Here is a 72,089-nt window from a genome sequence, read left to right as displayed (position 1 = left end):
ATGAGGCTACACATGACGACAAAGAGCACTTTGGAGATATGATGAGACGATGATGAGAAATTACTACTGGCCTATGGTGGTTAGTGATGTCCAGTTCTGGGTTAAGCAATGCATGAAATGTTCCCTAGCTAAGGACATATTTCCTCATACTAGCACTCTTTTAACTTGTACCAGCGTTACAGACCCAAAGGAAGTCTTAGGAATGGATTGCACCCAGCTAAAAAGGTCTTCAGATGCATATGAAAATGTATTCATCCTCATTGACATGTCTACCCATTACCATTGCTGTTCTAACCAGAAATCAGAGAGGACAATTTCCCAGACCCTCATAAAGCACTGGCTCATATGTTATACTTGTCCACCACCACTGCATTTGGACCAGGGAAGGAATTTTGAGTCAGAGGTTATAACCGAATTGTGTAAGCAGTATGACATAGCTAAGAGCCGGACAATGCCCTACCAACTACCAGGAGACATTCAGTGTAAGAGATTTAACAGGACCATGCATGACGTGTTAAGGATACTTCCACCCAAAAAGACGCGAACCTGGAAGAAGCATCTCCCTGAGTTAAGTATTGGCTTACAGCTGTCATGTTCACTCTTCCACAGGTTACCCTCCTTTTTACCATATGTTTGGCAGAGATCCCAGGTTGCCACTGAACATCCTGACCAAAGAAGGTTCCAAGAAGGAAGATATGACCAACATTGATGACTGGATCAAAGGTCACCATGAAAGACTGAAGGGGCTCTGTGAAGTTGCTCTCAGCAAAGCCCAAGATATAGTACAAAGCAGAAAAAGGACTTATATCATAAGTCAGTGTATGATTTTTTGTTTTGTTTGTTTTTGTTGGCCCTCTTACAATCTCAGGAGAGAGAGGAGTCAGGGTCAGACTGATAGGTCCCCAGGGCCAGTGGGGAGAGGCAAGCACTCTAAGTCAGCCAGATTGACAGGACAGGCAGGCCAATGAGGGAGCTGAGAATCCAAGGCCCATCCTCCACCCATACGAGCTGCAGCTGCCAGGGTACAGTGAGGCAAAGCAAGGGTGAATGCAGCAGACCAGAGCAGAGCCAGGAAGAGTGCAACAGCCCAAACAGCCAGAGTAACCAGAACAGTAGCCCAGAGCAGGGGCGCTGGAACAGGGAAGGCCAGGGTGCCATGGCCCTCCCACTTTTTGAAAGTGGATGGGCATGCCCCAACCACTTTTCCCCACCGACCCTGCCCACGCCCCTCCTATTCACCCCGAGACCCCGCCCTGCCCTGCCCAGTCAGCAAGCCCAGGCAGCTGTGGGGTGCCGCACCGTGGACCCTCCGCCTGCCCGGGCTGGGGAGGCAAAGAGCAGCCCCTGGCCCGTGTCCCCATCCCGCAGGCCCCCTGCTCAGGGGGCTGCTCTCGCCCCCCCCTCCAGGCAGGTGGAGGGTCTTGGCACTGCACGCAGCTCTTACCCCAACCCCAACTGGCTGGGGGGCCACAGCCCAGCCATGGTAAGAGCTGCACGGGCAGCTGTGGAAAACCATGGACTCTCCTGCCCTGGGCGGGGGGCCAGTGCAGTGGGGACATGGGCAGGGGGCTGCTCTCAGCTTCCCCACCCCCAGCCAGGTGGAGGGTCCACATCTCCCAACCCCTTCTGGCTTTGGTGGGGCCTCCAGCGGAAGAGGAGGGGCAGTGTGGGGCCTCAGGCAGAAGGGGTGGGGGGCGGGGTCTCAGATGGAAGAGGAGGGGCGGGACTTCTAGCTGAAGGGTGGGGTGGGGCCGTGGAGGGGCTGGTGGCCCTGCCCCCTACTTTTGGGAAGGCTCCACTGCCCCAGCCCAGAGTCAGAGTAGTAGTCTAGAACAAGCGAGCCAGAGCTGGAGAAGCATTGGATCGATAGTGGTGGGGTGAATCTCCCGCTCTCACAGCTGGTCTAGGAAGAGATGGGCCTCTTTCCCAAAGTCTTTCAAGAGGGCATTAAGTGCCAGACCCAGAGAGGGATGTGGCCTGACAGGAAGGCCAGAACCAAAGGTGGAAGAACAGGTTCTGTCATATAGAGCCCAAACCCACCCTGGCCAAATGCCCCCCTGCAGCATCACAGCAGCACATCCAGCTCCAGGGAGAAGACACCAAACTCATACATTTTATTGTAACTGTAAAGTTTTTTTGCACTTTAGAGACTGCTGCATTGAACCTTACCCAAGCCATATCCTCACAGTGCTTATGCTGTGAAGTGCTCTTTAATCCCCAAAGAAATAGGTTTTAGTGTAACTAAATTCCTAACAAATGAGTTAGGAATATCCTGGAGTAGGGGCACCAATGGAGGGACTGAGGTAAAACACCCAGGAACTCTTGGGCTCAGTCTTCTCTGTGTGATGCGAGTCCTGTTCACATGGGGCTTGGAGGGAAAGTGAAGGTGGACAGGTTCCGGGGTGAAGTGAATCGGAGCGTGGACTCAGACCCCTTCATCACTCAGTTCAGCTGGGGTACTGTGAACATAGAGAAATTCCCCTACTATGATGGGACAAATCCCCTGCTTACCTAACAATATCTCATTTAACACAGATGAAAGGGAAAGCACAGAAAATTTCCATTCTGCAATCTATTCTTAAAATTTGTTTTCATTTTGACAATATATGTGTGCAACTACATGACAAACTGGCCAAAAAGCTACAAAAACCCTCCTTTGCTGCAAGAAAGTCTTCATATAATGGGCCTGATTCTCCTTTTACATATACCGTTGCCTTCACTGGAGTTACTCCTGATTTACATAGGTTGCTAAGTCTTTTGAATGACTGACTTGACTTCCTCAATCAGATACTGCTCTGAGCCAGCAAATTTTTGTCTTTTGTTTATCAACATTTACAAAAGAACTGTAGAAATATTTATGTAGGTCCCCAAAGCACTTGCAACACAAAAAAACCCACATAGATGAATGCAGATGCAATGTAACATGTAATCTGAAAAGTTATTACCAATAAATGTAATTTATTTTTACATACATGGTTTTAATGAGCATTTAGAAACTGAAAGAAAATGTGTTTGGTACTAATACTTGGAATTAAAATGGTACCTGTTCTTAAGTTGTCTAAATAATTGTAGTCGCCTGTTTAATTTCTTTGTCTTACTCTATAATCCTGAGTAGGAATAGCATATTCTTTCAAAATTAAGGGCCTGATATATGTGTAGTTCCATTGACTTCAATGGAAGTATTCATTGGCATAAGGGATTCAGGAACAAGACATAATATTGTAGATACTCACAGCTCAATTGAACATGTCATTTGATAAACCCTTGAATATCCATACACCGTGAGAACTGCAGGTTGTAAAATGGAAGTGATGAATTTTCTCTTGGCCTAACAGGATGACTTTTCTTGCCATTCTTTTGGCACCATCTGCTGACATAATAAAAGGAGCAACACGTAGGGTCTGGTATCACAGAACTATAACAAGTAAGAAGAAGTTTGGCTCTCTATCCTACAATAAGCTCCCCAATAGTGGGATAAAAGTATAGGGAAGTAGAACAGTAAGGAGTGGGTTCATGTCCCTTTGAAAAATTCTACTCATGCACTTGTTTTGAGATTTTCTTTTTTTTTTAAAACAAACAAATAAAATATCACTCCACTATTTTATAATAATAATAATCATGGAAAATATAGGTGCCTCTTGTACCTGGACTAAGTGTCTATGACAGTTTTACAAGGCTGGGTTAACTACAGGTCATTTGTAAAAAGAAACCTTTAGTAAAGGCGAGGATCAGTGATTAGGGACCATGGCTAGAGCCATTTGTCACTGTTTTACAGCTAGTAAACTTTCAAACATTTTAAAGACAATAGGCCTGATTCTCCACCCCATCGAGTAAATGACTACATAAACTGCAAGGCAGTGAAATATTAGACCCCATAGGTCTCTCACTTGCACTGGTGTAAATCATGAGTGGCTCCATTTAAGTTACCAAAGTCAATGCAGATTCAGATTTTAAAGCCAGAAGGGACCATTGTGATCACATGGTCTGACCTGTATAACACAGGCCTTAGAATCTAATATTGAGTTCTTCCCTAGCGATTTTCATCAATAGATCTCAAACTATTTTACAAAGGAAAGTGACATTCATTATCACCTATTATGAATTATGAGACCAGGGTACAGAGATGGAAAGTGATGTGCCCAAAGTCACACAGCAGGTCAGGAGTGGAAACAGAACCCAGGCCTCCTGAGTCCCATTCCAGTAAGCTGTCTACCAGACCACATGCCTCCCTAATTACAGATACACCAGAGGAAAATTAGTATGAGTGGAGAATCAGGCCCTAGCAGCCAAATTCTGTTTTCATTTACACCAACATAAATTCAGAGTACCACCAATGACATCAGCAGCATTACTTTGGGTTTATTCTAGTATAAATGAGAGAAAAATTTGGACTTCTGTCCATTCTGAAGTCAGTCTGAAAGTGCACCTCAGTCAGGGAACACATTTAAAAGCAACACAAGCCTCTCTCTTTGACAGCAGGCACACATTATAATAAAGACAGACTCCAGAATGAACCATGAATATCGATAGAACAAATCATTTTTTGTGTGTAGTATCATTTTAAGAGGCATATTGCTATTTCTTGACATATTAATATATTTAAATGAAGCATGGGGGGGAGGGATAGCTCAGTGGTTTGAGCATTGGCCTGCTAAACCCAGAGTTGTGAGTTCAATCCTTGAGGGGACCACTGGGGGATCTGGGGCAAAATCAGTACTTGGTCCTGCTAGTGAAGGTAGGGGACTAGACTTGATGACCTTTCAAGGTCCCTTCCAGTTCTAGGAGATGGGATATCTCCATTTATTTATTCCATAAAAAAAAGTTTGACCATGTTTAGGTCTATTTGTCCTGTTTACTATTATTAATCTAATTTGTCCAATACTTTTATCACATTGTGTTTCAAATCAATTAATAAGAAAATTAATAAATACAACTATTACCCTGGAAATACAAAGTGTCAGAAGCTGAGATGAAAGAAAGGAAGCTTAGAGTCTGCAGCGTGACCAGATTATGTGGGAGAGGTATTTTGTACTGTGCAGACCCTAAAGCATACAATACTAATATCCTACTATATTGTTATCTTTGTAATAATCTTAAGGCTGTGATGTAAATAACCTGCTATAGGTTAGATGGATGCACGAGATGTTTCTTATTTTTTGTACTGTGCCTTGGGGAAAAAAGTATATCATTTTATTTATTTATTTATTTATGAGAGCATTGTGTTTCATTGTATGCACTGTGTTTGTTCACTGTACTATCAAGCTCACACTGCTAAATATAGATTCATAGATTCTGGCAGTCCAATACACTTTCATCCTTTGCAGAGTGTAAGACTCAAATACAGCCCTGGTTTAAGCACATGCAAATTTGCTGATGGCCAAGGAATTGGTCCCACTTCCCCCAGGGTTGAATTTGACCCTACTGCACTCTGCAGAAACAAAACATAGTGCTGTTGTTTCAGAACTAATTAAATAACAGCCTTTGTAGAACACATGTTCAGCTTCTATAGTATTCTGTTTTTGCAGTTGGGAGGCCCCGGGCATAGCTCTCCCTTCCAAGCCATTATACAAACAAAGAGGGGTTGCGACAAAAAAGAACCACTGCTAAAATGTGCAGGATTTTCCATCATTCAGGAAGGATCATCATTTCATCCAGTTTATACCTCTTTCCTCCCATCCTGATATTATGCAGCTGCACTCTATAGTGCTCTCCTATTGGCAGCATGAAGCACTCAGGTTACTGTTGATTTTCCCTTAGCCTTATACAGAGATCATTACTTACTTTAGACCTTATAGCAGGATCTTCCAAGACTGGGCCACTGTGAGAACCTGAAATATAGTTTGCACTTGAATTCAACTGAATCTCTGTATTCTGCAGTCCTTTTTTACACAAAACTTCTATTGACTTCCATGTGGGTGACTCAGACCTTGATGTTTGCTACTGGCTGAGCTACCTACATGCACTCCAGAATGTGGGTGGTGATGGAAGGCTGTGAGGTCATGGCCCTCTTCATGTATTCCTCAGTTCCTCTGCATAGAGGGCTTGGCTGAGCACAGAGAGGCTCTTCTTCATTAACTCTTGAGTGGATTTCACCTAGCCTTACTACTGTTCCTCTACCCACTGATGGAACTCCAGCCCATTGCAAGGTCCTCCACAGGACACTGGAGAAGGTGATAACAATGGGATGGAATTAAGTATTTGACTGTCCTTTTTGAATGGTTGTCCTTATACAGACCCTCAGTACATTGTCTGGTTTGGCCCTTCCAGATTAATTAAAATGTAAATTTTCAAGAAGGTGGCCTGCCTTTATGGTACTACTTATACCTACCTTTTTGTTCCTGCAGTTCCCTTGCGGTTACAAATCTGAGTAGTGACACCTTTAACTACCTTGATTGCAGGTACAAGTCAATAAAGTAGAAGTCTGACTGCTCAGATGTACACTCTCAATTCATTTTGCAGGAGTAAAAATGTAGGTGCAGATTTTCAGTCACAAATTGTATCCACAGTTAAGGGAGCCTGGAATATAACACAAAATATGCATACCCCTAAGTGACTTGACATGCAAGAAGTCTCTGGCATAACCCATGTTAGAATTGAGGCCTCCTGACTCCCCCTCTTGTGTCTTAACCACTCTTCTTTCCTTAGTCACATAAACAAAATTATATATGAGAGAGTCTATGATAAAGAAACCACATCAATTTAAATTCTGCCTCAAATCTAAATGTTAGAACAAACCTTTTTTTATCAAATTTTTCAAAATTTCTGTCATTTAAAACCAGCTGATTTTAAGCAATAAACATTCTTCTGCAGCATATAAAACCCAAACATTACAGCAACAAGAATCCAAAAATGAAACAAACAATAAAAGTAAAACCTACTTCATTGATTTTCATTGTCCAATCTGAGGGAAATGCAAACAGCAAATAGCACAAATAATAACTATTTTAAAAATATTACTTTTGGTAATCTAAGGTGTTACTGGTAACATGGGTAAAGAAAGGTGTTGGTTTATAACATAATTTTAAGTTGGCAGTGTCCCTTTAAGGTTCTATAACAAACCCTGAAAAAACAGGAACAAATAACGGTTAAGAATTAAAGCTGGTATTTGCAAAATGGCCTGAGAAAATTAAGCACCAACTCCTAGCCTTTTTGAAAAACCCAGTCTAAAGGCACAATCCTATAATCCTTCCTCCAGATAAATTCCCATTAAAATTAATGGAAGTTTTGCCTAAGGATTGCAGGACTGAACGCCAGACTTCCAGGAGCTAAACATAGCACACAACAGGAAAATATCAATGATGAACCCATAGTGCCCACATTATGGATTTCATTCTGAACTGTGGTTTGTTTTTTTTACATACTTTAATACAGTGTGTGTCGGTGGTGGTGTGGGGAGTAAAGATTTAGTATTTTTGTGTATTATCCTGTATTTACAATGTACATAATTACTTTTATTGTGTTACTTATTATAGTTTCCATAAGTAAATAAAAGATCACTGGAACATGTAGTTATGCCTTTTACAATTATTCTGTCGTCTGGTGCAATTGCTGTAAATAGGTGCAGAGACATCATAAATTAATGAAGTCTGGGCAGGAAGAGGTTAACAATAAGAAAAAATGTGTCACTGCACATCCAGAGTACATGGTTTTAAAGTTCAATATCTCAGACATAAACAGGGCTTCAGCAAAGATATACAAAAATCCCCCTGACACCCAAAATTGTTTTAAGTTGTGCAAATGTGAAAAGAAAAGAAGTTCTGGCTACTTTCTTTTAGTTAATCATTATTATATTGTAAATTTTAAGGATGCAAGTCATTCCCCCGTGATGTGCACAAATCCTGTTGACATCAGTGGGAGCTGCACACATATATCTTGGGAGATGACTGACCGTTAAATTAATTTTGTTACAGAATAAAAGCTTTCCCCCTGAAAGTTATGATTTGCTTGCAGTTTCATGTAGAATCATCATCATCATCACTCCCATAACTGCACTGGTTGTTGGGGGACCATCATTGATGAGCAATCAACCAATTGTCTCCACCCCTGACGATTGTGTGTCAGTGGTTGAGTCTCCGCGAAGTCCATTCCAGTCCACTCTTTTATGTTGTCAATCCATCTCTTCTTATGTCTACTTCTTCTTCTCTTCCCCTGCACTGCCCCTTGGAGGATGATCTTGGATAGGCCAGATGATTTTGTTACATGGTCTTACCACTTCAGCTTGCACTTCTTTGTGGTCACCAGGAGGTCTTCATATGACCCAGCGCGTTGGGTGATGATGTTGCAGACCTCTTCATTAGTGAGGTGGTCAAAGTAGGAGAGGCCCAGAATTTTATGGAAGTATCTCATCTCTACCACCTTTATTTTCCATTCAAGTTCTGCCGTAAGGGTCCATGTCTCGCACGCATACAGAAAAATTGAGATGATCAGTGCGTGCAGTAGTTTCAGTTTGGATTCCAGGAAGATGTTCTTGTTCCTCCAAATTGGCTTTAGATTTGCTACTGTTGCTGTTGTTTGCACAGTTCTTGCCAGAATTTCTGCCTTTGATCCTTCATCAGTGATGATTGCCCCCAAATACATGAACCGTTTCACTGTCTCCAGCTCTTGTCCACTTACAGTGATATGTGGCCAGATTCCGTGATGTTTGTTTGTCATTAGCTTGGTTTTCTCTGCACTGATTTCCATGCCGTATTTTGCAGAGGTTTCATCCAATCGTTTCACAAGGTTGGCAAGTTCATCTTCGCTACCTGCCAGGCCATCAATGTCATCAGCAAACCGAAGATTTGAAATTGTTCACCCCCCTCTATGCTGACTGTGCTCTTCTAGGGCATCAGTCATTATGTGCTCCAAATATACGCTCCATGTTGAACACAGACAGACAAATTGATTTTTTTTTTTAAATTCTGGGAGGAAAAATGTGTTTGTTCGGGTTCACAATAGAAATGGCGTATTCATAAATGTAAATACCTCCAAGGAAGCTTGAACATATAACCACTCACTTACTTAACTCAGCAGACAATAACAGAAATTCAATAAATTAATTTGTGGAAACTTAGATGTGAATAGACTGGGGATGAGTTGAGTTTGTCTTAGCTAACATTCACTCTTTATGTATCTGAAAGTAGTCAAAAAAGGGAAAACATCTTCCTTAAGGGAAGGAAGGACCATGAAACAGCACATTTAGGAGGTATTTCATATATATAATAGACAATATGCACATATTTCACTAAATGACCAATTTTTACTCACATTGAGTACTATTTAGTCATGGTGAGTAATACTTAAACAAGTAGGTCCATCAAATTCAAGGTCCCATTCTTATGTTTGTCTTGGTTAAAGGCCTATCTTAGAGCCCATTTGTGAAAACCACACTCACATTGAGCAGTACTTATTCATATGTGTCCTACTGATGTAAAGAGCTTTGTGCAAGGGATGCAGGATTAGACCCTAAGAAACCAGGTGAGGTAAAATAAGTACCACCCCCATCAACAACAATGCAGCATACATTTTCCAAATACAAGTTCTATTCTTGTGGATTGCCAACAGTTTTGATTCTTGAGCTGACAAACTCTGACTATACATGAGAATAAGTAAGGGTTACTTTGCTACAAATAAGAGATGTTCTCTCTGTAACATACAACGAGCATGACTGGGTATAAAACTGAAGATTTGATGTTTCCCTTCATGAATACCAACTTAATTGCCATCAACTTCCTATGGAATACTTTTAATAAACCACCAGCACCGCTGCTCAGTAACCAATTTTTACCAGTCCCTTAAGAACTGCATTAAGATACTACAGTATAATAAGCTTTGTCCTCTGCAGTCTACCCCCCTGACTCCAAAAGGATTTCTTTACCAGAAGAAACTCTGAGGCCATGAGTAGTTCTTGCCCTCCCTGAATTGCCAATACAACTTCTCTTGAAGTCAATGGGTGGTGACTTCAAGGGATGCTACAATGGGTCCTTGGCTTTTTAGTATGTCAGCATTTATTATTCTTATTATTCCCTTTCTATCTGAGAATTTCAGTGTACTTTACAAAAAATGATATGTTAAACCTAACAACCTTGGGAATTAGGAAATTAGACCCATTTTGCAGATGGCCAAACAGAAGCACAGAAAGGCAAAGGGTTTTGCCCAAGGTCACATAGTGAGTCAGTAGCAAACCTGCAGTGAGAACACCTTATTGCTAATTTATTGAAGTTCATGTTTCCGATGACGTCATGATTTCTGACTCCTAACAATCTAGGGAGTGCCCCTGACAGACAATTCACACACAGATATTAAGACTTAACAAATTATATTATGAAATATATACAGAATTAATAGGCATGTATGTAAACATAAAATGTTGCAGTCACTAGTGTGTTAACTGCTCCAATTAAAAAGTCTACATAACTGCAAGGGCTACAGTATGTGGCTGTTTATTATGAATGACTGTGTTATATGCTTTACACTTTGCATTTTATTCATGACTACCTTGAAAGAAGTCTTCCACTTCTAAAAAGCCCTAAAGGACTTGGAGTGAAGTGAGCTCAGGCCTCTGGCTCAGCAAGTTTGGAAGGTTTTGGAGAGTGCACGCTTAGATTCAGAGGGGAACAACACCACCGAGAACTCATAAATTGTCATTCTTTTGGGTGCGCTTTCAGTCTGAGTATCCTTCCGATGATTTGCCTGGGTAATTTTAAAGTGCACATCTTAGAATGTGGATCTTTTGTGGTCTTGTTCTTTAAAAATAGCCTGACACTTTAGAGTCCATAAAACTGAAAGTGCTCAGGGTGCTTATGGCTCCATTGTCCCCCAGACAGAATGAAGGCAAGAAACGTTCATTCATAAACTAAGCCTTTCGTGGCAGGGTCCATAAACTGAGGAACACCACAGGTGTCTGAGTTGTAACTTGCAGAGTAGCCTGGGAACTTTGCATGTTTCACCATTTTCAAATTGTGACTCATTTATGTATCAAAAAAAAAGTTTTCTGGAGCTCATCGGACACCCACTACCTCTGCTAAAAGGGGGAAGGCAAGCTGCAGCAACAGGCACAGTCCAGGTCCCGGCAGCAGCAAGAGGAACGAGAGTAAAAATCCCCAGCGAGACTGCATGACAAACTCCAGCAAAAATCAGCCTCCTACACCAGCAGCAACACAAACCCAAACAAACAATGGTTCGTCTCTTACAAACTACTGGGCTTCACTCCCTTCGTTTTGGTTTTTCAGTGTAAACCCTGCTGAACCAGAGCAAACTAAAACAGCAAACAAGAAACAGGTGCACTTTGAGCCGGGGACATTTCCCCCTTCCACTGAATGAACTACTCACACACACACACACACACAGCTCAGAGTAACCCAGAGTCACACACCACACATAGACTCACACGTATCACCCCCTCCCAGACACACACACACATAATGATACACACACACAGAGCTCTATCCAGCCAATCCTACTCCACCGCCACGCAGGCAGATTCAGACCCCCGGGAGATTCAGACCCACCACACCCCGCACAGGCTTGCAGAAGCAGGACCCCCTGTCCCTTGCACCCGCGTGCCAGGGACGCACCCCAGAGGGGGTTCCTCTCAGCTCGGGGCCATGTCACACCATTGGGGCTGTGCGCCTTGCTCTGAAATGCACCCAGCTCAAGTCCTCCCTCCTCTAGTGTGGGGGTGGGGGGGTGTTTAATTACTACACAGTTCTTTCGCATCAACCCCCCGGAGAGCTGGCACGGGGCAGCGGGGGCGGAGAGCGGCCCCTCTTAGCTCTGCTGCCCAGGGACGACTTGTGTGTGGTGGGGGGAGTCATGGGGACTTGATGCTGCTGAGCGGGGATTGTGCAGCAAAAGGCGCCTCTCCTGCTGCCGCGCTCCCTCCCCCTTGCCCCGCTCCTGGCCGCCGCCGTCGCGCGGGCTCCCAGCCACGCAGAGGGAGAGGGAGAGGCGGCACGGCTGGAAGCGGCTTCTCGGCCAGCCGGGGACCGCGGGCACGGCAATAAAACCCCAGCAGCGCGGAGAGGCGTGCTCAGAGAGGCGCTTGCGCACACCGCAGGGGCGCCAGATTTGGCGGGAGGGGGAGTGTCCAAAAAGCCCTTTGTTTGATGGCATCTCTGTTTACAGAGTTTACTCTTTAATCTCAACCTGTTTCCTCCTCCTCCTCCTCCTACTGCTGCTCCTGAAAACTTCACTGTGCGGCGGTGGAGCACTTTTAAGCAGCACAGAAAGCAAAGCACTTCAGCCAGCACAGGTCCCCCCTTCCTCCCCCAGTGGCTAGTCCCAGGATGGCCAGGAGACCCAGGCACAGGTAAATTCTTTGCAGCATTAAAGCATTTGTGTGTGTGTATGTTTAATAGCCTACGGATAGAGAGGTTTATTTGGGTTATTTTATTTTTTTGTTAGTTTTTGCAGGAGTGGTTTGCCAGATCCTCCCCACGCTTGTCAGACTCTGCACAGGGAAGGGGAGAGGGAAACCTAAACAGACCCTGCAAGACCAAAATGAATAGCATATTAGGAATCCCCCCCCTCCTCTACCACCCCCACTTCCTCCACTTCCCCCCCCCCCAAAAGACTCAGGATGCTGGGAAGATTGCAATTTGCAGTGCATTTTGCAAGTTGCTCAGACATAAATTTCCTAGGACCATGCATGGAGCGCGTGGCTACAAATTAGAAGGAGGGGGGAAAAAGGGGGGGGACAGGATTCCCACTTGGACTTGTTGCCTTCAGCGATCTGTGCCGAGCTGCTCTGCGGTCTGTTTGGGCTGGAGGAGCTAAGCAGATGGCAGATGTAAGCCCAAAAATGTCGGACTTGTTTAGTGGCTGCAGGTAGTTCATTCCCGTTTCATTCATTCTTTGTGGAGGTGGGATGTCAGGTGGGTGGCAGACAGGCGGCGTGAAAAGGAGGCGCTGGGGAGGGAGCAAACCTTTTTTTTTTTTTTTTTTTTTTTTTTTTTGTTGCAGTTGCAGAGTCTTTCTTTTAATGACTCCAACTCTGCCCCGCTCATCTCTCGGTTTTTAATTATGCCCTGCAAGGCTTTTATTTGTAATGCACACGCCGCTCCGCACATGTCGGAGCCCGAGCAAGCTTTTCAGCAGCGCGATGAGAGCAACTCTTAGACTTTGGCAGGAGGGGGGTGGGGTGGGGAGAGTAGAAGGAGAGAGGGGCGTTTGGCAGCAGCTGTCATGTGGCTGCTCCCGTTGCTGTTTTCCTCCTCTTGGGGAATGGGCTATTGCACGGGACAAGGGCAGGGGGACAGCAGACCCCGAGCTGTGTTGTGGTGGCGGGGGGGGTGTGTGTGTGTGCTGGGGGTGACTGCTCCCTGCTGCTCCCTTCCCTCTGGCGGGTGGCGTGCTGCGAACTGGAAGGGAGAGGTCTGAGCGCCTCGTGGTTGCTGCTGTTACAGACACACACAGTGCAGGAGGATTGTTTTCTAATTATCTCTGGACTGGCGGTCGGACACGTGGAGAGTCTTTCTCCTTTCTGTCCAGCACCCTCCCTCCCCCCCACGGCTTGCGACAGAAAAGCAAATCCCCTTCCCCCGCAGTTTTTCCCTCTTGTGACCGATCGCTGGCTTAAAAAAGGGGTTTAAATTGCCCCGAGTGTGAAATCTAGAAGGAGGCTCGGGGTGGGGGTTCGGTGCAAGCTAGGTTGTGACTTGAGTATGAGAGAGCGAGTGTGTTACTAGGACGGACAGGCTATGAATTACTCATCCTGTCCTTCCAGAGAGACAGACACACAGTCACCGTGCATGTGTCTCCGCCTCGCTTGCGCCTCCCTCTTGAGGCTAAATGGGAGGTGGTAGTGCTGGGGGGTGAGAGCCTAGTGGGTCGTCTGTATTTTATTTTGACTTTGCAGAGTGGCGGAATGAGCGTGTCAGGAGTGGTGGAGGAAGCCAGGCCTGCAAAACGAAAGGGTCAGTTGCTCTTTACAGGAACTGAATGAGCGGGAGAGCCGGGAGGAAAGTGGAGCTGCTTAGCAGCTTTCAGAATGGTCCTTCCTAGCACGAGTGGTGGTGGTGGTTCGTGCTCGCGGAGCGCCAGATACTTTCCCTCTGGTTACGAAGGCGATGTACTGGTGCGAGAAGGGAAGCTCTAGATTACAGCTCCGTGAAATGCTCTGAAAGGAGATGTCGGCAAGGTGGATTAGTCAAAACAACGAAAGTGGATTCCCCTCGGTTGTTTGTGCCCAGTTTCTTCAATCACAGTAGCAAGTCATTTCCTCTCCACCCCCACCCCCTTTTTTATCATTGCACAATTTGGTTTCCTTGACAAAAACGTAGAGTATTTAAAAGCACTGAAAACTAGCATGTGGGGCATCATTAACCCTTTCACTTAGTCCACTCCACTGGTAATTAGCAAGTGCATTTGTTGTTGGGGCCAGATTGTGTTCAGGCAGATATTTTAAAAAATGTTTCAGGTATATGCTAGAAACCAGATTTGTTAAATATGGTGCAGATCATCCTATAACCCCCCCAGGCCGAATTTTCCTGCCACAGGAGACACAGAATGGGAGTTACTCATTCTGTATGCCAGAATAAGGTCCTTCCTAGGTAAGGAAATAATTTAGATTATAAACATTACAATAAAATAATGTTAACCTTTTCATCACTAATCTTCTACTCCAGTTTCACATGTGCCATGTCCATTGATGTACCTGGAACATTTGGCAGCACTGGAGATGTCACCCTGCTGGCTGTACCTGGTACTTTCAATATCAGTGACACCAATTTTCAAAATGATACATGGGTATTTAGCTACAAAACTTCTTTTAATATTAAAAGCAGTCACACAATTGTCTCCATGTGTCACTTAGAAAAGAAAATCTAACTTTTAAAAAAATAAAAGCAAAGAAATAGGACCTTGCAACCTTTACTCATGTAAGTAGTCCTACTGTAGTCAGTGAGACTACTACTGTGAATAACTACTCTTTTGAGTTGAAGGATTGAGTTGAGTTGAAGTCACTAGCTATTCCTAAATATTCCACATGTCTTTGTGAGTGAACTATCTAGTCCAGTGGTTCTCAAACTTTTGTACTGGTGACCCCTTTCACACAGCAAGCCTCTGAATGCGACCCCTCCTTCTAAATTAAAAACACTTTTTAAAATATTTAACACTATTATAAATGCTGGAGGTGAAGTGGGGATTGGGATGGAGGCTGGCAGCTCAGGCTACTCCCCATGTAATAACCTCGCAAGCCTCTGAGAGGTCACGACCCCCAGTTTGAGAACCCTGATCTAGTCACATGTGCCACCTTACCTAGGTACAGTGGTAGTAAATTAAGAATGGAATTAGGAGACTTGTTTTGTCAGTTTGTTAGCCATTTGGAACTTGCTCTCAAATAGGCCACATGCATCACTGCAGATACTGGAAAACCTCTTAAATAGCGATTTTCCTTGATACACAACATGTGCCAGAAGACTGGGCTGAAGACTTAATGTTATTTTAACCTAATATACATTCTTTTAAGCTTTTTGATTGCTTGAAGTTTGGTGGTACTTGCATCATGGCTAGCAACCTGTACATTGAACTTCAGCTTAATGCCCCCTGTCCCCCCCCGCCACCCAAAGTCTCTGAAAAACAAGGTTAACAGGAGGAATAGTGTCTGATCCATCCTTAATTGAAGTGTTGTTAGTGTGGATTTATTAATATGGCTGTTTATCAAAAAAAGGTTTTTAAAATTTTATCTAAAGATTTTTCCATATATCATGATCATTAGTCAAATACTACATTGTTTTTTCTGTAGTACTGTAGATGTCATCTCTTTGTTGAAGTTTCAAAAGTGATGTTTATATCTTAAAGTTGGAAATAATATTTTACCCAACAGAAAGACAACTCCTGTTGCAAAACATTTCAATTTTAGCTAGCGGGATAGGGTGAGTGCTGTTTGTGAAAACAGTAGTAGATTCCTTTTCACCCATAGATAGCCTCTGGGGAAATCCCTTATTCATGAATTAGGTGAGGACTGGAGTATTTCAAAAACAGTATGAAGTATTTAGAAATGGGATAGAGGTAGTAAAGTTAGCAAAATACTCAGTATAAGGAGACTTGATCATTCATGTGGTTACTATGGAGATCTTATATTGTACTTGTCTTCAGCTTTGTCTATACTCGACCATGAACTGTGACATATTTGATAAGAGTTTATTTACAAAATAGTGTGATCACTTGATGGCCTTTATTTTAATTAGTTTTGAAAAACCTGTGCCCTTCAATATTTTTGGTCTTCTAATCCCAAAATGATGACTAAGTATTTTATTGAATAATTTTACTATTTTTATATTTGTACATAAAATACCATTTGGGAATTGTGTAACCAGCTACTTCATCAAATATAAGAAAACATTAAGCACTCTTCAAAATATGTAGCACAAGTTAAAGATTTTGCATATGCACTTGTGTAGAGGACATAGCCTCTTGTTCTCTTTATTGTCCTAAACATTGTATTTTAATTTGAAACTTTCATTGGTTGAAAGGCTGCCAAGTGTGTAAGTTGCCACTGATCTAACAGTCTGAGCAGGTCTAAACATGTACAGTAATAAGAAGGTTGCCAGCCCTTTGCTTGTATCTGTGGATACCAAAAACAGCAGAACCAGTTCAGAATAGTAGAACAGAATGCAGAACAAAATCTTGTTGTGCAAGTTTTCAAACTTTTATCTGTATAACCTTTGTAAAGATTGTTGTTTTTCATATATTTTGTAATTCAGTAACGTAAGTCTTCATGTTCCACTCTAAGTCGCCTCCTGTTTCTTTTTGTAGTATATATAGTAGTGATGATGACGATGAAGATGTTGAGATGTATGATCATGACTACGATGGTCTGCTTCCTAAGGCTGGAAAACGTCATTTAGGAAAAACCAGGTGGACCCGTGAAGAGGTAAATAAAGGGTCACTTACTACATTTGGATTAAAAAGAGAGAGAAAATGGGTCAAATTCTTCTGTCAGATGCAGATTTCATTAGATATCAAGTTCAGCGTGAATTTCATGCATATGTATGAGGGCAGAATTTGGCTATATACATAATTAGATGTAACTTTGAGGGTTGTTGTTTTTTAAAAAACAAACTGTTTAAATACTGATCCTTGACTCCAGCAAGACTGTTATACAGGACAGGTGTTCAAACTACTGCATTAAGTTGTCAGGATATGACAATTTTAAAGTTACCTGTAGCAATGTTTGATTGTTACTGCTGGCTCTTTTGTTTGAAAATGGTTGCTATGTGAGAAATGACGTCTATTCAGTATCTTAACAGCAGCAAACAACTGTGGTGAAAACTTCTGCACTCTTATTACAAATAAGTGGATCATCTGAAGTTTGTGTTTTAATAATGGAGTTGTGATTCCACGGGGCAGTAACTAAAATCTGTAAGAAACATCTATTCTGTACCACAAACTGACATTAAAGATGTTTTCCCCTTTTGAAAGACTGAATATAAGAGAGTATACTTTGGTAGCTTATAGTGCTCTTGTGTCTATTTTCTGTGCAAATTATAGTAATAAAAAGTTCATTTACAGGGGTGGATAATCCATGGTCATTAACAATGGTTTAATTTTTGTGTGAAATGTGTTAATTCAATTATTTGAATGATATTTGGGCTTGTTCAACACCAGTGATTCATACTGATCTATAAACATTAGCAGGCCACTTCATGTAAGGTTTTTTAAAAGCTTGAATTGCTATTACAGTACCTTTGTCCTTGATATTTTGAACTGGCTGGTTTTGGTCTTTAGGGCCTACATTACTGGACTTTCCTTTTAGGATATTGGGCCAAATTCTCTTCTGATGAAAATATTCAAAACTCCTTTGAAGTAAATGGAGTTTCACCCATTTAGGAGTTTTGCCCATTTACACCAGCAGTAAATATGGCGGATTACTTACGTTATGCATTCATTATAGAATCTTATGCAGTATTGTGATGAACATTGCCCTTAAAATCTTTAAAGCTTTTTGTAAACAGCCTAAGGGGGTATGGCACCTGTATCCTATTGAATTTCAATGGACATCTAACTCCTTTAGACTTCTTTGAAAATACCAGCCCAAAAATAATAATTTAAATGACCTTAGCTGGTAAAATGCAGATCAGCATAATTTGCATAGTCCAGAAACCCAGAAAATATATTTAAGTTCCTGCCCATAACCAAAGAAAAAATATCTGCTGAATGAGGAGGTGTATTTGGCAAGAAAAAAAGCATTATCAGGCCAGAGACTTCCCTTTTATGTCAGTACTGGATCCCTGAAAGAAGTGGATCCATAAAAATTCAGCAACGTGGAGTATTTTCTTTTTTTACCTTAGCTTGGCTGATATATTTTAGTTGCAGCACTAAGTGATTGGAGCATTGATGATGTTGTCTTTATGAAAAACTAGGATGAAAAACTAAAGAAACTCGTGGAACAGAATGGTACAGAAGACTGGAAAGTTATTGCCAATTTCCTTCCTGTAAGTGGGCACTGTTTCTGTTTTCGTTTGTAGAGATGACAACTCTTTATCACCCATTTTCAAGTAAGGGACAGGGGAGAGGTTATTTCTTAACTACGTTTTCATGTGATATAAAGCCCCCCACAAACAGGAACTTAAGATATTCAACAAGGCATCTTACTGTATTATAGCTGCGTTTCTTAACTTTTATGCTCAATTTTATTTCTCTCACTACTCATCTCAGATGGGGGAGGGGAAATGTAAAAAGACTTTTTGAGGGATTTGTTATAGAACAGATGGTTGACCTGTGAGTGAAACAAAAATGTCTTAGTACAGAGAAAAAAACCTAGCTTTGATCAATAGTAAATGCTGCTTACAAAATATGAGATCTCTTTTGTGATCTCTTACTGTTGTTCAAATTCTACAGATAACATAACACTTATTCTTTAAAACTATCTTTAATAGATATTAAAGGATAAGTTTGTTTAGTTACCATGATACAGTGACAATTATGGAAAAGATGCTTTTCTAGTTTAATGTGTAGAGTACTTACCAGCCATTGATTGCTGAGGACCCTCATTTCAAGCTTGTCTCAGTCATTCCCATATAGCTTCATTGTATTAATTGTATGAGATACATAAAGGGCCTGTTTGGGGAGCAAGTGCACCTAGAAAGAAATATTGCAATTCTTTCATATTTGAGAAGTGATTAATTTGTATATTTTATGTGCAATTAGAATCGGACAGATGTGCAGTGCCAGCATCGATGGCAGAAAGTACTAAATCCTGAACTTATCAAAGGTCCATGGACTAAAGAAGAAGATCAGCGGGTAATCAACTTTTCCTTCAGCCTCATATTTTAAATAATACTTAATGATAGGCCCAATACTGCAGTCATAACTGAGATAAAACTCATCTAGACTTCAATGACTTCAGGGAGTACTGCCTGAGGAAGGATTTGAAGATTGGTCCCAATAATATTAATACTTAGCATTTATATAGTGCTTCCTGGTACAGTTTCAAAGTGCTCTACACAAATCAAGTAATTAATACTTTAATGCTGCAAATCTAAATGTACGCTAGAAATGCCTTTGATATTACCAAAGTCTTTTCCTTTTGGGTAAATATATAAATAGAAAATACGAAGCAGTGCCTACACATCTGCTCTACTACAGCGGTTTTGAGAAACTTCATTGAAAATATTGCAGCATCACAAAATGATTGCACTAATTCATTATGTAACACTAAAACATGGGCGGTTCTTGTGTGTTTCTTTGAAGGTGATAGAACTTGTGCAAAAATATGGCCCAAAGCGCTGGTCTGTTATTGCCAAGCACTTGAAGGGGAGGATTGGAAAACAATGCAGGGAGAGGTGGCACAACCATTTGAATCCAGAAGTAAAGAAAACCTCCTGGACTGAAGAAGAAGATAGAATTATTTACCAGGCACACAAGAGGCTGGGAAACAGATGGGCCGAAATTGCAAAGTTGCTGCCTGGACGGTAATGACATATAGTAGCCCTTAAATAGGGAAAAGAAGGTTTTGAGTCTGAGCAGTCTGTTTCAGATGTCATCTTAGTACACTGAAAGAATTGCATGTTATAAACCAAAATGTTTTGAGCCAAATCCTAGTGCCATTGATCTAAATGGGACCAGGTTTATGGAGAAATATTTTTTAAAGTATTTGCCACTGGATGAAGAAATAGTAACCATAGCAAATCATCAGGGCTTTCCTAAGTGTGGGCCTAGTCTTGTTTGTGTTGGAGTATTTGTCAAAACTTCTGTTGACTTAATGGTGCAAGATCAGACTCTACAAGTGAAACTAAGTTTATATTCAGCTAGGGGGACACCGTCAACTGAAATCCAGTCAGCATTTTTAACAATGAATTAAAAGTTGTTTCACAAGCTATACCTGCCCCGGTGCCCCAGACAGTTTTGATGGCTTTACATTAATATTTTCCCCATATTTTAGAGTGTTTTACTCTTCTCTATTGCTACCTGAATGATCCAAATACAAACTAAGGGAAACTGACTAACTAAAACTGCAATCCTGAAAACCCTTATGTAGAATGAGTACCTTTATTCATATGAGTTGTTCTATTGGCTTCAATGGGACTACTCATCTGTAAGTGTGCAGGGTTGGGGTCTTACTGACTTTGCAGGGGTAACAGTAAAAGTGCCCAAACACAAAGGGCTGTCAAATATACAAAATAAACAAGCAACATTTTTTTCCCTCTAGACTCCAGTAGTTGGGAAAACATCTCCAAGACACAACTGTGATGGCCTTTTTTGGCTGGAGAGAAGAACCACAGATAGGCTTGTCATTTGGAGAGCATTACAATCTTATTGCAGCCTTCCTTGTACCACAGACACCCACAGTTAATAACACTGGGTGATGTTGAAGTAAAGGCTTTCAGACAGAGGAGTTATATTTGAGTTACCCCAAGACCGATTTTAATAATACAGTACAGTTCTCATAGCTTTTGTCTAATCACACAATTGAATACTTGAAACAGTTTGTTTTCTAAAATTAAAAAAAACCTTTCCCTAATAACTGTTCAGTTGCCCAGTTATGAAATTCGCTTGGAGGTTAACTGTTTCACTGCTGGTTCCTGCACTTTCTTTTTACAGTAATAGAATGCAGCAAAATTCCATTGGAATGTTAATGCTTCAAAAAAATAATGGTGCATGAAGCAACCTGAAAGGTGGGTTTTGCTCCACATGCCAGTTGCTTCACCTAGTGGAGATGAGGTAGACCTCAAGTGATTAATTTCTCACAGTGAGATATAATTGAAGAGAAACATCAGAACTGGATCCATAAATTCTATTCATAGTAGAGATCCATGCATCTTATCCCATACATTCTTATGGTGAAAATTCCCACTGGTAGTTGATTTCAAAGTGCAATGACCTGAAAGAGCTGATCTGTATTTGGAATTGTTAAAAATCTGTGCTTAAGAAGTATGGGTTAGTAGGAGGAGGGTAGAACACCTTTCTGTATTACACGCACCATTGAATTATAACAAATTTATTGAGAACTCTTAGAAATGCTCTATGCTAACAACAGTTTCCAGTCAACTAACTTTAATTTGAATTATAGAGACAAGGTGGGTGAGGTAATATCTTTTATTGGATCAACTTCTTTGGTGAGAGAGACAAGCTTCCAAGCCACACAGAGTTCTTCTTCAGGTCCAGAACTCTGTGTGGCTCAAAAGCTTGTCTCTCTCACCAAAGAAGTTAATCCAATAAAAGATATTACCTCACCCTCCTTGTCTCTCTAATATCTTGGGACTGACATGGCTACAACTACACTGAATTTGAATTGAAAGTTCTATTTGAAAAAGTCTTTATATGCATGTGTTCCTCTGTAGAACTGATAATGCTATCAAGAACCACTGGAATTCTACAATGCGTCGAAAGGTTGAACAGGAAGGTTATCTTCAGGAATCTTCCAAAGCCAACCAGTCATCATTAGCCGCAAGTTTTCAGAAAAACAATCACTTAATGGGATTTGCTCACACTCCACCTTCTGCACAGCTTCCAGCAGCCACCCAACCCCCAGTTAACAATGACTACTCCTATTACCACATCTCTGAGCCACAAAATGTAAGCTGCTGAAAACTTTTTGTTGAATATGTAGATCTGTGATTAAGCTATCTGCATTGAAATTGATGAAGAATGATGTTTTTGTTATCGCTTTAGTGGATGGACTGGAGGAATGAGGGTAAATAAGGAATGCTGATCTTAGACACTCAGGCCCTGATTCCGCAAGTCATTTAAGCATGTGCTTAACCTTCAGAACATGCTTATGTTCCATTGAAGTCAATGGGACTTCACATGCATAAAGTTAAGCAAGTTCTTTGCAGAACTGGAGTATCATATACTACAGTAATGGGCATACGCAACCCTAAAATAGGTAAATCTGCTTTCATACCTTTGTGCTACAGCATTCTAACATCTTAATTTTTAAAACAAACTAATCAACTATAATGCATATGATATAGCATTTCTTATGGTGGTGAGTATTGCACTTGTTGAAATTCAACTATACTTGGGCCTGATTCTGCAGTCCATTTTTATGTGACTCTCTCATTGACTTCAATATTTGTTCTGTTTGAGTAGTTAATTATTACTATATTTTAATCCAAATCCTTTTATGCTAATAACTAATATGAAAATTATTGCTACCTTTAAACACAACTGTGTATGGATTGCAGTGGGGTTTTACATTTTATTATAATCTATTTGCTTCCCATTTGCACTTCAGTTTAGAAACATTTAACAAGCATAACTTTCTTTGAATTATTCATCCATTCTCAGAACTGGTGGGTGCTTCTTATTTGAACGTCTTTCCTCCTCTAATGCTGAGTGTCGTATTTACTCGTTAAAAGCAGCTCAGTTTTCTTGCAAGTTAGAAGAGAGGGGTTTTATGGATTTTAAATGTTCAGTGTAAGATGCAGGAGTAGTGCTTGAGTTTAACCCAAACATACACTGCAGCTTGCATAATGGAATTAATAACTTTGAGTGTCTTTTGTGTTTTGGCGTAGGTCCCTGGTCAAATCCCATATCCAGTAGCACTGCATGTAAATATTGTCAATGTCCCTCAGCCAGCCGCTGCAGCTATTCAGGTAGATAGTTTAAAGATCATTTCACGAGTCAATTTGTTAAACATTTGATATGGAAGTTAAAATGCAAACTTCTTACCTTGAAAAAACATTTTTAACATTCTGAGTGATGGAGAGAGAAAATGGGGAAGGGGAGGGAGTTCTGACATAGCTAATAATCAGTTCTTTCGAGGTAAATTTTAAACACATTAGCTGACATTTAGTGTAATGTCTTTCACTTTTTCTATTTCAATGTCTGTATTGAAATTCAATAGGGATTTTTACAGTGGAAAACACAATTGACATTTGTTTTACCTCTGAGGCTAATTTGGCTGTGATACCACAGGACGGCAAGCCATAAGCATTTTAGTTGCAACATCCAATCAGACCTTTATCTTTTCTTTTCCCTTAACTCTTAATTGCAGAGACACTATAATGATGAAGACCCTGAGAAAGAAAAACGAATAAAGGAATTAGAGTTGCTACTAATGTCGACTGAGAATGAACTGAAAGGGCAGCAGGCATTACCAGTAAGACTGTCACTGTGTGCTTGGATGGAGGGATAGCAGCTTTACCCCAGTGCTTGTCTTTTTACCTTTTTACTCCCCCTCTGGCTCTGACACTAATCAAGGCTCTATATTTCCATTTTAAAAGAATGAAACATAGCACATATTTAATATGCATTTGTTTTATAAATTTATGTATGTTATGGTACTAAACAATTTGCAGGTATTTTTACTTTTGCAAAGTCAGCGGGAGCAAGTTTGGGCTCTACATTTTACTACAAGGGTGATAACACTAAAGTTAACAGAGTAAATCCCACCAGATCTGATATTACTGGAGATGTGTGTTTCTGAAAGTGTGCAATGGTTCATGTAATGAAAATGTAGTGCCTGTTCATTAGATTTTTCCTCTCTGTTGCATTCCTTACTTCAGCTGTGTATTACATACTTTGTAAACTTCAGACTTGGTGCATGTTTGATAATTTGTTTTACTTTTCTGTGAATAATGTTAGAACCTTTAGCTGCATGTGTGCAACCTGTGCTGGCTATTACTGAATTCTCACATTTTGTCATGCATAGGTGGTAAAATAGATAAGTAGCTTATTCTATGTAATAATATAGTTAAAGCAAATAAATCAAAATCATCCTAGAACGTAAGTGATAGCCAGCAGATACTTTTTATGAGTAATTTTTTCTGGTTAATAATAAAACGATTGTGTGCATGATGTGTTAGTTTGGCCACTTTTAACTTTAGTTAATGTTTTGCAATTTCTTCTGTTGCATGATCACACTGGAAAGAAACTTCTGTTAATTTGCTCTTCTGCTTTCCTAACCACGTTGATTTGACAGCCTCTTCATTGCATTGGTGTAAGCTGTAATGTTAGACAGGGATAGAAGAAGATGAGATATGCAAACAAAAGCAACTCTAACTCTTAAATCCTTTAGCCTCTTACAGAGCTGAGTGTTAAGCAGGGAATCCTTGCCAATTCTTGCTTCACACAGCCAAAGATTTGTAGACTCTTTATGGGACTTTTGGAGTAACATAGTAGTATGAATTTATTGGATATACAATATATATGCCCATGATACCTAATACTGGATCTAAATAATGAGGTACTTTCAAGATAAATAAAATGTACCATTACAAGGTCTTGCATTGATGAAAGGAAACATCTTGACAATTGTTTCATAGGCGTAAGTTTTTAAGATGATGCAACTACTTTTATCTTTCCTCCAGCAGCATCTGACACCTTGTGCAATTTCATTGCTAAGTTCCTTCTGCCTTTTTTCCCTCCTTTTTTTTTCTTCTTCCCTTAGACACAGAACCACACATCAAGCTACCCAGGCTGGCACAGCACCACAATTGCTGACAATACCAGAACTAATGGCGACAGTGCACCTGTTTCCTGTTTGGGGGAGCATCACCATTGTACTCCATCTCCGCCAGTGGATCATGGTTGCTTACCTGAAGAAAGCGCATCCCCTGCAAGGTGCATGATCGTTCATCAGAGCAACATCCTGGATAATGTTAAGAATCTCTTAGAATTTGCAGAAACACTTCAGTTAATAGATTCCGTAAGTAGAACTGTCAGTTCAGGTGAATTTGCGTGCGTTCTGGGTGTAAGGGGAGTGGAGCTGGGAGCTCCCTATATTTATTTCTATTTTCTGAACAACATAAATGCAAGATTTGAAACTTATTTTTAAAGTAACACATGGTTGTTTGTATCAAGTCCCAAAGAGTGATTTAATCTTATATAATATGTGGATTTCTTTTATTTTTTTCCTCCTTGTGTGTGTGGGAGGAGTAATTTTTGGCAAATGTACAAAATTCAGTAGTTTAAATGGACTCTTAATAATACACTCTCTCTTAAAATGAAATCAAATTAGAGATAACAAAACCAGCTTAATGGTATAAGTGATATTCAATTATGACAAAAGTGTCAGGAGTCTGTAGGCATATGTATGATTTGTGCACGCTTCTATATGCTTTTCTGGAATTCTTCCTTGCTGTGGGACATAGCATCAATAGCTGCCTCTTTTCAAAGCTTAACAAGCTTGCATGGCATATTTAAAGAACTGGAAACCTTAATTTAATACTGAGTGGCTTACTGCATTTAACATTGGCCTTTGTTCACTGTGATTTCTGGGTATGTCAGTTGAAATAGAGCTATTACATTGAAACGAGTTGTTAGGTGTCATCTTAATTTATAACAACTAGGGTGCACATTTCAAACTTTGCTACACTCATTCAGCATGTAGTTGCAAGCATGCTGGTTAGAGAGAGGATGAGCTTAATTTGGAGACTGATTAACATATTTTTCCATAATACAAAGGTATTATCTCTACATTGATGTAGCTAATAGTGTTAGAACATCACTTGACTCATTGCTACTTTCAGGAATTTGGTTTCCAGCACCAATGGAATAATATTCAGTTAATATACTCAGTGTATATATTAAAAATATGAGTAAGTGTTCATAATATTACTCAAAAAACTAGGGTCAAAGTGAATTAAATTGGGAAGGGCTTTTTTGTTGTTGTTGTTACTGGCATATCGTAATGCTGTATTTTCATGAGGTGGCACTATACACTGTCTTATAGTTCCGTGCCTCCCACGTTGTTTCAGGATCCTTCATCATGGGGTGATCTCAGCAGTTTTGAATTCTTTGAAGAAGCAGACACTTCGCCTAGCAAAACTCCCTCAGGCAAAGTCTTACAGCTTCAGCAAAGAGAGGCCAATGCGTGTAGACCTGAAGGACACCCTAGCACAAACTTGAGCAAAATAATGTTGAGTCAAGGTTCTCTTGACTCACCAAAGTCCTTATCTGCCTCAAAATGCAGCACAGCTCCGTTGGTCATTCTTCGCAAAAAGAGAGGGCATTCCAGCCACTTAGCCAGTGGCCACAGTAGCTCCTTCATATTTGCTGACGTCAGCAGTTCAACTCCTAAGCGCTCCCCTGTCAAAAGCCTACCCTTCTCTCCCTCGCAGGTAGATCAAGTCTTCTGCACAGATGTTACTAATTCTCAAGTCACCAGAGTATTAACAGTTTAGAAACTAATCCTTTGGAACAAATGACTAATTACTGTTGCACTTGTTGATTTCACTCCATGTTTGAATCTTCTTACTGCTGTTAATCTTCACCACTGAGTTTAGATGATCAGAAAGCTAACTGTTGATTCTCTTTTTTTATTGTCTCTTTAATTCTTGGTGGTTTCGAAGGGGAAGATGGTTGTTTGCTTTCTCCTGCTTTTAATTCCTCCAACTACCAGAGTTTAACATTTCTGTTCATTGTAACACTTTCCCATCTCTGTCCATTTACACAGTGTGATTCACTGACCCAGAAAAACCCAAACTCTGTTTATTTAAATAACATGCAGATTGTGAGACGAACTGACAACAGCCAGAAAATTCAAATGATTCTTGGGGTGGGACAGGGATGAGGAGAAAATTTGTGTATGAAGATCATCTTGGTCTCCATTTCGAATTTCCTGTCATTTGTTGCTTTGTTTCACAGCTGTACCACTGTCAGCATGGTTTTTTTTTTCTTTGTGGATTTCTTGGTTTTCTTTTATGATGGTTCTTAAAGAGAGAAAAATAATTTATTGGAGTTTATAAAATGCATTTTATTTATCTAAAGGTCTGCTACATTTGCATTTAGGTATATGTAAATGTATATTATTGGCCGATCTAAGTGCATATTTTGAGATGTACTATATTTTTGTATGTGCATCTTTTTAATTTGTCACAAGTAGGCCTACTGGGTAATATATATTTTGGCAAAACTTTAACTAACAGAGAAATGATGCCACTAAATTCATAGAATCATAAACATTAGAGATGGAAATGAGGTTAAGGTGACACGCTCCCAATGCGAATTTTTACCTAAATAATACAACTGTCTCCTTTTCAATCAGTCCAATACTTGCATTTCAGAACATTCAGTGCATTTGTAGCTTGCTATAATTTTCATTTTGTGCTGTGCAAATGGAGTACTCTATTTTCAGAGAGATAATGAGTTCAGTGTCCTACAATAAACACTTTATTTACTAATTTAAAAACATGCCTAATACCTTACGTAAAGCTTAATGGAATTAAACCACCTTGCTTTATGAGCCAACTCCTGAAGTCCTTACCTATTTTTATTGAGGCCTTACTTAGGCAAATGGTGACTGAAGTCATTTGCAGTTTATTTGATTAAAAACTGAATAGAGTTCTTAAGATTTAGCTCTGTGAATAGTGGTAAATGCCTCTTATTGGAACAGAAAGTAATTTTTGTTCATACTTCCAGTACTAGAAATGCTAATTTTTGCTTCATGATTCTCTCAACCAACTGCTCATGAGTTAACACCCTTATCCTCTAATCAGATACTAATAACCACACATACAATTATACGTGGGTCAATAAAAATAATCTTTTAATTATCGAGAGATTTTTTTTTTCATTTTTGCTCAGCAAAACTAACTTTTAAAGGCAAAATCATCATCTAGGTGTTCATGTTATTTTTTCTTTTCATAATTGCAGTTCTTAAACACCTCAGCCAACCATGAAAATCTGGACCTGGACAATCCTACTTTAACTTCCACTCCACTCTGTGGTCATAAAGTGTCTGTTACAACACCACTTCACAGAGACCAAACTTTTAAGCCTCAGAAGGAAAACAATATGTAAGTCCTTTTTATTTTAACATTGTATTTTTCAGACTCACTGGGGTTTATTTTTCCAGTTTAGGACTCAGCCAGCACAAAATGCTGGATTGTTTGTTACAGTCCTGTTTGTTGATGCATTTTATTTGGATTTTCTTTAGTTTAGAAAATTTACTTGTATTTTTCATTATAGAGTTTCTGAATGGGTAACAATCATGTATATACAGTCAATTTATTAGATTATTGTTTTACATTAAATTATTAAAACCTGTGCTTCCTCCGTAAAAGTAAAATAGCATAGTGTGAACTCGTGGCATTATCACAAGATAATATTTAATAAAATCCATCAGTCTTTAACGATAGGTCACTTTTTCCATTGAATTATAGGGTCAGAACAAAGATGCTCAAACACGTTCTCTGTAACCAATTTTTTCTCTCGCTCATTTTAAAAGTTTCAGAACTCCAGCCATCAAGAGGTCAATATTGGAGAGTTCTCCAAGAACACCTACTCCATTCAAAAATGCACTTGCAGCTCAAGAAATCAAATATGGCCCCTTGAAGATGCTGGTAAGAAGGAAATGGTGATAAAAGTCACTTTGATATTAGGGTGAAGGGGTTGCCTGAGACGCAAACTATACATTTTTTTTTTTTTTCCTTTCAGCCTCAAACTCCAACTCATCTTGTAGAAGACCTGCATGATGTTATCAAACAAGAATCTGATGAATCTGGAATTGTGTCTGGGCTACATGAAAGTGGAATCCCTTTGGTGAAGAAAATCAAACAAGAGGTAAGGCATAAAACTCTTACGTGGGGCAACCTAAATCAGTTTCACAGCAAACGGTTCTATCAAAGTTATTTTCAGTCAATCATATGTGCCTTTTTTTCCAGGTGAATTTCAAGATCTTAGTGCCTGAGCTAAATAATAAAATATGTGAGCTTAATAATATTAGTAAGACTACATTTTAGTCCTGGGTATTTTTTGTAAAAGTCATGGACAGGTCACGGGCAGTAAACAAAAATTCATGGCCTGTGACCTGTCCATGACTTTTACTATATAACCTGAACTAAAACTTGGGGTGGGGGGGGGCTGTGGGTGCTGGGGCGGGTGGCCTGGGACCCCCACTGGTTCTTGGGGCGAGGAAGGGGAGGGCAGGGTTGGTGGAGCTCGCAGGCTCCTTACCCAGCTCCGTGTCCTTGCAGCTCCTAGGGGGAGGGGCGGCCAGGGGGGCTCCCGCCACAAGCGCTGACTCCACAGGCGCAGCTCCCATTGGCCGGGAATTGCAGCCAATTGGAGCTATGGGGGCGGTGTCTGCTGGCACGGCAGAGCCTCCCTGGCCCTTCTGCCTAGCTGTGGAGACATGCTGGTGGGAGCCGGGGACCCCTTCAAGGTAAGCGGTCCCCCCGTGCACCAACCTCCTGCCCCAGCCCTGAGCCCCCTCCCACACACAAACTGCTACTCCTGGCCCAGGGGCTGCCTGACTCAGGCAACCTCTGAGCCAGCACCGGCCGCTGCAGAAGTCACGGAGGTCAGAGTCACGGAATCCGTGACTTCTGTGACCTCCATGACAGACACGCAGCCTTAGCTATTAGTACCCAAGTCATCTTCCATTGACTTCATTGGAAGTCTTTCTGATGATTCCAGTGGGCGTTGGTTCAGGCTATTATAATGTGCATTATTTGCATCTTATAAAGGTAAATTTATCCAGAAATTTGGACTAATTTTTCTAATATTGGTGAAATATATAAAATAACTAATGGGGACCAAACTACACAGAGTGACTTAGAAGTCCGGTGGTTTGAAAATATCTCATTACATTAATTTATCATTTATGTGAAGCCCCAAAATACATGTTCTGTCACTACTTTTACAAAAGAATTGCAACTTGTATAAATAACTGGAAGTGGAACTAGTGAATATCTGAATGCACATATTCAAAGATCCGTTATTTTTTAATTGAATATTTAATAATTTTTGGATGTAAAGAGCAAAATTTGCTACAAAGGGCTAAATTGTGTCTTTGGATACCTGGACCCTGCAGACCAGTCCAGTTGCTGAGTAACTTAAAGGATAAATATTCTCATGATGAGCTAGACATTGCCTTTTAACACATGGTACCTTTTCTGCTTCCAGGTGGAGTCTCCAACAGGTAAAGCTGGAAACTTCTTTTGCTCAAATCACTGGGAAGGGGAAAACCTGAACACTCAGCTCTTCACACATACATCTACTATGGAAGATGTGCCCGTACGTACAAGTGTCCAAACTCTAGAACTCTTTCTTCATTTTTAATCCAATATTCTTAAGGGAAAGGGACAGAACAATTTATTTTTGAACTTCCTAACAGGAAAAGTATTGGTTCATTATGTATGTAGTGCCATCTGCGTGTTTGTGTATTCTACACATATGTGAAAGACAAGGGGCAATTCTGGTGTTAATTAGACCTTTGTGACTCCCGTTGCAGGCATTCAGATATAGGTGTGGCATTCCCGACTGTCTTTGTAAAAGGCATCCACTTAGAAGAGAGCTGTACCTCTATATAAAAGTGACTAAATCACAGAGTAGAGCTGGTAAAAGAGAAGAATTTCCACTTGGATCCCATTCTGGCAAAGCACGTGCTTAGCTTTAAACTTCTGAGTAGTTCTATTCAGTTCATTAGGATTGCTCACATGCTTAAAATAAAGCATATGCTTAAGTGCTTTACTGGATCAGGGCCTTACTCTATACTTTATAATGCTGCTCTATAATCAGGCTTCAGGGATGAGAGGACCCAAGCTCCCTATGCAACAAGGCATAGTATTATCCAGTGTGCAATTGGGGTGGGTCTGTTTTTAAAACATTTAAATATTGTTTGTGGTCTTTCTAAATTTAGTGTTATGAAAATTCCTCTAAATATTTCCTTTTCTTTTTTTGTTTAGAATCTTCTTACTAGTTCCGTTTTAAAGATGCCAGTGTCAGAAGAGGATGAAAGCATTCACAAAACATTTGCAGTACCTAGAAACAGGCCATTGGCTAGTCCGTTGCAGGTAATTGATCTTCAGCTATAAATATCTCTTTATATGTATACTAGACATCTCTTACAGAATGATTTAACAAGTTTTCAGGTGCAGAGAGGTGATATGTTAAGATTAATTGACCAAGGTTTAGCAAACTGAAGGCCTCACTTTATCTGTGCCTCACTTTATCTGATTGTCCATTCAGTGGTACTCCATACAATATAATGTAGCAGAGTGGCACAGTCAAGCTAGTCCTTTCTTAGCTGAAAATAAGATGATACCAGAGACGCATGTTTAACTCTACCACTTGAAAACCTCTTAACTCCACAAGTCTTTTGTCCAGCTTTTTGTATCGGTCTCTCTTGACTGTATTAAATGTTTGTATGTTTTACTGTAATTCGAATAAGGCTAGATACATTAAGTGTTTACATATGTATGTTATGCCAAATTTTAACAAATAAATTTTTAGCCTTTTAACATTCAAAAGAAACAACATAGGGCCTGATCCAATTAGGTCATGGGAAGTCTTCCCACTGATCTCTGTGTCCTTTGAATCAGGCCCTAGAAAACAACAGTAAAATGTGAGGAAATTGAATAAAACAAGAATAAAGCACTTTACAGATACTGACTAATTAATCTTCCTTCACAGCATTCATTTTTAAGGTAGATGGCTAAATAACATTATTCCCCTTTTACAGTGGGGAAAAATGAGGCAGAGATATTTAAGTGATTTGCCCAGTGCCAGAGAGTGCATCATTGTTAGAGTGGGGATTAGAACCCCATAGTTCCTAGTTCTCAGGCATGTGTTCTACAGTATACCACTAATACTCCTCCCCTCCCGCTCTAGCCAGTAGTAGAATGATTCAGCCTTTATGAATCACCTTTACTTTAATAAATACAGATTAAGAATAGTTTTACAGATAAACAATCTACTTTTGAATTTGCATTAATAGGAATGTTGGTTATTTATTACAGTTCAACAAAGCAGCAAAATCTGCCTTTGATTAATCAGCTCAAACCATGGTGTATAAAGCAGTACATTAAAAGATCATAAGTCTGTCCATGTTTCTACATTTCAAACGTTAATAATATGTTAATGTCAGTAGTAGAACTGTGTGAGAACCAGAATTTCTATTTAGCAGGAAATTCCACAGTTTCTAAATTTGTTTTCTTTCCAAATTGGAATGAAAACAAAGAATTTAGAAATTTCCCACGGAACCAAATTTTTGAAAATTTTTTGCTTTGGCCCAATCGAAACAGTTTGTTTTGAAGCTGAGTTTTAAATATATATATATTTAAATATAAAATAAATTCCTAAGTGAAAATTTGTTTCAAAAAGAAAAAAGTGTTCCATTCCAGCAATTAAATGGAACATTTTCACTGTATCAGAATGCTTCTTTTCCAGATTCTTTTCTAAACCCAATTTCTTCAAAATCCACACATGCCAGTGCAGAGTTTCAATATGAACCAGAGGTTCCCAATTTTTTTTTGCTGCACCCCCCTTCTCCATGGGAGTCACATATAGGCCATCCGGGGAAGAAAGTGACTCACTGAGGGTAGAGGGCAGCTCATGTACAGAGTGGTGGCACGACCCCAACAGGCTTCATCTCTAGAGGTGCCTGTGGCAGCACAGACTGGAGCAGACCAGGGTCCTCACCATCCTTGCCCAGAGCCTCTTGTTCCTGCAGGCTCCAGAGGATTTAAAATATGCGGGGCTGTGGCCTGCCAGGTATCCAGGACAGGACAGGGCAGCAATAGGAAGAGCACACAGGGAGTCAGTCAGTCTGCAGTGGCCAGGAAACTGAGGAAGGGGAGAACAGCAGGCTGCTGCTGGGGCACGGCAGGACTGCGCTTTCTCTTCCCGTCCCCAACCACTGGGAACTTCCTGCCTGCTCCCCCTGCTGCAGACAGCCAGCCACCGCACCTCTGATAACCCCGTCACGCCTTTGGAATTGCATCCCCATCCCCAATTTGACAATCAGCAGTTTAGACAAAAGAGCATTTTCCGGTGAAAAAGCATTCTGTCAAAAAAAAAAAAAATTTCAGCACGCTCTAGTCAATATGTATAAGATCAGGTTGCGTTACTGAGAGTTGTCTAGCTAAATCCCGAACACTTCTATGGAAAAGTAACCCCCCACTGAATTTTAAGGTTCTAGGGTGATATTTTCCAAAATGCCTAAATGAAATAGGAAACCTGCACAACACTTTCAAAAGACCAGCCTGGGAACTTAAATTCATAACTTTGTTGGACACTAAAAATCATGGACTGAATAGAGACACTGGATTTATGGCTTATTACAAAACTCTGTAATCCACTAACCCCTCTTTTTGTCCTATGACTACAGGGGGGTTAATGGGCCACTCTATATTGAATGGTCCCTTAGAATATGTACTAACTACTTATGCTAAACAATCTGTTTGCTCTTGCACTTAGCTGTGAGGCTGTTAGTACCTTTCCCAGACCTGAAGAAGAGTTCTGTGTAGCTTGAAAGCTTGTGTCTGTCACAGCAGAAGTTGGTCCAGTAAAAGATATTACCTCACCCACCTTGTCTCCCTAAATCATAGAATATCAGGGTTGGAAGGGACCTCAGGAGGTCATCTAGTCCAACCCCCTGCTCAAAGCAGGACCAATCCCCAGACAGACTTTTTGCCTCAGATCCCTAAATGGCCCCCACAAGGATTGAACTCACAACCCTGGGTTTAGCAGGCTAATGCTCAAACCACTGTGCTATCCCTCCCCCTATGACACAGGAGCAGAAAGCCCATTGAAAATCAGCACTTGTGCTCCTTAAGAGTTTTTGAAAATCCTTCCCTTAGTGACTTACAAAACATTACTGTCTGGTGAATAGGCTATTTTGATCTTTGGAAATATTAAATCAAATTACATTTCCTATTTTGTCAAAGTAAATTTCTTTATAAACTGTTATTAACCAAGGGCCTCATTCTATTTTTTTCTCCTTCCTCATATCAGTATCTGTGGGGAGTTTTGCTGTGTCCACAGATTTAATATATCAGCCTAACTTTGGCTTAATTTCTGTACAAAATCTTGACATATTTCCTCAAAAATGCTATTGACTTCAGTGGGCAAGAAGGATGCTAAGCAAGTGTTCAGCACCTCTCAGGATTTGACCAAAAGGGCATTTTACCTAAGTAGGGAAGGAATAAAAACTGACTTAATAACTTAGCCTAATATTTAGTAACCGGGAAACTGAAAGAAGAACTAGTAAATAAAAAAAACAAAAACAAGTAGCTGACACAAGACACCTTGGTACAATAGTTCAAAGGTTAAATTCTTCTCCATACTTGACAAAGAGACATTCATTGTTCAACCCAAATACAACATAAAAATGAAGAATGAGGCTACAGGCTGAAATGCTTATCAATTATGACTCATCTTATTTCCCCCCCAGAGGTGAAATACAGCCATTTTATAGTCATGCAGCATCAGGGTTTGACTTTGTGTCTCTCATAACAAATCCAAATTAGCATTAGTGACCTGCAGATAAAGAACAAAAGAACCAAATTCATCCCTGGTGTAACTGTTGACATCAGTGGATTTACATCAGCGATGAATTTGGGCCAGTATTTCTCTCTCAAACTTGTAGGGACAATCTCATCAACTTCATTTCATCCACTACAGGAGGATCCTGTGTATGTAGTAAAAACAGAATGTTTTCGAACAGGTATAAAACAGCTGAAACTCTTTAGTGCATAACTATATTCAGTAAAATATCAGGAGGTAGCCGTGTTAGTCTGTATCCACAAAAATAACAAGGAGTCCATGCATCTGAAGAAGTGGGTTTTTTACCCACGAAAACTTATGCCCAAAGAAATCTGTTAGTCTTTAAGGTGTCACCGGACTCCTTGTTGTTTATATTCAGTAAGCTTTCCCTTACATTGTTCCCCTCCCTGCTCCATTTTCTAAATGTTATCTCCCTAGGTAGGTTTACTAGTAATCATAGAATCGTAGGACTGAAAGGGAAGGTCTTCTAGTCCAGTCCCCTGCACTACCACTTACATTGGCAAAACTTAAGTTGCTCAGGGATGTCAATATTCCACCCCCATGAGTGACATAAATTATGCCTGCATAAGCATTAGTGTGCACAGCACTGTGTCGGCGGGAGAGCATCTCATACCAACCTAACTACTGCCGCTCGTTGGGGGTGGATTAATTATGTCGATGGGAGAGCTCTCTCCCGTCGGCATAGAGCGACTATACGAGTGAACTTACAGCGACGCAGCTGCATCAGTATAGCTGTGCAACTGTAAGCTCTGTAGTGTAGACATAGCCTAAGTATTATCTAGGCCATCCCTGACAGGTGTTTGTCTAATCTGCTCTTTAAAATCTCCAATGATGGAGATTCCACAACTTCCCTAGGCAATTCATTCTAGTGCTTAACTACCCTGACAGTTAGGAAGTTTTTCCTAATGTCCAACCTAAACCTCCGTTGCTGCAATTTAAGCCCATTGCTTCTTGTCCTATCTTCAAGAGGTTAAGGAGAACAATTTTTCTTCCTCCTTGTGACAGCCTTTTATGTACTTGAAAACTATTATCATGTCCCCCCTCAGTCTTCTCTTCTCAAGACTAAACAAACCCAGTTTTTTCAATCTTCCCTCATAGGTCATGTTTTCTAGACCTTTAATCATTTTTGTTGCTCTCCTCTGGACTTTCTCCAATTTGTCTACATCTTTCCTGAAATGTGGCACGCAGAACTGGACACAATACTCCAGATGAGGCCTAATAAGCACAGAGTAGAGCAGAAGAATTACTTCTCGTGTCTTGCTTACAATATTCCTGCTAAAACATCCCAGAATGATGTTTGCTTTTTTTGGAACAGCGTTACACTGTTGACTCATATTTAGCTTGCGATCCACTATGACCCCCAGATCCCTTTCTGAAGTATTTCTTCCTAGGCAGTCATTTCCCATTTTGTATGTGTGCAACTGACTGTTCCTTCCTAAGTGGAGTATTTTGCATTTATCCTTACTGAATTTCATCCTATTTGGAGAAAAGGTCTGAAGTAATTTGTCCAGATCATTTTGAATTTTAATCCTATCCTCCAAAGCATTTGCAACCCTCCCAGCTTGGTATCGTCTGCAAACTTTGTAAGTGTACTCTCTATGCCATTATCTAAATCATTGATGAAGATATTGTAGAGAATCGGACCCAGAACTGATCCCTGCAGGGCCCCACTTGATATGTCCTTCCAGCTTGATTGTGAATCACTAATAACTAGTCTCTGGGAACGGTTTTATGCACGCACTTTGAAGTAGCTGTACCTGAACCTTTACTGCCCAGTCTGTAGCTAGACCCCAGCTCAAATGAACACCTTTGTTTATCCGAACACCCAGTTATCTGAAAGCTTCGGATGTCCCCCAGGCCATTCAGAGTATACTGTGCTTGGGCTTTATATGATTGGTAAATTTCACCCAGAATCCTTTCATGGTCATAATTCAAACAAAACTCCATTTCACTCTAGATGGAGTTTTGCCGAATAAAAGGAGGGAGCTTGGCTGCCGGTGGGTGCAGGACTTCAAGAGATAAGACTTTGGGATAAGTCCTTACCCAGGCAAACTGATTCACGTCAGTGGGATTTTGTCTGAGTAAAGCCTGGCTCTGTAAAGACTTTAGGATTTGGCTGTTCAAGTGTAATACGCATGCTTTTAAAGAACAGTTATATATTCACCCAATAGACTAACATATCCATTAGTCTATCAGATAACAAGAACGATCACAAAATATACAATACCAGGGAAAGAAAATCAAGCTAAATCACAGACTGCACACCCAGTCCTGCAGTCCTCACTCTGGCAAAACACATCACCTCATAGCAGCCATTTTAAAATATAAACTTCTAAAAAAATTGATTTGTTTAGAAATAACAAAAGGAAACTACACGTTGTACAAGCCTTGTATGTTTAAACAGCACATCTTAAACCTTTAGCTCCCATCACTTTCCTCTTTTTAACCACAGACTGACACCCTTCAGTTTGAATTTCCTGACTTTCAATGGTTTATGTCACAATCTTAATTTTCTTTTAAAGAATGAGTTTAATGCAAGTTAAAAACACAGTTACTTCTACTCTGGGGCCTTGTTAGTCTTCTCCAAGGGTCATTGTTATGAGTTTACAGGATCTTTAATTTTCTCCTTTTTCATTTTGTGGAGTTTCTTTCAGCACATTGAAGTTAGGCTAGAAAGCGAAACACATACACATGAGACAGCATATACAGCTTGCAGCAGAGGTCTTTGTGGAGAACCTGCTGGTGACTGGCTTTCTGGAGATATTGGGATCATAAGGCCATATGTTTCCCTCTGTTCCCAGAGTGAAGCAGGGGATCAGAACAGCCCTAATCCCGCTAGAAGAGTTGAAGTTTGTGTGGAAGGGAAATGTGGCCATGATATAGTATGTTTTCTGCTAGTTGGGTAGCCCCCTCTCTCTGTTCTAGACTGATACAAAGGCGACCTTGCTTCCTTCAGTTGTGCAAAGCAGACGAGGTCAGAAGTCAGGGGACAATCAGTCTGTGCAACAGTGTTCTCTCTGGGCAGCAGAACTTAGATGCCAAATGCATCAGAGGTGATTGCTGCCTTAAAAAGCTGTGGTTCCTTCAAACAGTTTTCATAGACCACAGAAGGGTTACAGGCACATGGCAGCAGAGAGGCCATTGCAGCATTATGAGCTAAGCTTTGAATTAAAAGAATGTAATCTAAAGGGGGAAGAAAAATCTAAAGGGAAAATCCTGAAGTCTTTACTTGGGGACAAAATCTGACAGGTGCTCAGTGTTTGTCCCATTATCCTTACCCAGGAAAACTCTCATTGGTTCCAAATGTGAATTTTGCCTGAAACGGGATTCCAGGTTTTGGCCCTATCACCACCAAATACTTGTTCCTAACATTGATATAATCAGCATAATAATAAAAGCCAAAGGGCCTTGACATTTTATTTTATTCAGCAAGAGTGGGCTACATATCTGTACAACTGGAAGAACACCAAGTTGGGGAGGGGATTGCTCAGTGCCCCAGTAAGAACCAGTGTCTACACTGCAGTTAAAAATCTGTGGCTGACTCATGTCAGCTGACTTGGCCATGCCGGGCTTTGGCTGTGGGGCTGTAAAACAGCGGTGTAGATGTTCAGGCTCAGGCTGCAGCCCGTAGGGTCCCAGAGTCCAGGCTTCACCCAGAGCCCAAATGTCCACAGCTCAATTTTATAGCCCCGCAAGCCTAATTCAACTGACACGGTTCAGCCACAGGTGTTTACTTGCAGTGTAGACATATCCTTAGTGCTATTTTATTGCTGCTACTTAAGCAAATTAGAACTGATTATTCCCTAAGCAAATGAAGTAGAATTGGTTTACAGTAGCTTGACATCCACATTAATCTTCACATGGAACTGATAAATAGCTAGTGAAAAAACATGCCTTGGTTCCAAATACTGATGAAATAGGAAAGCTTAAGGTTATATTTGATGGGTATTATGTTCTGTTAGGGAAATGTCTTATTGTATTAATGTTTTATTATGGCATCTATTCTGCTGTTACTATTAAGTAAGGAGCTCTGCATTTCTACTGTAACCCCACTTCTAACGGAATGCTGTAACTCAGCCATAGGCGCCGACGTCCCCTCTCCCAGTGGGTGCTCAACCCCACCCACCCCTGGCCCCGCCTTTGCCCTGCCTCTTCTTGCCCCTGCACCACCCTTGCCCTGCCCCCATTCCACCCCTTCCCCAAAGTCCCCGCCCCCATTCCACCCCCTTCCCCCAAGTGCCCACCCCGCCTCTTCTCCGCCTCCTCCCCTGAGCGTGCCACGTCCCCACTTCTCCCCCTCCTTTCCGGAAAGTCCTAAGTGCTGCCAAATGGCTGTTAGGCGGCAGGGGGGCGGGAAGCGCTGGGAGGGATGGAGGGAGGGGGAAGGAGCGGGGACTCGGCACACTCGGGGAGGGGGGAGAAGGAGGTGAGAAGGAGAGAGCTTGGCTGCTGGTGGGTGCAGAGCACCCACTAATTTTTCCCCGTGGGTGCTCCAGCCCTGGAGCACCCACGGAGTCGGCGCCTATGAAGTCAGCCATAAAATATCAGTATAGGTTGCAATTGGTCTCAGTACCCCACATACTCTTTAAGTAAAGAAGGAGAGTAAAACACTCTCAGTAGTCTCACCCCTAAGAATGTCTCTGACAATTTCTTTAATGTCAGAACAACTGGGCCAAATGCTGCTCAGATACACCTGTGCAAATTTAGAGGAACATCAATAACTTCAGTGAAGCGATTGCAGATTTTCACTGGCCTAACTGAGATCAGAATCTAGTCCAGGGAGTTTTAAATATATCTTCCAATACGTGTCTTTGCCCAAAGATTTTTATTATATTTCCATCAGTGTAGTAGCTCTGTCTTACGTGACTACAGAAGTGCTTGTTGTGAGTACTATTCTCAGCAGGTATAGTGTGGTAATGCTGAAAGAAGGTGTTAAAAATATACAGACAGCATAATATAAGGCAATTCATACTCTGGGTGCAGAAAGGCTAGTCCTGTCAGAAAAGCACCTTTGCACAGCCTTGTCTTGCCTTACTGTTCTGTTTTCTTCAAAGGATCCAAGTTTTTATTTAAAGTGCTTTAACTGGATATCCCAGTTAAAGCTTTAACAGTTTGTTTACAGTTCACTTCTGCCTGGGGCAGCTGAAGGCACGTTACAGGATAAGTGAGATAATTCTTCTGCCAAGAGAAGGATGTGCTGGTAGGATTACTGATGCAAAAAATGAACCAAGGAGAATGACATGGCTAGAATTGTATGGGAACTCACAGTAGCATACATATTCTGTTTTTTTCCATTATTCTAATTTAAAGAGGGAAAAAACTGTCAGTGAAAGAATAAAAATACTACTACAGAAATATTGGTAACAGAAGACTGAAAGAATTCTTCCCCATATGCAGACTTAAAGGCTGATCCAAAGCCCATTAGACTTCAGTGGGCTTTGGATCATGCCTTAAAGCTTCTAATTATGGGCCCAATCTTTTAGTCATTGTGCAGCAAAACTCCTATTGACGTCAACAGTTTTGCATATGTAAGGCACTGTTAAGTGAGTTCCGAAACAGGGAAGATAATGAGGGCTCTCTAAACGGTGTATTTTAGTGTCTGGTTCTGACCTGTTTCCTTTATGTCTCTAGCCTTCTGCTCAACACCCGTCCCTTTCTTTTAATCTTTTGATGTGAATATTAGGGTCTGCTTTCTGCACTCATGTTGAAATTCTCTTGCAACTGAGCCCTGTTGACACTTTTGTTGATCTGGTGGCATGGAAAGAGCCGTTCATTGTGCTTCTCAGCCTCCAATTTGCTTTTCCCTCTTTACAAAATGGCTTCTTGGACTTTTGTCTTCACATTCGGAAATATGCTCTGCCTGGGTTGTGAGACCTAGCGATCTGTGCCAAGAGTGGAAGTAGAGTTGCTCGAGTTCAGATGACTTTAACACATGCCTCCAGAAGTGAGCTGCAAGGCTGGCAGAGCAAAGGCATTGTGCTTTGTTAGGGGCTTGTTCTAACATTCTTAAAACATTATCTGAATAGCAAACCACAAGAGTGAAAACTTTAATAGAAATCACACTGGTACTTTGGTCCAAATTCTGTGGTCCTTATTCAAACAAAACTCATACTGACTTAAATTGGACTAAAGAATTTGGCTCTTCACTTGTACTCTGTGTGTGTGAAATTAATGAAGTCTAAATTTCTAGTACAGGTAGAAAACATATTAGAAGCCAAACTCTACCATCATGTCTATAGAGCAGAGCTCATATAAGTCACTTTAAACTGAAGCATATTGTGGATCCATTGAATTCTCCTATACCCCTCATAATATTTTGTGCCTGATCCAACTCTTCTTCCTCATTGTAGCATGGGAGACAACAGACACCAAAAGTAGGGCTTGGTACTGTTTCATTGGATTCTTCCATCTTGACACTCACTTAAATGAAGGCCAGTGTGGTGAAAATGTTATTTAATGCCTTTAAGTGGAATAACAGACATGTAGCAGCCTGCTGAGATATGGAGATGGCAGGATACATGCTTTTTTAACACATACATCTATTAATGCAAAGAGCCCACTGTAAATACCTGACACTCAATAATAGTTTATGAAATTGGGACACTCTGCATGATTTTAGTTCCATTTTTTAAAAATTGTCAGCTTGTGACAGATGGAATCTCGCTGCCATATGTTTTCAGCTATTTAAAGGAAGGCTGAACCGACTTTTGTAGACCAGCACATTGAAACTTCAGAAGCTCATAAGGAAAAGGGACACATACTTTTGTCATTTAAAACATCAGACTTCTGGAATGACCAAACAGGGGAAAGTTTTCTTTCAACTGTTTACTAGAGACCAAATTCGACCCTGTAGTAAAATCAGTGGTGTTACACCAAAGATTAATTTGACCCTTTTGTGAGAGAATCCAGAAATGTGAGGGGTAAAAATTTCACAAGCACCGAAGTCACTTAGGCTAGGTCTACACTGGGGGGGGAATCGATTTAAGATACGCAAATTCAGCTATGCGACTAGCATAGCTGAATTCGATGTATCCGAGCCGACTTACCCCGCTGTGAGGACGGCGGCAAATCGACCGCTGCGGCTCCCCCGTCGACGGCGCTTACTCCTACCTGGGCTGGTGGAGTACGTGCGTCGATTCGGGGATCGATTGTTGCGTCCTGACGAGACGCGATAATTTGATCCCCGAGAGATTGATTTCTACCCGCCGATCCAGGCGGGTAGTGAAGACAAGCCCTTAGGTGCCTAAATCCCATTGAAAGTCAATATAACTTAAGCTTCTAAATGACTTAGGTGCTTTTGAAAATTGTACACTGGAAGCTGTTTACCTAAAACATATGAGGAAGTTGCAGCATTTTGTGGCATGTCAAATGCATGTCTGTGAAGTGAAAAGTATGTCACACCTGCTTTTTGGCTGTGGTATGTAATCTAGACAGAGTCATACCACAAGGTGTATGACAAGATGAGGTTGGGTCAAACTAGGTGTATAACATGTATCTCTTCACATATACATGCAGAGCCTAATGATTTCATGCCTGACCTAGCACTCCTTTTCGGGACTTTACTGGAAGTCAGTGGGAGTTTTGCATGCAAAAAGACTGTAGGATCAGACCCAACATTTGGAATCTAAAAATAAATGGGCAAAGGCAAAAAATAAATTAAAAAAGAAAAATCCAGATATAAAGAAAACAACTCTAATATGATGTGTGCCAGCCTTCACCCGGATCACACTGCTTATGTGTTGTATCCCTATCCCTCCACTGGTCATTTATTCTCTCCCTTTCGGATTGTAAGCCCTTTTGGGCAAGGAGTATGTCTGCCTATGTGTTTGTACAGCACTCTGCACAGCAAGGTTTTTATTGTGGATATTTGTTAAATGTTATCTAGGATAACACATTTATGTAATCTTTCAAATTATATACTGGGTTCCATGGCTTTCCTCATCAAACCTAAATGTGTCTCAAATAACATTGTTCCCAGTTAGGATGATATTCAGGTTAGAGACTAACTAAGGAGCCTATTATGTCTTCAGTAGGCCAAAACAAGTACCTTAAACAGCACATGCTTTAAGCTAGAGTCCTAGAATTAGGGCAGATAATGACCATGTAATTGAGCTCTGTGGATCTTGAAATGTACAAGATGCTGCATGTTGCAGGCAAAGGAGGATTCGCGTTTGTTTCTGCTGATTTGGCCACACTTTTAGATCTTCAGGCAATCAGGAGATCCACCAACTTCTTGTCAACAACAGGACAATTTCCCTCTTAGCAAACAATTTTGAATCAAGTAATTATGTTTAGATGTTTGGAACACGTGGAAATTTGTATGGCTAGCACTGCCTAATAATGCAGTTGTGTGTTTAGATGGTAAATTGCCCTGGCAAAAGTGTTAGTTTGAACAACAAAAATAGATCAGAGGAAAAATGTGTGTGTTAGTAAATTCCAGGAGCTGAAATTCCTACACTTCTTATGGCTCAAGGCAATGAAAAACATTTCACCCGTATAGTGAGTAAACAAACACATTGTGCGCAGCCCTCACACTGGATATGTTTATCTCAGTGTAACACTGTACTGAATAGTCTCCAATACCTGTAAATAATCCAAAAACTGAAATGTTTTAAATTATAATTAGCATGTTATTTCTGTTGAAAGCCAGTTCTCCCCCTCCTCCTTTTTGCTAAAGTGGATCTACGACTGGGTATGTGCTAATCACTACACATTGGTAAAAGTGGCTAAGAAGGTTGAACTATGTGTTAGCTGCTGTCATGATCATCAAATCTGGTTGAGGGGTGCAGAGGCAGGTAGAATCTATGTTTATAGAATAAAAATCCAGCAGGAATTTACAGGCATCCGTAGTTTTTAATCTGTCAGAACTATTTTTAACCTGCAAAGAACTTCTCTAGTTAGGCCTTTACTAGAAAGGCAAGAGAAGGGAACTCTCTGAAGATACTCTTGTACGGAGGAAGGATAGCCTTCTAAGTCTCAGGAGATTTGAGTTCCATTCCCTGCTCTACCTGTTTGATAATAAATCATTTAATCTCTTTCTCTGCCTCAGTTACCCATCTGTAAAATGGAATAATATTTCCTTTGTATATCTTGTCTAGTTAGATGTTAAATTCTTCAGGGCAGGGGACTGTCTCCTAGTATGTTTGCATAGTGTCTAGCACCCCTGGGGTCTGATCTGAGTTGGAGCCTGGAGATGCTACCATAATACAAAAAATAAATAATATTCTACCAGACCCTAACTTCTCTCCTTGTTTTTAAAATTTAGCATCTGAGCAATGCCTGGGAATCAGCATCCTGTGGGAAGATAGAGGATCAGATGATCCTTACCGAGCAGGCACGCAAATACATGAATGCATTTTCAGCCCGGACTCTGGTCATGTAAAAGGTCTACAGACAAGCATTATGGTTTTCAAAACACTTCAAGTTGACCTGGAATTCACCATTCCTCTACATGAAAACTTTTCACGAATGGGAGAAGAACATATTTTTGTTGTGGTACAACAGTTGGGAGCAGCACAAAGTGCATTTAGTCACTGAGCATATTCTTGTTGGATTTCACCCAACTTAAAAGGATTTTTTTTTAAATAAATGACACTTGCCTAAATTATTAGGTATTGAATTTTAATCAATTAATTATTATCTTAATGCAGACTTTTAAAAATCAAATGATTTTTTTGTACTTTTTCAGATCAAGCAGACATAATACACCAGTATTGTTATTTCAGTGATGAAACGTGTGGGGTTTTTATAAAGAGCGGGTACTCAGTTTTATTGTAAATCACTGAACAAAATGCATTGGTATAAAATACTGCAATAAAAAAGCATTACTACAAACGCTAGTAGGGAAAACAAAGGGGGAAAACTGATCAAGATTGTGAATGCTCAAAAATCCATACCGTTTGAAGTACTATTTGATTTTGTTATGGTTCTAGACCACTTATACATTGTGTGTTTCTGTTTTGGGGGGATTTTTATTAGCTTGCTTTAAAAATTATTACTGTATGAAACATAGATTTATGAGAACAAATTATATTTTTATTCAGTAATTTAATTTTGTAAATGCCAAATGGATACTGTGTTTTGCTGCTATGGACTTTAGCATGTAGACGTGCTGCTAGTGTAAAAGGGGCAGTAGAGCTTTATATGGAAAGAAAACAAACTTTGGTGTTAGCTAATTGACTATGCACTAGCATTTCAGACCTTTTTATTTTATTTTTTTATATATTTACTTACCCTCCCCCCCCCCCCTTTTTATAAGCAATACTTTTGAACACTGTTCCTGGGAGATTTCTTTTTTATTTTTTGTCTGGTTCTGTTTTGTTTCTCATTGGTAAGAGCATGCATTGCACCTTCATATGTTTGGGAGAACGCTGTCTTGTTCATGTCGTCTGTTTCGTTCCATGTTTAGCCTAATTGTTCCCTAACTTGGGTTTCACGTACTGAATCAGGTTCTTAGAAATGTATGGTTCTATATACTGCCGTACCAAACCTCTACCGATATGGCAAGGACACTGATTTTTTTTGTTTTTAATAAGACTCTGACTTCGCTGCCTTAATAGCATTTGGTGCAGCTTCCTCTGCACTTAATTTTTGATATGACAATGTACTTACTGCCTTGTAGATAAATAAAGTGTGTCCTTTTTTTACTTAAATTCGCTTAGTCTCTGAAACTTGCTCATATTAAACATTATTGTCAGAAATAATATTGCCACCATCAAGTCAACGGGACTTTTTCCATTGAGGCCAATGGGACAATTAGATGAGTAAGCATATTCTTAGTAGCATTCTAAGAGTATGACTTTGTTCTAGGGTGACCAGATAGCAAGTGTGAAAAATTGGGACAGAGGTGGGGGGGTAATAGGAGTCTATATAGGAAAAAGCCCCAAATATCGGGACTGTCCCTATAAAATCGGGCCATCTGGTCACCCTACTTTGTTCAGACCTAAAAGGCCTCATCCTGGTGCACAGTCAACACGCTCAACTCTTAGTGACCTTTATGGGAGTCAAGGGTGCTCAGCTTACAGCAGATTCAGGCCTGAAAGCTACAGCCACACCAAAAAAGATTAATCTTGGCAACTGAGGGGCTAGCAACAGCTTCTATGCAAAACTGGTGCTCTGCTGGGATATTGACCAGTTTGTGTGTCCTCCCGTTTGAGATTGGCATACCAGATGCAATAAAAGCAATATATCCTGGATGCATATACTGCAGCAGGACGTCCATGTGTACTTTTTACACGGCTCAACAAACCAGAGATCAAAATCTAACCCAAAACTCCTAGTGAGTTTCATGGATAAGTGACCAGGCCTGTAAGGCCAGATCCAGGAAAGTGCAGAGGAGAATCATCCTCCCTAGATTTAGCTGGAAAATGAGGGCACTCTGCACCTTGCTCTATCAGCTTTTCAATAAATGCTATCATACAAGTTACTATTAAACCGATTGTTCATCTTACTTAACTGTTTCAGAACACCAGGCGCGAAAATTCAAGTTGATGCAGGCATTCCAGAGATACGCTGGTGTAAATGGGAGCAGAATTTGGCTCCATCTGAGAGACAATTTAACATAATTTGAGACCCAACCTACTAAGTCTCTAAGAACCAGGGATAAGATCCACACCCTGACTCCAGCCCCTTTACTCAAGGTAAAAGGACTGGAGCAGTGTAAAGGAGCCCTTAGAGCCTCATATCCCCCTGGGGGAGGATTCTCCCAGTACAGGCACTGGGGTAGATAGCCATAAGGTTGCCATTCAAGGATGCCCCTTGCAAGCCTTGGGACATGCGTGTGCTGGGGCGGGAGGGGTATGGCAGGGTAGGCTCCTGACACCAGTGCTGCAGAGGTTGCAGGGAATGCTGCAGCCCATAGGGCAGCCCGGCGAGACTTCTCATAATTTAGACAGGTTCCCCAGGGCAGCCTAAGTTCCTTTGGGGGCCCCTCCAGTCCCCAAAGCAGCCCACTATAATAAAGGGTCAAAAGATGGCTTGAAGTGACCTTAGCTGCCTTCTTTCTGTGCTGTGACTAAGATGTGCTGCACAGTGTCTCGCCCAGGTCATGTGGTGCACCTCCAGAGGCACAGTCCAGGGAAAGGAGAGGACAAATGTGGCTTTACAGCCCCCTTTGCAGAGCCTGCATTCTTGGGTGCTTTTGGCCCCTGGTGTAAGTAGGAGCAGCCACAGGCCAGCGTAGGGCTGCTTATGTCTGTCTTACGCTGCCCACACACTGGGGGAATTGCTCATTCTCCTGCGGCTTATTTACTGTCTTTGTAGTCTGCTAGAGAGGGGGATAGCACCAACCCCCTGCCGTAGATTCGGAGGCATGAAATTGTATACACAAAATGAGAGAGGGGGCTGCAGGATTTCATGCAGTAAAGCTAAAACAACCTCAAACTTATGCTAGGTCTCTCATTTCACTGAGAAGCCTACCCCTGGCCGTGAAGGTCTGCAGTCCTAACTGCAAAGCACTGCTGGTTTTTGAGAGCACGTTACTGTAACCATCTAGCCAGGGTTTAGCTAAATGGAGAATCTGGAGGTTTGCTCTGGAAATACCCAGTATTGGAACATTCTTCTTTTTGCAAAGGACTAATCGCCCTAACATGGCATGCAAAAATCCTTTTAATTGGTGCCTTATTTATGATGACATTTATATCTAATATGTAGGAAAACTCTTCCTTTTTCTTTTCATTCCTTTTATTGAAAATGCAAAACACCCAGCAGATTAAGCCTGATTTGCATAGAATTCTGCATGCATGTGGATCTTGGAGTGAACAAGGGAACAGGCTTTGTTTGAATGCTGTGGCCCACATATTTGATTATTTATTTTTTCCTACCAATTTTCACTGTGCTTGCTTTGCAAAATAAGGGTTAAATCCTGCTTGCTGTGCTCACCTGAACAGTTCCCTTGGGTCAAGTTCTGCTCAAAGGGTAAAATACACCCCTTTGTAGAGGCTCAACATAAGTCCTATGCATTAGTTAAGCATCATTCAAACCCTCTCTTGAGGATGTAAGTAGTCTTGGCAAGAGGTAATTGGCTTTGTGCCAGTTCAGCTTCTGCACATGGGTGAATTTATCCCAGACTGTTGGAAATATGGAGTCACTCCAGCAAAGTCAGTAGTGTATGTGAAAGTAGAATTTGGCCCACTGAGGCTCAATCAAGTTATTCTGCATTTCTATTTAACAGAGAGCAGAATTTGGCTCAAACATCTATGAACCGTTTCACAGCCCTGCCATTATAGGTTCATAACGTCACCAGTGTGAAGGCTTTTGAATTTTGCAAAGAATTATATAGATGTATATTATTTAAGCAGGTGGCCTAATTTCAAGATGTTATTTTGTCTCAGGTAGAAGGGGTTTTTTATTTTAAAAAGAGGCAGAGGAGCAGTGAAACAGTAACCGAAAATACCAGCGCATGAAGCAGTTTTCCAGCTGGCGTTGCAATTTTCTAACTTTCCTCAGTGCATTGTTCCACAATAGTGCATTTTCTGTGCAAGAGGTTCCAGGTTCAAATCCTGGACAAGACTCAACGTTGTGAGAGTTACCATCTTGGACAGCGGATCTCCAGAACTAAAAAGTATAAGTCTGTACAGCTTGAGCTATAGAGCCGCTCTCTCCTAGCTAGTGGCTGTAACAGATTCACATCTGCAGTGGATCAGACACCGCAGGAGACCCATAATACAAACTGACCACTGGGTGGGTTACATCTTGCTACAAAAAGCTGGAAGAAAAATATTTCCCAGGTATTCATTATTTTTACCCTCACTCTCTTGGTCCTATGTACTCTCCCTAGTCATCCTTTTGGCATTGCTCCTTCACCCTGGCAGGCCAGGCAAGTTGTTGACTCTAGAGCAGTGGTGTTCAACCTTTTTTTTTTCATTTGTGGACCCCTAAAATTTTTTGAATGAAAGTACAGACCTCTTTGGAAATCTTAGACACAGTCTGCGGCCCCCCACGGGTCCGTGGACCACAGGTTGAAAACCACTGCTCTGGAGCAAACCACAACCCCACATTGTCAATCATTTAAGCCATTTAAGTTCATCCACCTTTTCTACCTTCCCCTTCTGCCAGATTAAATTCTGTATCTAAATCATTCCCCTATGCAGGGGGCAGAGGAGGAAGGATTTAGTTTATACAGTAAAGAAGAAAGAAAACGTAAATACTATTAAAAGGTTGCGGCTTGGGAAACAATCAATTACCAATTAGGAATTAAGGAAAGTAAGTATTATGGTTTTTAAACACTGTTCTGCATCCTGCTTGGCTGCTTTTCCATTATTATGGGAGGAGTCAATCTGTTGAACAGACAAGCATTGCCAAGAATCAGCGTGTCTGACGTATGCTTTTAGCTGAGCAGCCAAGGAGAGGCAGCCTGGCCAAATCTTTCAATCCCTAGGACTCGTGTCTTAATTCAAATAAAATTGGTCATTCCTAACTGACTGGAGTTATTGTTGGCCTCTTTCTTCCGGACTTGACACAGGCATCTAGGCAGTTTTCACTGCAGTCACTGGTGCCAGTGTGAACTCACAACCTTCTTTTCCTGCCAGAAAGGAACAGCTAGAACTTTTCCTTTGGATGACTGCTGAGTTTTAAATGAGTGAAGATATATCATCCAGAGCCAAATTCTGCCCTCAGAAATGCAGGCACATCAACAGGGCTGGTTATACAATTCAAACTTAGCAATTTATTCAACACATTTGATGCTTTTTATTCATGAATTGTCTGCAATCAAATTAAATTTGTTAGAAATTTGTTACGTATTTAATATGGTTCTACAAATCATTTTTACAAACATACTTGGGTCTAAGAACTTTAAGTGAATTGTTCCTAGAAAGTATTTGTCAACTAATCAGAATTCCTCATGGGGGATTGTAATTGGTCACCTAAGTCACATGGTGCTGCTATTTCTGTTCCTTAATTGAAGAGCTTAACATGTATGAACTACTTTGACTTTTGTCAGAAACAAATTTCATTTCATGGGTAAACAAATTTTGTTTTTTGATTAATCACAAATATGCAATGTTTATGAACATTTGCATTAATTTTTTTTCTCAAATGAATGTTCACAAACAGTGCCTAATAAAGTTTTTAATTCAGAAAACTATTCATAAACAAATTCGTACACTATTTGACCAACTCTACACATCTCCCAATTATTTCCAGTGTCGCACATAACTGGAGCACTGCTGATGCCAAATACATCAGGAAGCTTGAACGGCGGAACACAGATGTGCACGAATGCATGTATACGCCTCTGTTTGTCATTTTCTTGCGATAATGTTTCACTCATTCACAAATCAACAGACATGGGCACACTCTAAACTTGAGGGGATGGTAAGCCATGGGTTTGCAATACAGTACCTGTATTCCCAACAACCACAGGTTTTGATCCTAGAAGCACTACTCCAACTTTTGTAGGTAGAAAAAATATGTACTGTGCAATTCATCATGTAGTTGTGGGGAAGTGGTGGCAGGTCTATTGGAGGCACCTTAACAATGAGTGTCCTGTTTGCATTGCATGGACATTAGAGTTTCCATAGCCCTTTATCTATATAGGGCTTTGCCATTATGTCTTTGGCCAGCGACGTCCCCTGCATTGCTGTGTATGGATGGCTGTGTGTAAACAGTTTATGAAGTGCTTTGAGATCCTTAGGTCTGATCGATAAAGAGAGGGAAAGGAAATGCCTCTTTTGCAGTTTTAACCATAGCCCCTGAATACTGTAACATAGCCACACATGAGCACAGATAGAATATTATCAATAAAAGCTGTTGGTATTGAACAGTGGCACAAGACTGGTGTCACTAGCATAGGAGCAATGAAGAAAGAGTGAAGCTGTGGCTGCTTTCCCTGACACAATCTGCACCCTGTGATCACCTAAACCCAGCAACAATGATTCTGCCTCAACCCCTCTGTGGTGTGGTTTGTTTCAAAGAGAAAAGTAAAGAGCCAAACAAAATACAACAGGGATTACCTCAGCCAAAGAAAAGGCAAGCCAGGGCTTACTTCAGCTCCATCCGAAGCAAAGGTCTCAGCTACATCTTATTTCAGTGATGGAATAAAGAGCAATATTTTCTTTCTTCATTCTCCTTTCAGCGCCAGTCATGTTTCTAGCACTCCTTTCTCCCTGACTCTTGCTGGTAGACTTAGCCACCACAGCACATCTGTATGATAGACCCTGTGCCAAAGCCCATTGAGGCCAATGAAAAACCACATTGACTTCAGTGGCTTTTGGATCAGACCCACACAGTATTGGGCTAGAAAATATTAATTAATTGCCCACAGCTGACCCAGTCCTGCACTCAGGGAAGGCACCTGTGGTTCTCACTATGGTATTTCTGAAGTGTTTGCTATCTTGGTATCTAAGGGCTTGTCTTCACTGCAAAGTTAACTTGAGTTGTAACTCAGGTGTTGCCCCAACTCACATCCCACCCATACACAAAAACCCTTAACTGGAATTGGCTGGCCCGTCAGGGGATGTAGGCTGAAGCTTGAGTTAGCACAACTCATCAGCTGCTAAACAACTGCTCCTGCAATGTGGGCATAGGCTAGCACCATTTGAGTGCTGCCAGTCCTCCAGTGCCTTCCCACGATGCCCCCCATGTGCTCAGAAAGGGCAGACTAGTTCTCCCGCAGTTCCCTGGTAAACAATTCATAGGGTGGCTCTGTGACGGGTTGGATCACAGAAACCCCCTTGGGAGCTGCCACCCAATGTACCAAGACTACCCCTGCTCCTGTTTTCCCTGCCAGCTCAGGACTCCAGCACTCTGTCTTGCTGAATTAGACACTCCCGTCTGCTCCAACACAGACCCAGGGTCTGAATCACTTGTCCCAAAGCTGCAAGTTTACCTGAAAACAGCTCACAGAAGTGTGCTTGTCTTTAGCTCTCAGATGCCCAATTCCCAATGGGGTCTAAATCCAAATAAATCCGTTTTACCCTGCATAAAGTTTATGCAGGGCAAACTCATAAATTGTTCGCCCTCTATAACACTGATAGAGAGATATGCACAGTTGTTTGCTCCCCCAGGTATTAATACATACTCTGAGTAAATTACTAAATAAAAAGTGATTTTATTAAATACAGACAGTAGGATTTAAGTGGTTCCAAGTAGTAACAGACAGAACAAAGTAAGTCACCAAGTAAAATAAAATAAAATGCGCAAATCTATGCCTAATCAAACTGAATACAGATAATCTCACCCTCAGAAAGAACAGGAGTACTTGTGGCACCTTAGAGACTAAGTTTTTCTCAGACTGGACACCTTCCAGGCCTGGGCACAATTGTTTCCCCTGGTACAGCTCTTGTTCCAGCTCAGGTGATAGCTAGGGGATTCTTCATGATGGCTCCTCTCTCCCCTTTGTTCTGTTCCACCCCTTTATATATCTTTTGCATAAGGCGGGAACCCTTTGTCCCTCTGGGTTTCCACCCCCCCTCACTAGAAAAGCACCAGGTTAAAGATGGATTCCAGTTCAGGTGACATGATCACATGTCACTGCAAGACTTCATTGCCCACTTGCCAGCACACACATATACAGGAAGACTCACAGGTAAACACAGCCATCTGCGGATAATGGTCCTTGTTAATGGGAGTCATCAAGATTCCAAACCATCACTAATGGCCCACACTTTACATAATTACAATAGGCCCTCAGAGTTACATTTTATATTTCTAGTTTTAGATACAAGAGTGGTACATTTATACAAATCAGATGATCATACTCAGTAGATTATAAGCTTTGTAATGATACCTTACAAGAGACCTTTTTCATGAAGCATATCCCAGTTACGTTATATTCACTTATTACCATATTTTTCTAAAACTATCCCAGTTACATTATATTCACTTATCATGTTTTTATAAAACCATATAGACTGCACAACGTCACAGGCTCAGCTTATGCAGGGCTAGGAACCATGGGACGTGTATCTAAACATCTTAGTGCCACATCTGAGCGAGTGCAGTGCCCATGGGCGGCAGGTATAAAAGGCCAGAGGAAGCTAAGTCTCCCATGGTGCAGCCGCTGCTGACCCGCTGCCAGATGCTTGGGCCGTGGTGGCCCCACCTACACTCCTCTTCCCCTCCCTGCTCCGCCCCTTCCCCGAGGCCCCCACTGCCTGCCCCTGCCTGGTGAATCCCTCCTCTCCTTCACCCCCCTCCCTGAGAGGTCCCCCTGCCCGACACTTGCTGCATCCCTTCTCACCCCCCCACCCCGATGAAGAGGACAATGGAGGAGAAGAGGGATGGGGGGAGTGGCAGGCAAGGGGGCCTCGCGGGGGAGGAGAGGAGCAATGTGGCGAGCGGTGGTGGCCCATGGAGGCTGGAGCGGGGAGCGGGCAGAGCCGGAGAGGGAGTGGGGGTGAGGCCTAGGGCAGAGCAGGGACAGGGCCTGGGGCAGAGTCGGGACAGATTGTGGTGGGGACATGGGGGGAAGAGGCAGGACAGGGAGCTAGCCACCCCCAGGGGAAGCTTCACCTGCCACCCATGGCAGTGCCAGTATCGACACAGCAGCTGGCATGTTGGTTCACAGCGTGGCCACTTTCACTAGAGCTAGGCAAACTTGAGAGGAGTAACTTGAGTGCAGATAACTTCAGTTAACTCTGCAATGAAGACATGGCCGTAGCTTCCTCTAACCAAAATAGGATTAACCCTTCCCTTGCCAACCTCTGATTGGAATCTATATACTTTGTCACAAAACCCATAAAAATACAACTGCAGCTCATACAGTGAAAGAAAACCACCACAGAAACTAGGGTGTATATATCCTATACACCTCGACTGTAAAAACAACTTGTCTCAACTCAGCTTTGGATAGTCTGCATTCAACCAAAGTGGCATAGTCAGAACGTTTAGGTTCCAAGAACAGTGTGAGGAGAAAGGGATAAATCTGACACACCTGCTCTATACTTTGGCCTTAGGCATCATAAAACAGCACCCCACACCTATTTGATGATTAAAATAACATGCTGGGTTATTTTCCTATTGTTAAGATGTCACTTCTAAGGTTTGGGCGTCTATCTGACATCCAAAAAACCCCTGCTACCATCCACTTAGGCATCGGATGAATGGAACAACCACCTTTTTGATATGACAGCTTGAATGGATGGACTGTTACATTTAAAGTGATATCTTGGTTTGCCTCCCTAACTGTCAGACTGACACAAGCTCCTTTTGCTTCCTCTTTAACTGACTTTGTTCAAAGGATTTCCAAATCAAGAAATAAACTCTTGTTAAAAATATATATCTTGAAATAAAGAAATCCCATTTGAAAGGCCAATTTGTCCATGCTGTTTAAACTTTCAAGTACTTGTGTGTCGTGTCAGAGAGACTCATGATGCTAGAACTGCAGTCTTGTTAAGTTGGCGTTACCTGCCTAGGATGGGGTTGAAAGTTCACAAGGAAATTGAAATGTATGGAAGAAAGGAGAAGTCCATTTCACTACATTTAGAATAATTTAAATTTAGGTTTTCTATTAATTATGTACATCGGTGGGGACACGGCTAACCTATCTACTGCTCTAGCGGCATTCAGATAATACATCGACGAGGATGATATAAAATATTATAGAGAAGAATGTATTGTAGCATGTGGCGCTCCATGTACAACTCACCATCTCCCTGAGCTACAAAGGACTAGGATTGCTGCTCTTTGAGACGTCGCACTCCATATTTCTCTTAGGAGAGCCCCCTTCCAGCCAACCCAGGGGAAGTATTGATGCACCTCAGAGTACTGATGCGCCTTCTTTGCCAGAAAGACATAGGCTTGCAAAAGGGAATAAATGGAGGGAACTGGCAGCCCCCACTGCAAAACATTAAAATAATCCAAAAAGAGATTTGCTGTGTGAATAACAAAGACTATGTTTTGCTATGAAAAATGAAACTGCATGCTACCAGTTTTCATTGAAGACAAAGCAACTGAGGGTCTGAAATCAGTCATGTCTCTTAACTGACAAGTCACCTGAAGCTTGCTGTGTTCAAGTACACATGGGTCTAGAGATTTGTACACTCCCTCCATTTGTGATCACAGCTTTCCAGGAAAGGCTGTGGTGTGCTTACAATCAAAGAAATGAATAATAATCAAAACAGAAAAGCTAGTCAAGCACTAAAGTTTTCCAAATGATTCTCTTGTCTTCCAAATGTATCTGGAGTCATTTTCAAACACTTGTATTGCAAATGACTTTGAATAAAACCATTAACATTTATTTGACCCTGTTCAGATGTTAGGATGATAGTGATCTGTCCAGCAACACAGGGTTTTAAAGTTTCGCACATCTTAGCTTCAACATGTGTAAGTTGCAGACTGGACTTAACTGTAGAATTATCTCTAACTGTAATTCCTGCTTGCCTTACTCAAGTAGTCCCACTGAAGTCAATGGGAGTAATCATGTGAATAAGGCAAGCACCATTTGGCCTGAAAATCCCTACCACTCTAATTTGTGGGTCAAAGTTGCTTTGCCTGAGGAAAGGCGCAATGCAATGCCAACAGTGAATGGCCTTTACGTGGTCCATTTCCAAGAGATATAATGATACCACCACACCAGTGGGACTGTATCCACATAATGAAATGTGACAATGCATTCATTTGTGAAGGATATAAGAGAGCCATGGTAGTTAGGACAGCATTTGCATAATCACATTAACTTCAAGGACCTACTTTAAAATTGACCTAACAATGCTTCTTATTGTTGAGAGCCACAGCTGTCCATGCTGATCTGGCAATACGCTGTGGCAACCTGTGTCGCAGCTATCATCTCCCTGAGGATTCAGAAATCCAAAGAGAAAACCTGTGGACTCAGAAATATCCTGTGAATATCTGGTTTCCCCTGGAGGTTCTAATGTCAATGAAGCCCTGGGTTTCAAAGCTCCATTAATGTAGTATGTTCCTCTGTGAAGTATGTGATCTCAAATACAACATTCTCTATTTTCCACAACCTTTAAGAGCACTAAGTGTGAAAGAACAAACATGAGGCTGGAAATTACTTATTAAGAATGTTGCAATAGATAGATGTCAAATATGTTTGGATAGCTGGGGGCATGTTGATTTTGGGCTTAAAAGAGGATATAACAATTTAGAACAAATATTCTATATCTTACATATCCTGGTGACATACATGTTGGCTTTAAAACATAGTTAGGGAAGGTTGGTTCATATTCATCTTAAATGTTCCCTTGTACAATGATTCCTCTACATAGATGTAGATGGCATTCTGTCCAAAAAATGTATCTGGCAAGTACTATTTCATAGGAGAAATATTCACTTAAAGTATTGGTGAATTTCATGTTAGCTGTTGATAAACATAAGTACAATAATCTAAATTCTGATGAAACAACAGCATCCCAACAGCTAGTCCCAAAGGCTGCTATTTGACAAAGACAGCCTTGCCCAATCCAAAATGTGACATTTGTTTTAAATATATCCAGAATTCTGAGATAAGCAAGGTGTTTCAGGATAAGCTTCAGGTTCCCAGAGGCTATAGAGTGAGTCTTCTTTGACTAACACTAGCCACGTCACAATTAGTAAGAAGGTTAGTACTATTGCAGGTAAAGAAATTACTTAATACACCTTCTGTATTTGAAAACAAATAAAAGGGATCAATCAAAAAACAAAACAGTTTTAGCAAAAATGGTTCAGCCATTTCTGAGAATGAAGGTAGAAATTTTATTTATTTATTTTTTTTTGCTCATGTTAAAAAAAAATAAATCTTGCAACCATTTAATTGAGAAGTTTTGGTGTCTCCATGCTTGGGATCAGGGACTTAACATTTGGCAGAGTGATTGCTCTGCAGTCTGGGATGTGCCTTTTGGGAAACAAGTTTGGCCAAATTATAACACCTGAAAATCTCAGTTCACACATGCTCAGTAAAGACCTTTTGAGTTTGGTAGCTAAATTCTCTGGAGATTCCGTCTGTACAGAGCATGCTCCATCCCAGGTTGCAGGGGCTGAGAAGGCTATCCCAGAAAATGTTCCTCCCACTACAGAGGGCCATTGTGGTGCCAGGCATCAGAACTAAGAGAAAGAGGATTGGCTTTCCTGTGCTCAAAATGCTTCCTCTGATAGCCCCAAGGCAGTGTAGAGGAGAGGGAGGAAGCAACCTGACTCAACTACTGAGGAATGAAGAGCAAAATGGGGACAAGGATAGGCTGAGAGTGGTAAGAACTGGTGGAAGTGATCCTGTGGCCATAACAGAGTGTGATCCTGTAATTAAAGACTGTATCATAATGCATACACACAAGGGGGACCACAGCTGTGTTATCTCCTGAGTGCTTGACTTTGCAACCTCACTGTTCTTTTAACGTAGTTTTTTGGATGTAACTTTCTTTATATGTAATCAAAACAAGGGGAATATTTTACACCAGAGTTCATTCAAGTTGAGAAGAGTAACTGAAAAGATGCAAATGCCTTTAATTATAGGTTATGCACTGTTTATATGTAAGCTAATTACAGGTAAAGTGTATATGCACATTTACTTAACCGGGATGTTATTTATTTTGTGCAAACGTTTTACATCATTGATGATGGGATTCTTGCTTCATCCATTCTTGGTACGCCTCTCTGAATGTCTTATTAATCACATGAGAGTCTGGGGGAACAAGTGTAATAGCATTAAAAGAGAATTATGAATTTCTACTGGCAACAGACGAATATGAAAACACTGTAGGCTGGAAGGGGAACTGGGAACAGATCTGAAAGCAAAACAACTGACTATAAAACTTCATGTATATTTTAGCAGCAGAGGGGTAGAGGACGATACAGGATATGGACGAGATTCGGAAGGCAGTTCTTAATAAAACTGCCCATTTGGGAACTGTTAACCTTATGAGGAGATGCAGCTTCAGATCGCTTAGATTTGCAAATAATCCTTGAGTTGGGTCCTTGACTTCCTGGCAGCACCAGGGAGTGCTGCAAAGCAAACTCTGTCGGAAGGGGAGGTCTCAGTCACCCTGCAGTGACCCCTTGTAGCCAGTTGAAGGAATGATTCTAACCTTCAACATACTCCTACAGCACTATTGGGATGAATTGGGGCTATGTCTGCACAACTTATGAATTTTTATTGATATTGTGAAGTATACTATGGAAAAACTGCTATATCATGGGGGCCTACATGTGTGTGGATCCACCACTGCCCAAAGGGCCTGTAGCAAGACACACCAGACAGGGACGATAAGAAATCCTTATTAACGATGGTACTTACTGCTCACAAAGGTTATGCTGAAAAGCAGCTAGCTCCTTAGAAATCCAGTTTTAGCGCAACCTCTCTGAAGAGAGTGGGGAAGGCAGGAGCAACAGCGAGTTACCCAGAAGATAGAACAAAGGCTGCCAAGTGACCAGGAGGAGTCTGAATAAGGGAGCCACACAGGAACAGGGAGTCGGACAGGAAGAGGAAGCGTGGGACAGGCGAGACCAAGGTCACAGCACTTGGGTAACGGGCTCCAGGAGTGAGAGACCACCACCATGTAACAACCTCATGATGCAGGGGACACCCCCACTTGCCTTTCTGAACACCAATCGTCCTGCAGGACTCCCAAGGGAAAGCTGAGGTAGACAGGGAAATGTGAGTAATGTTTATTGGGTTTTTATGATCTGGACTCTCTTGAGCTTTTGTGTGATTAAGAATAAAAGAGCATAAATGTGTTAGACTCTGTGCATAGTGTGTGTTAGCTACTTTACAACTACTGCATGCCCGTGAGAGACTTAAACTAAACAAGAAGTGTCACACCTTGGGGCAGAGTTCTGGGAAAAAGGTGGACAAATAAATAGAGTATCTTGGGATTCAGCACTGGTCCTAGAGTCAGTGCCCAGGAAATATGCCAGAGAGGCCAAGGGTAGAAATACGGCGGCAGCCTACTGAGGCTTTAAGCTTAACACACCCCAGGGGAATCCAGCTCACACAGGCTTGGATCCCCCCACAGCCATCCTAGTGGGTGGCCAGGATAGGTGCTCGCTAGGATTTGTGACAATTATCATTTACTTTACCTTAATTCAGGTGCTACAGTGGCGGGAGCATGTGGATTCATTTATCCATATATGGATAATCCAACACTCATGTTGATTATCATTAACTCATGCAGGTAGCGCCAAGGATTTCAAGGGGAGTGCTCCCCTGAGTAAACACTGCTCCGCGTGAGTGTGAATTGCAGAATCTGGCCCCATGTCAATTGATTAGATATTCTACTCCTTAGAAAAATCTCACACATTGTACAGCTCAGGGAGGGGAACCAGGGAGAGTGCAGGGAGCATATGAGAAGGAGAGGGACTTGTACATAAGAGCAATTTTAATGTATTCCCATGTTGAAATCAAAGTGTGAATTCAAATATTCAAATAAACTAGAGATTCCATTAGGTTGCTCTGTGGGCATAGTAGCTAATCAAACCCTTCCTAATATATAGCCATAAACCCAGGACCAGCCACGCTCTATACCACCACAGAGTACATTCCCACATTCACTACAACAAAGGCTGTGATCAGGGGCCATTCCCAACTTGCTCTCAGACACAGTCCATACACCATGGAGAGTCCTAACTCACCCCTTTCGGGAGAGTTGCTAACGGAGAAATTAACAACAATACAACACGTGATTCAGCTCAAACATTCTTCTCGGGCTTGGCTGCTCCTAGAGTTCCTACCTCTGAACTGCTCAGCCCTCCCCTCTCTTTAGAGCACCTCTCCCACCTTTTCACTTATGTCTGGGAGAGGTAATGAGCCACCTGTTTTAGTCAGAGAGCAGAACCCAATAAATTCCATGTCTGCAGCAGCAACACCTGTTAGCAGGATGGGCTGGTTCAAGTGACAATCCCAGCCTGCCCCACAGACCAGTTAATACCAGTTATCAAAAGCTGTACATGCAATGGGAGAAGATTTTGAAATTATTTCACTCACGCATGCATAGTCCAATAAAATGGCTGGTCTTATTTATTATCTTTAGCACCGTATAAGCATATTAGAGCAAATTAATCCTGGCTGTAACGCCATTGAAGCCAGGATCATTCTGGCCCAGAGAATAAGCTATCCTGAGCCTGCATGCTACAGCACCACCCAAGTCAAATGTTTCTTTTAATACACTAGGTCATGTCCCTTAATGGCAATAGTACTCTGCCAAGCATACAATAATGCTGAAGGTCATTAATGGAAAGCTGGGCAGCTTGTTCACACTTCATGCAGTCCAGAATCATATGTCAGGTAAGCGCTCATGTGCCATAGGTGGTGGAACAGTGACTCATTTACCATATGCTGTGCCCGGGAAAAGTAAGAGTTGTCCCATGACCACATATGAAACTAGTGTTGACATTTGCCCATTGACAAGCCCCTCCTACACACGGGTCTGTGGCAGCATCCACAATACTGCATCAGAATGTCCAAATACCAGAAAATGCACAAGAGCATATGATTTACTAAACCAAATAAGACACTTGGTCCCTCTATCCTGGTATCTTGCCTTTCACGGCAGGCAATACCTGTTGCTTCAGAGTAAGGTAAGCCCCACCCATGATGCAACTAATTCCTTGTGGGTCCTTTCGGGTGCTTAGCATGTCCTGAAACAAGAGATTTCATTATCCTTACATGCGGTATGTGATGTTACCTAGATAACATTGTGATTATCATGGCATACAATGATGAATAGATTGACCTTCTAACATTTGTCTGCTACGTAGCCACTTCTAAAAGAAACCAACCCCCCCACATACTTAATTACAATATACATGTAGGTTATTTTCAGCTGCTGTAACCCGTTGATCTCCATTTAGCAACTTCTGTATTTTTTCCTCTTTTTCTGTCACTTTGGAGGCGTGGGGTCATAGAGCAGTGATGTAAAACAACAATCTCAGAAAACAACCTAAATTAAGCAGCTGTTTGTGTGATTTAAAAAAAGAGCAGATGTCCCTTGCTCCTAATAGCATTTACAAAGCCCACTCAATTGGTGCACAGCTCTTTTACATTTAACCTTTCCATCAGATCTGATAGTTCTTGCTCCTCTTGTTAATGGTTTTTCATGTAGATTCTTTATGTTTCTTGTGACTTACTCACACTGAGTTCTTACATTGCTATCAGAGGATTATTATTTATTTTTATCATAGTCGCACCTAAACACTCCAATCAGGACTGTGACCTGGTGCAAGCCACATAATCTCTCTGTGCATCAGTTCCCCATCTGTAAAATGGGGATAAACCTCACAGTGGCATTGATTGTGAAGTGCTTTGAGATCTACTGATGAAAAGCACTCTATAAGAGCTAGGTATTGTTATCATTATTACTAGGCAATTCAAACTCATAGCACAAAGACAGTTCTTGCCCCAGAGAGTTCCCAGAAGATCAAGCAATTAGATAAATCTCAGTTAAAAGATTTACTTCACAATATTACTCTCACAATCTGAGAATAGGTCTAACCCTTTTGAAAAGTCTGGACGGTAGCTTGTTTTTCCACCACAGACAACGAAGGTGCCTCCAAGAGCAGGTGGGGCTGTTTATTATATGCCAGCACATATGACTTAACTCTATAGGGTCCTTCAGAGAGCTGCTTTGTCAGACATACATCACACCCTATACGTAGTGTTCCAGAGCACTTCATTTCTGTGTACTGGATTATTTGAACAAATACAACTGCTCCTTAGTGGAGGAATTATGGTACTGATACTGCTTGGCATTGTTCTGAAGTGAATGCTTGTCCCTTCTGTGTATAGTTGCTCAGTTTGGGATTCCTTCCATGCATCTATTATGTCTTTCAAAAAGAAGAGGAATATCTCCAGCTATTTCTTTGGATAAAGTGTCCCGCACAGTAGCTCGGCATGCAGCCTGCAGACTGTTCTGTGCTGCTTTGCCATGTTATGTAGCAATACAGTAACTTTGATCCCCTGGGAGGTGAAGCGGAAGTTGGTCTTCACCATTAAATTTTTTTATAGATAGCAAAGTCCATCCTTCCACCTGCATCCAAAGCACTGAGGCAGCTGGCAGAACAAAGCGCTAGAGAAAAATAGCTGACCAGAATCTAGCTGAACTTGCCAACATACAGGTGCAGTCTTGTTTTTCATCTCAGTCTAGTAGTCTCTAGTGACTGTCAATGTTTTACTGAAACTTATTAACCCTTTTTTCCCCAAGATGGACCCAAAAAACCCCTAGCTCAAAATTGCATAAATAAATAGCTAAACTAATGACAGCCGGTCCAAAAAACTGGCCCCCAGATTAATCATAGTACTTTGGCAGTTTCTTTTCATTTCCATAGTACTTTTCTTCTTAGGCTCTTAGAGCACTTTCCAAACATTAGCCAATTAATTACAAAACTTTCATTAAATAGTTAAGCTATGCCAAGGTCACTTCACCCTCTCCCCCCCCCCCACTGAAATGCAGCCGACTCTGGGGTGGAAGGCAGCAGTCATTTAACAGAGGACAGTAAAACTACGCAATAGTTTCAGACAAGCACTTTGGGACAGGAAGTGAATAATATAAGCAATTGGAAATAAAGCTGGGATTTATGGAGCAGATCGGAATTCCCCAGATTGAAGGTTGATTGAGACATTAACATTAAAATAAAAAGTTCCATGGGGTCTTTAAGGAGCACAAGTGGTCAGGGAGACCTAGAATTTATTATTCCTTCCAAAAAACAAAGCCCTGTTAGCTCATCCAGTCCCTGGCCCTGCCAATGCAGGATTGTTCCCTAAGGTGCAATGGCTAGTGTTACTTTCCTGTCTAGTGTTCAGAGGACCAAACAATGGGGCGTCTATTACTCTCCTTGGGGCTCTATTCAAAAGTATCAAGGCCAGGATGTTCCCCCTGATAGTCTGCCTACTTTTTCCTTCTCTTAATTTCATCTAATTCTGGCTAATTATACCCCCAGCTATCATACAAAATCATAATTCTCCATACTTGGTGTTTATACATTGCCATGCCCATCCTAGTCTAATGGGCTGTCACAAAGCCAAGATATCCATATTTAGCTCCTTTAAACTTCCTCCAGGTTCCTCCAGCCCCCTGATCATTTTTGTTGCTCTGTTCTAAACGCCCTCAAATTTTCCAGGTGTCTCTCTGTAACACGGGTCTCAGAAGTGAATTCAACATTCCAGGTGAAGCTGCACCTGAACCACGCAGAGTGGGACTCTCGCATCCCTGCGCAATGACGTGAGGCCGCTGCATCGGCAGCCCAAAATTGCACTGGCCCTTTTTGCTGCCATATCACGTGGTAAAATCTTGTCTAACTTTTGCTTCGCTGTCACCCACACAGTTCCTCCCGCCCACTGAGTACACGTGGGCCAGATTATTTTTCCCTACATCCATATTTCCACAGTGGTGGCTCTCATTTTTCTGATCTCTCACCTGCGGTCACATACTGACAGCTTCCTCCTCGCTCTCTGAAGCCAGGAACTGGCATGATTTAAGGGGCCAAACAGCCAGACTCACTTTTACCTTCACTCTTTGATGTGACAAAGCCAGGAAGAGGGGCAGGAGGAAAGGGAAGAGGGGGTAGATAGCCTCTGTGTTTCCCAGCAGGCTGTGCTCTGCATTGCTACGTTGGGCACCCCAGCTTCATTTCCTCTGTCTCTCACTCTGCAGCCCGATGGGTGGGAAGGGGAGGTGGGAAGGATGGGCTTGTGCTGCTCCCCAATCTTGCCTCCATTGATGGGAGCCAAACTTAGCCCCAGCCAAGGCTCATTAGCCGCAATGAAGCGGGGATAATGCATGGGAAAATGTGGAGATCACCAGGGCTCTGAGAGGGCAATACTGGGCACCTGAGTTGTAGTGGAGGGGGAATGTTTAATAATGTTATTATTGACTGACGCTTGTACTAGCGTCAGCCAGGCAGAGTGTCAGCTAATTCACTTGGATTCAGTTAAAAATAATTTGCCTCAGGCAGCTTGACCTTGCTAGCCTGCAGTTGTATTCCTGCCCCCAGAAATGCCACCTTTTCCTTTCCCCCTTCTCTTGAGCGTCACCATCATCATATAAAACAACGCCTGAGGTTTTGTGAGGTGGTAGCTGGCCATGCTGCTACAACTACTTGGGGACTCTGGAAAGCTGAGCAAGGCCATGATGCCATTGTCTGGCACTAGCCTGGATATGCTACTTTCAAGCTGCAACCCTGTGCCAGCTATGGCTTCAGCGTCCTTCATTTGGAATGCTCATGCACAAAGCCTCTCCATCGCGCAGTCAGGCAAGGGGAAACCATTTCATCTGCTGGCCAGCCTCTTTTTAACAGTGAGGCTTGGATGTTTTCTTGGTCATACTAATACATTACCTACCTCATAAATTGGGGTGAGTTTTAATTCTTCAGACACTTAGGAATCTTAAGCTGAAAGGTGTTATAAAATTGCAAAGTACTACTATTATTTTTGTATCCGTTATTATTTGATTGTAAACAATACTCTGATATTTCAGGCTCTTCGCTGGCTAAATTGGACTCTTGCTGGTCAACCTTCACTAGTTAAAGTGGAATTCCATGGAAGGGAACTCTAGCCTTGTAAAACCATTTCCTCCCACTCTTAAATCAAATCATTTTGCATATATTTGTATGCCCGCACAGCCATTCAATCTATGACATAATTGGCTGTTTCATTAATGGGGTTTAGATGACAGCCGTAGGTAACAGCACATAGTGATTGTAGATGAAGTAAAACTCCTTTATTGTGCACAGACAGCAGTCCTAGCACCATTAGGATAATCTAATGATACAAAAAGTTGGCCGCCCTTCAGTGGCATCAGAACAATAGGTGCTGTCAGTATGACATAGCTAGGTACAAACAACGGAGAAATCAGAGTGTGAAGTTACACTCTCCCTCTCTATTTATGGACACCGTGTAAGTACAATATCTTACTATTTACCAAGCAAAAGTTGTACAAAGAGAATGCTAATGACTAAGGGCCTGAGACAATCCCCACTGAAGCCTAGTTATAGTAAAACTCCCACTGACGTGGATCAGACTACGTTAAAGATGTTGTGTGGTAGATAAGCCTCTCAATCCCCATTGACTTCAGTGGGACTTGAACTGTAATGAAATATTTAAATATTTATGCTTTCAAGCCCTTTATGCTTTGAAATCATTGGGCGCTTGGTCTGGGTAAGGACTTTGGAAAGTTTTTAGCATGGAAAATAATTGCAAAAGCTATTCCAGCACTTGAACTTGGATCCTGGAAGAGCTTTACCCCGGGCCCAGTCCAAAGCTTATCAAAGTCAATGGAAAAAACTCCCATTGAGTTAATTGAGCCTTAGATGGGGCCCCTAGGAAGCAGTGTCCAGCTCTTGTGGTTTTCTATCAGGCACCATGTTGTTTTAATGAAGTTTTGAATGGGGGTAAGTGGTTCAGTGGCTTTATTTGCAGCTCGCAGCATCACATCGCTCTGCACTTAGTGCCTGGAACATACAGCTGGGGTGAGCACATTTTGCTTAGAGGCAAAATAAATAATAGATAATAATAATAATAATCTTGGACTCTAATCGAGGCTTTGGAATGGATTTGGCCATGGTGTGTGTTTTGTGGGAGTTGGAAAGGGTGGGAAATACCAACAACTAAAACATTATGATCATTATCCCCCCCTCCCCCCCAATAAAAATGGTTGCATTCACTAACTACATTTTCTAAACAGAAATATCTTTGGGTCTGAAATGTAGGATTGGTTTTTTTTTCAAAATAGACAAAACGTGATCTCATCTTGTGTTCGCTGACACTTTTAAAAAAAAGCTGGTTTCAAGTTACAAATGAACAAAAAGGAAGTTGTTAAAAAAAAAGTAGTAAGTCTTGCACTCCAATATCAAAACATCTCAGATTGGATCAATGTGTTTTTTATTTAAGAATTTGTTTAATGAATGAGTCAATTGGAGTTGCACACATCAGTACCGCTCAGGATTTGGGCCTATGATTACAATAGTAGGTGACATATTTTAAAGAAACAACCTGCTAGGTGGAGCCTTTGTTAGCCATGTCCCAACCCGAAGGAACTCCCATTCCCCTGTTACAAAGCCCTGAAAATAGAGACTGACGCTGGAACGGCTGGATCATCCTTAGATCTTCTGATATCACTTTCATACCTGACACAACGAGCAGATCAGCTCTTTGCTCCTCATCACTGTTTTTGTAAAATAAACACTTCATCCAATGTCATATGCAGTGTCATTATAGCCATGCTGGTCCCAGGATATTAGAGAGACAAGGCAGGTGAGGTAATATCTTTTATTGGTTCCACCTTGTATCTAGCAGTGACAGTCTGAGTTGGTTTCCCAGATCTAAGAAGAACTCTGAGTAAGCTCGAAAACTTCTCTCTCTCACCAATAGAAGTTGGTCCTATAAAAGGTATTACCTCACCGCTTCATCCAGTGTGATATACAGACAGTCCCATTTGTGGGGAACAACTGTCTTCTTCCCTGCCAGCATCTCCAGCATTCTCCTCTCGTTCTCCTGATCACTGATTTAGGAGTGCAAGAAAACCTGAGGGAAAAGGCAGCCCCTTTGCCTTTAAATGGAACACGCTTCAGGGCTATCAGCTGTTCTGTCCCAGCTGCATCCCAGACTTCGGGAGCTTCAATGGGGCCTGCTCTGGAGTCTGTTGTGACTGCCAGGGGAGACTGTGTTGTAATAGTGGGATAGTCTCCAAGTACAGCTGAAGAATCCAATCTTGCAAAGCAACGGCTCTTGCAGTGCTTCTCTAGGACTTTTCATCCCATGTCCAGTTCTGCCAGCCCCAAGTGTGACAAAAATTCAGTCAGCCCTCCAAAATCATGAGACTGATTTAAAAATCATGAGGTTTTTTTAAATTAACTAGTTCTGGGTTCCTTTTATTTGTCTTCTGGTTTTTGAGCCTTTTGGCTTCACTCAGGTCATGTTTTCTAGTCTCTCTGTAATCATGAGGGCTAGAAACTATTTTTTTATATAAAAGCTGAAATGTTCATGCAATCACTTGAATCCAGGAGCTGGGACTTTATAAAAAAGCACCAAATATTGCAAGACTCATGATAAAACTAAGAATGTTGGCACCACTGCTTGTCTGCAAGGGGCTTCACGTGGCCGTGCTCTGCAATCCCCGCAGATGTTTGTGGGGAAGGAGAGAGGACTCCACCAACAATTAAAATAGTAATAATGGGCACCATATAATGTCAAAGTGCTATATGCCCATCAACTAAACAGCCCTCCAGCCATACCCGCCCGCGTGAGAAGTGTTAGTGTCCCCACTTTAAGATTAGGGAAACAGAGACAGAGATGTTTGACTTACCCAAGGCCATGCAGAGAAGCAGTGGAAGAGCGGGGATACAACTCAGGAACTGCTGGCCTCAGAGTCCCTGAAAAAGTCTGAGGTGAAAGCCTAGGTCCATTAAAATCAATGGGAACTTTGCCATTGACTTCAAGGGGGGCAGAATTTCACTCTTGGCAATTAAAATGTGTTGAAATAATAGATTTATGACAAAGTAATGAAAAAACTTTCTTATCAGCATGCCCTAAGATTAGTGATTAAGCATCAAGATAGACTTGGTGGGAAAGTATAGATCCTATTTTACAGTGCGAAATAGGGTACTACATGGGACACTGGAACATACAAGAGGAAAGGAAATAGATAATCTGTAAACTGCCCCACAAGAGAAAGATTTAAGTATTCAATGGAGGTCAATATTTTTCACACACAAACATTTTTTTCCATTGAAAAATGTCCTTTTTTAAAAGAAACTTTCTGTAAAAAACTATTAACATTATCAACATTTTGGTAACAGTTTTTATCTATTTTATCGTCATTTTCAAAAGGACACTGGAAATTTTTCCTCTTACCAAAAACTGCATTGATAAGAAAACCTGGCTTTGGGTATAGAAAAAAATGGGAATAATGATTTTAACAACAGTTAAAAACAGCATGAAAAGCTTCATGAAAAACAGCTCAGGTTCAAACCCTGCAAAATGGAAACATCCTTTCAACATGTTTTGTGACATTGCTGGTTTTCAACCAGCTCTAGGATTCTACAGAATAGCTTTAGGCTTTTATTCAGCTGAATACTTTGCCGCCTGGTACACTATCATACTGCAAACAGCCCTCTTCTGCATTCCTTTACCTTCTTAGAAAGATACAATGATAAATAAACCAAAACACCCTCACCATCCCCTCACACAAACAAAGCAGCAATATAAATATTTGCATAAATGCATCCCGGACTGAATAAATGACCTGTGTGACAGAAGGCATGAGCGTGTGAAGAAGCTTGTCAGCCCATGGATGCTTGGGTGTCTGTCAAAGGATGTTTGCTGCATGGATGCCTGGCATGTTGCCACCCAATTGGAGTTTGGAATTTTAAAGAAGCTGCAAAAAAATTGAAAGCAGATGAGTGAGAAGGGGAGCAAAACGACAAAGTGCAGGTACTTCAGAGCACCCTTGACTTAATGTGATGCCCTTCACAAACATATAATCGGATCCCCCCCTTTCCCAACACAATCCTTACTGTCGTAAGTAGACTGGGCTAAAAACCAGGCTTTATAGCCCTTGGCTGGGAGCTCATCAGGGGACTTTAGTCTTAAAACTTTCTTCCAGCAACCTCCCTGTTCTCCTCTGCCCTGAGGCAATCTCAGTTAGCAGTGGTGGGTCCAATTCCAACCATTTTAGAACAGAAAGTGGTGCTTTACTGCTCTCCATTTTACTGGCACTAAAATCCCAGTGCTAAGTATCCTCAGGGCAATACCACCCAAAAAGCCTCAATCAAGATTGGTACTTTTATCTGGACGCAACCTATAAATACATTGGGGATAATGGTTAGAGCAGAAGACTGGAAGTCAAGACTCCTGTTCTACTCATGGCTGCCACTGCTTTGGTCTGTGAATGTCGGCCCATCGCCTAGGCCAGGCTGTTAACCTCGGGTAAAATCAGACCTAATTTTAGGCAGCCAAGTTTGTCAATTTTGGCCCAGGTGACTTATTTAGAGTGACTTGGTGGCAGACCCAGGTCTCCTGACTCCCAGTCCCCACTGCTCTAATCATGACACTGTGCTGCCTCCATCAATAACTGCAGCCAAAAAGATTTGTTTGTACTTTCCTCACCCTGCACAGGTGAATAGAAAATGTGTATTTAAATTCACCATCAATTAAAGCCTGCAGTCATCAGCTATGTCCTCACCATGTGGTTGGTTAAAAGGGAGTGCGGGCAGGGGCTGACTGGCTCCTTCTGATGCACCTTCCACCCCCTGAATTAGCCCATTAGATATGCAGAGTCCTGCACTTAGGACGGAAGAATCCCATGCACTGCTACAGGCTGCGGACTGACTGGCTAAGCAGCAGTTCTGCGGAAAAGGACCTGGGGATTACAGTGAACGAGAAGCTGGATATGAGTCAATAGTGTGCCCTTGTTTCCAAGAAGGCTAACAGCATATTGGGCTGCATTAGTAGGAGCATTGCCAGCAGATCAAGGGAAGTGATTATTCCCCTCTATTTGACACTGGTGAGGCTGCATCTGGAGTACTGCGTCCAGTTTTGGGGCCCCCACTACAGAAGGGATGTGGACAAATTGCAGAGAGTCCAGCGGAGGGCAACGAAAATTATTAGGGGGGTGGGGCATGTGTTTTATGAGGCGAGGCTGAGGGAACTGGGCGTATTTAGTCTGCAGAAGAGAAGAGTGATGGGGGATTTGATAGCGGCCTTCAACTACCTGAAGGGGGGTTCCAAAGAGGATGGAGCTAGGCTGTTTTCAGTGGTGGCGCAATGGTCTCAAGTTGCAGTGGGGGAGGTCTAGGTTGGATATTAGGAAAAACTATTTCACTAGGAGGGTGGTGAAGCACTGGAATGGGTTACCTAGGGAGGTGGTGGAATCTCCATCCTTACAGGTTTTTAAGGCCCGGCTTGACAAAGCCCTGGCTGGGATGATTTAGTTGGTGTTGGTCCTGCTTTGAGCAGGGGGTTGGACTAGATGACCTCCTGAGGGCTCTTCCAACCCTAATCTTCTATGATTCTATTATATCGGGGAGGGGGAATGTTGATTCAACTCATTTCATGGACTTTTTGGATGTCACTTTCTCATTATGACATAACACCAAACCATAATGAGGATTAGCCATCCACTTTTATAAGCCTATTATAGGCTTATGCATGTTGTTATACCTTAGCTTTAGACAGCATTTATTTTAATGAGTAGGAGGCTGATGCCATATACAACTACGGCAGCCGTGTGTTGTGACAAGTTATCTCCAACCAGTGAAGATTAATGCCTTACATAGAATTAAGCGGTTACAGATGTTGTTTATACAATGATGCTATTAAAATACGAATGCCAGATATATTTGTGAAATGAATGGCTGATGGTATTCTGGTGAAATAAAAGCATTAATAATATCATGGAACTGTGCATTTAGGGCCCATTACAAATAACCAATGCTAGGTGAATATTAATATAAACACATGGTGGTAATCTTCATATAATAGGTTGTATTTATTATGCATCTCTGGCTGCCTCACCTGCACTCTGCCTATGAATGCATCTGTGCTGGGACTTACTCTACCACTCGAATCTATGAACAGATTCAAACTGCTGCCATTAAAACAATAAACCAACCAAGCAAAACAGCTGGTCAAGCAAACAAGGAAAACAGCTAAACATGCTATCACATGTTGTGACGAGAAAAAGACTTCCCCTCAGATCACACACTTCTGAGGGGCAGGATGGGCTGAATTTAGTTCTACACCAGTGACAGATTCAGGGTCTAATAGCTTGTGAGTGATCGGCTCCAGCAATGGGATTTATACCATTGGATTGAGGAAAGCCCCACAAGAAGATAAAGTTCAGTATTTCTTGGTTTAAGTTGTGAACTGAGGTGAAGTCAGGAGGTGCAGTTGAATAAACAGAGAGCCTCTTCAGACCCTGTTTCTAAAGTGGACCAGCCATACCCCCAAAAACCCTTTTGTAGTTTTGAGTATTATTTTTTTTCAGCTCTTGAAACAAAATAAATGGTGTCCTCTTTCAATATTATTGAACAAAACTGAACATGTCCAACATCCAGAGGGGCAAAAACAGGCTGCTCAGCCTGGACTCACAAAATGTGTGGGGTACAGTTGCTTTTGCTGAACATGGTGTGGGGACTAGCTGACCTCTTGAAGTCCCTTCCAGCCCAACATTTCTCTGATTCTATGCTCTGAGTATCTCTGCCTGGTCTATCACTTTGACTCCTTGAGGAGCAGGATCCAAGTTTGTATATTCTGGAGAATTCTGTCTAGATATACTTACCCAGGGCCATTCCAAGGGTTTGAAGAACGTGGCTCTGGGAATGATTGCTATCTCTGGAGAAATAATGTATCAATTTAATATTTCCCTGCTGTATTTTTTCAGCTATACCTGCATGTTATGTGACTACAGAGTTTTCAAACAGCTATATCATAACAGTCTGTCGCAAGTGTATTGGGTGTTTCAGTTTGCCAGACCTGTCATAATAAATTAATTACAGGATGTTGCAGAAATGGCTAAGTTCCAGCAGCATCTTGCACAGTTTAATATAGCCCCATTTCCCCATTTCAATGTATTTGTGGTTAGATAAATCCTCAGAAAATTTACAGCTGCTGCAGACTAGTTTATTATACTCCCTGCCTGTGCAGGAGATATAAGTATAACAAGAATTTGATGTCTTCTCACTGCATAGATTTTACTGATATTTCTTTACCGGTGTGGAAACTTTTTTCCGCTAAAAGTGGCATCTGCAGTTTCTACTGAATATTCACATCTGAGCATTAGACAGGAATTGTAAAACTGGTTGGCCACAGCCGACCATAGTGCAAAGAGTATAGCGACAAAACATAGTCAGGTGGTTGGAGTTTGTTAGATGAAATACAAAGTAGCCATCCACATTTGTCAGAGCACAATGAAAATACAGCCTTTTGAACCTGAAGGATCGCAAAGTAATGTGTAAACCATAGCCCCTCATTTTGAAAAGTTTTCCAGCCACGTGGAACCCTGCTCACACACTGACTGCCCCCTCCCCTCTGATTTCAATGGGGTTCTACTTGGGCACAGGGGTCTGCTCACACAGAGTAGCTTGCATGATCGGGGGCCATGTCAGGGATAGGGCTGTGGCACCACAGCGCCAGCAGTTACTGGCAGCGCCCATCTAAGTTATGACAGGTTCCTCTCCAGGCCCTGGAGCAGCCTAGGAGTGGGAGGGCACAAAGCCACCATAGCCCCCTTTCCCCCTGGGCTGAGAGTTCCATGCTGCGCCTCTTAGAGGCCCGGCCCAGAATCTCCCTCTTAGTTTCTAAGGTTTAGTCTGAAGGACCCCAGTAAATAGCATGGAACTCAGCGTACACACCACAGAAGGATGAAGAGCTTGGTGGGATGATTAAAAGGTCTTAGCTCCTAAAGATTAAAAAACATGACGGAAGCCACCAAAGCTCTGTTATAATGAGCCTTTCCACTCTCTTCTGTTCCTTCTTCTCAAGCTCCAATTCCTAGTTGCTACATTTTCCTAAATCTGCCCCAGACAGCAGTTTTCTTCTCAAGCTGCTCATTTACCGCTTTCAAACC

The 72,089-nt window shown here is 41.6% G+C and overlaps 1 protein-coding gene across 3 annotated transcripts; it reads left to right on the top strand.

Moving 5' to 3' along the window:
* The first annotated feature begins 12,168 nt into the window (after nt 1–12,168).
* On the top strand, nt 12,169–45,285 carry MYB (MYB proto-oncogene, transcription factor). 3 transcript variants are annotated; one of them, XM_024207665.2, is made up of 16 exons: nt 12,169–12,289; nt 16,738–16,855; nt 18,345–18,416; nt 19,132–19,224; nt 19,675–19,895; nt 21,765–21,999; nt 22,941–23,021; nt 23,423–23,527; nt 24,818–25,075; nt 26,127–26,489; nt 28,024–28,166; nt 28,598–28,712; nt 28,807–28,932; nt 30,277–30,387; nt 31,059–31,166; nt 43,925–45,285. In XM_024207665.2, the coding sequence occupies exons 1-16, from the start codon at nt 12,267–12,269 to the stop codon at nt 44,039–44,041; spliced, it is 2,289 nt and encodes a 762-aa protein (XP_024063433.1). In that variant the 5' UTR covers nt 12,169–12,266; the 3' UTR covers nt 44,042–45,285. The 3 variants fall into 3 exon arrangements, with proteins under 3 accessions (XP_024063433.1, XP_024063416.1, XP_024063425.1); XM_024207648.2 differs by lacking the exon at nt 26,127–26,489; XM_024207657.2 differs by lacking the exons at nt 23,423–23,527; nt 26,127–26,489.
* Nucleotides 45,286–72,089: the final 26,804 nt, after the last annotated feature.

This window comes from Terrapene carolina, unplaced genomic scaffold, assembly GCF_002925995.2.
Source record: "Terrapene carolina triunguis isolate 2854851 unplaced genomic scaffold, T_m_triunguis-2.0 Scaffold85, whole genome shotgun sequence".
Taxonomy (NCBI): domain Eukaryota; kingdom Metazoa; phylum Chordata; order Testudines; family Emydidae; genus Terrapene; species Terrapene triunguis.
Note: the sequence above shows the minus strand (reverse complement) of the source record. Positions and strands in the feature narration are given on the sequence as shown.

Coding starts and splice junctions, on each gene's coding strand:
- MYB (XM_024207665.2), top strand. CDS start 12,267: ATGGCCAGGAGACCCAGGCACAG. Junction 19,896..21,764: donor GCAAAGTTGCTGCCTGGACG/GTAATGACATAT, acceptor GTTCCTCTGTAG/AACTGATAATGCTATCAAGA. Junction 22,000..22,940: donor ACATCTCTGAGCCACAAAAT/GTAAGCTGCTGA, acceptor GTTTTGGCGTAG/GTCCCTGGTCAAATCCCATA.